The following is a 56,738-nucleotide window of genomic DNA, read 5'->3' as shown; positions in this document are numbered from 1 at the left end:
AGGAAGGAAGGAAGGAAGGAAGGAAGGAAGGAAGGAAGGAAGGAAAGGAAGGAAAGGAAAGGAAAGAAAGAAAGAGAAAGAAAGAAAGAGGAAAGAAAGGAAGAGAAGGAAGGAAGGAAGGAAGAAAGTGAAGGAAAGGAAGGAAGGGCAATTGAAGGAAGGAGGAAGGAAGGAGTGATGAGTGAAGGCATTTACGTTAAAGTAAAGTAACTGACCGCCCTCCCCTCACTCCCTCCCTCCCCTCCCTCCAGCCCGCCCTCCCTCAAAGAAAAGAAAAAAGAAAATTTACTCCAACATGAATTTCACATTTGAGTGGACACCAGGGTAGAAATAAAGGGAGAGTCATTTTCTGAAGAACCAGAAGTGGGGCCAGGAATTCGAAATCCAAGTGTCTCAGAAATTTTCAGAAACCTTAAAGTCGGCTTTGACCTTTGGACAGAGTGTCATGACTTTGTTAACCAGAGACACACAAGACTGAAAGGGAAAGGGAAATTGAGAAATTTGCTGCTCACAGTTTCCTGGGGGGAATTTCACAGCATGCTTCTGGGGGCTACCTGGGGAGATGAAGGCGGGGTACAGGCAAAGAGTGACTTCCTGGCTGTTATTTTTTCTCCCCCATTTTCTATTTGTCATTCTGCTATACCTTCTGGGAGATTTTCTCAATTTTATCTTCACACTCATCTACTGAGTTTTTTTGTTTCTGATTTCTTGTTTTAATTTCCAAGAAATCTTTTTTTTTGTTATTTGAATATTCCTTTAAAAAAAATACAGCAACCTGTTTTATATTTTTGATTGCTCTATCTTCTCTTCATGAGAGCAAGTAAGGTGATTATGTTGAAGTTTTCTTGCCTCTGCATTATCTCTGTCTCTTTTAGGTTGTCCTTATTCCCACTTCTTTAGACAGGTCTCTATCTAACGTATTATAGGTTTTCTTCAGATATATGCATTGTCTATGCTTCGACTTAATGAGGTCATCAAGGGATGTGTGTTGTGATAACACCTACACACTAGGAGCCATCTACAGCATGATATTTCTCCATTTTCTATTTAGATGATTATATAACTTACATGATATATCCAGGTAACCATGCTACAGATTACAGGTTTGTTCATCATGAACAATCCTGGACAACAAGGTACATCCTTCTAAAAGCAGACTCTCTTGCTAGCAAATACCATTGGTTTGTTTGCTAGAAGGTCTGTCATTGACATATTTAAAAAGGGATTTGCCTGGGTCATCTTCTTTCTTTCTTGGTTGTGTCTCCTAAGTAATAAAGAGAATAAATATTGACCTATTGCTTAGCCCCTTCCTTCAGTGTGCTGGGATTCTCATTCAATCACAGCAAGAACTCTGTGGGGTTGGCATTATCATCCCCATTTAACAAACAAGGATATGAGGCTCTGCACTTAAATTGTTTCTCTAAGGTCATGGCATCTGGTAAAATCAGGCGTCAAATGGTTAAACTAACTTCAAGTTCTCCTTCCCATTGTACTCCCATGAGAAGGCCCCTTAGCCAAACAACCCTTCTTATCACTGGGACCAGGCACAGTTTCTGGGTTTTGTTTTATTTTTTTCTAAGTAGCAGGCTTTAGTTCTCCATCGGCCTGAGGAATTATTCAAACAAGACAATCACATCCTCTCATGGGAACCAGAGGTCACCTGACCTTCTCGTTACTACAAAGCCTGCATCCCATAGTCCCTAATTGTCCCCTCTTTTCCCAAGTACAACTCCTATATGGCCTTGAATGTCATGCAGTGTTCTCCTCCACCTAGGCTATACGTATATGTGATTATTAAACTGCTGTCAATCTCATCTGTCTAGTATTGGGTGTTATGTGTTCAGCCATCTTCATAACCTTAGGGTGAAAAAATAAGAAAATTATGGGATGATTCCGGCAGACCCAGCATATTAAAAGTAGAAGATCCAAATAAAGAGATGTGAGGCAAAGAGGGGACATCATCGAATAAATAATGCAAGTTGGGAGGTGGGGAGATAAGATCGATGTTATTTGAGGGTACAAATTTGCAACAAGTAGTAAATAAGCCATAGTGACTAATGCAATATAAAGAATATAGACAACAATATTATACTAAAATTATGTGATGTACTAAATATAGCTATGAAGGCAATCATATTATAAAACATAATGTATCAAAGTAATACATTGTACCTCTTAAATTTATACAGTGTTATATGTCAAATATGTTCAATTAAATATAAATTAAATAAATAATCCAAGAAAATTTCTCAGACCTACAGAATAAATACCACAGCTTGTTTGAAATTATGAATTGTATGAACATTGCAATTTATTCAAAAACTCAAGAAACATCCAGAGGTTAATTTAGTGTGAATATTATTTTAATCACCAAAATTCGTATTGTATAATCACCAGAAAAAGAAAAACAATTTATAATAGCCTTTAAAAAAATGTCGAATGTTTCTCCTTTGACAAAATATGCTTTCAAAGATTTGTTGATATCATGTATAGATGGAAAAATTAGATCCCGTTACAGATGTGGGTAAAGGTTGTTTATACGGGCTCCCTTTTTTTCACAGAGGTCACAGTTATTTGCCCTCATTGGAACAGACCCTTATTCTAGATATGATTTGGCCTTCCTTGCCTTCTTTGTTCCTATTAGCACGACTATGGTGAACTCAGAGAATGCCTCATCTGTTGCCATGGAATCATGCATTACATCATTTATAACCAAGAAATTGATTTGCAGCAAAAGCGATAGGGCAATGGACTCATGCGCATATGTTTTATGATATGTCGCATTACCCAGAAGCAGGTGACTTAATAGAAAAATGAGGTCACAGGGTACTAGCCAGTGACAACACCCTGAGAGGTTAAGACACTCGCCCATGATACAGTATGTGCCTTAAACCAGCAGCCAATATATGATATCATTTCTCTTATAGACAGAATACACTATCTAAGAACCAAAGAGTGGAAGTGAGAGTGACTTCCTGTTCCTTACATGTAATAACTCGCCTGCCAAAGTTTTGCGTGCCATCTCCACAAGCTTTGGATTGGTGAATTGGGAAGTTTGGTTGGGCAAGGGAGAGATACTTCCACCAGTAAACACACAGACATGTGCCAGTAAATTGGAAGCTAAGATTGCTCTCCAACAGAGAAGAAGGTCACTCTACTGGCCGTATTGATCCTAATAACCAAAGGGAGCATAAGTGATTATGTCTGGATCCCAAGAAACTCCCGTGCCCAATAATAATAATCAGTGAGAAATTGTGGCAAAGTAATAAAGACAGGTACTCAGTAGAGATGAATGTTTGGGTCCCTCCCACCAGTTAAAAAAAAAAGAATCATTCAGGCCAAGGGAACACTGCAATGATTATCACATAAGGCCTCATGACCAGTTACAGAGGTGGGGACTGTAGCGAAACTATAATTGTTTACTTCTCTTTTCTCTTTGTGTGAAACAGCACTCAGGTGAAAATAACCCCTGAGGTGGTTAATATTACAGTTTGGCTCCAAGTGAGAATTTGATTGCATTGGCATATTCCCGAGTCATATAGAAACTCATAGGACTTTGTGCTTCCCTTGTTTTGTTTTGAATTATTTTCATTCAAATGAAAGAAAAGAATAGATGGACCATGCTGGGTGTATTCCAATTGCCTCTCCAGTTCCACTCCACCCTTCTCGTCCCAGTTCTGTACCCTGGGTGGATGACCTCTAAGGTCTACGGCACCTGTGCTCCTTTGCCCTCCGGCTGTCAAATGGTTCAGTCAATGGGAGGCATCAGAAGGGATTTGCAGAGCAGAAGAGAGAGGTTCGGGTGGTTCTTCCCCACTCCCTCCCTGCCAGACCACTGGCAGTGATTTAGTCCCACTACCCATGGTTACAACTCCCTTCAGGTGGCCTCTGCTAGCCACAGTTCTTGCTGGGTTTGGGTAACACCTCAACCTCCCCTCACACATTCAGGCTTCAAGGTGGTAACTTCCTGCTGTTGATAATCCCAAGAGCTCTAGCATCCCTTATTGATTCTCTCAACCCTACCAACATCTCTAAATGTGGTCTTTTTTATTAAACTCTCTTCTATTAAACCTATTTCTTCTTTGGGCAAGGAATTTTTATTATTTTTGGAATATTTGCTATTAAGGTATAAATAACATTCAACAAAATGTACAGATTTAAGTGTACAGTTTAGTGAGGTTTGACAAATGTATAGACAGACTCATGTGACCACCACACTCATCAAGATACAGAACATTCCCATGAAGTCAGAAGTTCCTTCGTGTTCCTACTCCCTTCAAAAAGGCAACCGCCGTATGAATTGTTTTCGCCACAAATTACTTTCCCCACCTTCTTGAGCTTCATGTCAGTAAAATCATACAATGTGAACTCTTGCATGAAGCCCTTTCACTCAGCACGTTTTGAGCTTCATCCACATTATTCAGTGTTTCAGTTCATTCCTTTTATTATAGAATAGGATTCTATTGTTTTTTTATTCATCTGTTGATGACATTTGAGTTACTTCCAGTTTTTAATTATTGCAAATAAAGCTGCTATGAAATTTGTGTATAAATCTTTTAGTAGACATAAGGAGTAGAATTCTGTGTGATGGGGGAGTTTTATGTTTAACTTCATATGAGAGAGCCAAACAGTATTCTAAAGCAGTTGTACCAATTAAACCTTTAGATAATGCCGCCTCCCAGAATAAGGACAGGCCAAGACAGATCTGAATGAAGACACACTTTAAAATGTCATTAGGGTTAGGTAGTAAATCCAATTAACTTCTACAAACATCAGTAGGCACAGCTCTTGAGCGAGTCAGTTAGTAGTAGCTCCTGCAGCTGCCTTGTGGCCCCTCCCCTCCATTCGCAGCAATAATCAGGCTTTAAAAGGTCCCCTCCAATCCAGACATGTGAAATCTCACTCCTTATGTTACCAGCTAGCTGCTAGGAGAAAAGTACCTAAGTAAATTCATTTACATTTATGTGTGAATGATTGTCGGTCCTCATTGCATTTAACATCCTCAAGTATTTATATTTTAAAAGCAAAGTTTTATTTCACAAAGAATGAATCACTAATAATAGCTTTGTAGTTGACATTTGGAGAGAAATAAGGAGATAGCTTTTCAGCATACTTCAAAAATTATGTGAGCTGAAAAATCAGATATGGGTTGAAATCTCAGTTCTTATCTTAATAAGTAAGCAGATAATCTTTCAGTGTGTACTAGTTCATAGTCATGGGGGCAATCATCTGTTTCTTTTTGCACCAATCTCTTGTTCAGTCTTAATTAGGTATCTGTCTCATGTAAGTGTGAGCATTTTTAGGACAGACTGTAGCCTCATTCGGGATCTAGAACAGGCATGCTGTGGGCGCTCAATAGATACTTGCTGATGAATCAATACATGAAGAGGGAAGGGATTTGTAAACTGCAGAGTGTCACCCGCGTCCGTTATAACAGCGCCGATCTTTATTACACTGCCGATGAAGAATACCAGTCTTCCTTCACTAAACGGTGCTGATGCTGGGAGAGAGGACGTGGATGAGTAGAAGAAGGAATCAATCCATGGCAGGGACCCCTGCAGCAGAATTCAGTGAGACACTTATTTAGAATGTAGATTCCCACCCCAGACGGAAAGAATCCTAATCTCAGGCCCTCTCCAAGTCGAGCAGCCCTTATTTGGGAGGAGTGATAAAGGTGACAAGCCCGCCAGCGCTCCTAGCGTTTTTTAAGAGCTGTTACCGCATACCTGGAAAAGTCGTGAAGGAAGCGTCCGGAAGATGATCCTATCTAAGTGACTTTTGAACTACGACTTTAGGGAAGAGGAGTCGCTATTTGTGCGTTTCACTCCTCGGAGCGAGGCTGGCAAGTTCTATTCTTCTTTTTCTATGGGAAGACGCCAGTTGGACAGTCGAGAGGCAGAGACCAGGGTTAGGCATCCGAATTTTAATGGTCCTCGCGAAGGGGCTCGGCCTCTGAGACCGCGTCACCCTTCCGTCGAGGGTCCCCTAGGCCGGCGGGGTTTCTCTGCAGCAGACTCTCGGCTCTCCTTGCCTCGCGGCGCCCTCACCCTCGGTCCCAGCCGAGCCCTGGGAGCTCGCTGTCCGGCTCAGCCTCTTTTGGCACCGAGGCCTCCAGGTGCCCAGCACGAAGGCGGAGCCGGGTTACAGCCGCCTCCCCGGCGCCTCGGACAAGACCCCCGGGAGTTCGGGCCCCCAGCGCTGCGGCTCCGGCGTCCCCAGCCTCCGGGGCTGTCCGCGCTCCTCCCTCTCGGCGCGCCGGGCGCGAAGCCTGCAACCCGCGAGCAGAGCGCAGCGCGCACAGTCGAGCGGCGCACGCTGGGCAATGGCCCAAGCAACCCCGATCGCAGCCAGAGCCCTCGCTCGAGCCCGCCAGCCTGTCGACGCCCGGACCATGGCTGCCGAGGGACCCAGGCCCCGCGCCCGGCTCTGCGCGGCGGTGCTGCTCTTGCTGGGTCTGCCGCGCCTCTCCGTGCGGGCGGATGGTGAGTGTCCGCGGAGTGCCCGGGAGGCGGCGGGGCCCGGGGCGGCGCGTGGGGAAAGCGAAGCTGTCTGGGGGTACTGACTCATTCGGACGAGCCCAGAAAACCGCAAGCCTGGGAGGCAAAGAGGCGAGCGGCGGTCCTGCGACCCTGCATCCCTCTCCCGACACACCAAGCCTCAGCTGGCCCAAACGCCCCCACCCGCCCCCGGGCCCCTGAACCCTCCCTTCGCGCGCCGGAGAAAGCCTGAGCATGGGTCCTGCAGTCTTGTGGTTAGTTTTCCCAAGATCTCCAAGAAAGGTCTTCAAAATGAAATCACGTCTGGAGTGCTCTAGAACCTCCTCTGCAGAGAGATAATCTTCTATGTCTTTTAAATGTGCTCCTGGAAAGACAAGGCCAGTGTTTAGAAGACGCTGTCGATATTTTGGCTTGGTCCGGGAAAATCTGAAAGATGAGTGGGATTCAACTAGGCAAAGGGGAGAGGAGAGTGTCCTGGGTAGAGGGTGTAATGGCGAGTGCAAAGGCCCTGTGCTGTGAGTGGCAGGGAAGATGGGATAAACGATAGTGACTGGAGCTGAGAGTTTAAGGTGAGGATGTCGTTAGATATGAGGCTAGAGAAATAGGTCAGGACCAGATTATTGCAAGTTCCGAAATTTTACCCATCTTTTTTGTTTGGTCGTTTGTGTGAACCTGAGTTCAGCTTTAAGTACTTCCCTTAAATTAGCAGGATCACAACTTTATATCAGTTCAGTTTCAAAAAGCTAATTCAGCTGTATTTTGATTTTGGAACACAACCCTGTTGATTTGGTGCAGGAGGATCTGAAAGAAAAGAAGCCAGCAGTTCTCACATCCATGAGGGGTTTCTAGTAAATTCAAGCTTGAGACGGATTAGGTTAATGAAGAAGAAAAACCCTTGGCTGATTTAGGATGCTTTTATATTTTAAAACGTCATTGTTATTTAGCAAACAATGTTTGGATGAAACTAGAAAACTCGACAGAAAGAAGCATGGTGGTTAAGGAAAGGGGAAAACAAAGAAAACCTCCAGATATTATCTTAGAATTTTTGGTGTTCTTTGTTCTAAGTGCTGGCTTGAAGAATTCTTTGCTCCTAATTAAGAATGAATGTCTTATTTCTCCATATCCTCAGAGAGAGAGAGTTAGAAAACATTTGTTCAAAGGCTCCTAGTGATCACTGTCAATTTATAAAATGAGATATAATTCATGTAAAACCTACCATGTTAACTGGTACAATTCAGTGTTTTTTAGTATATTTATTCTTTTCTGCAACCATCACCTCTATCTAATTTCTAAAAATTACTGTCCCCCAAAAAGAAATCTCATACCTATTAGCAGTCAATCAACTGTTAATTCTTGTAGTATTTTTTTTTTTTGCCTGATGTTTAGTCATGAAAATTTAGTCGATTTTAAAGAATGCAAGTAGAATAAATTGGAGCCAGTATTAACTTTTGAACAATATATACTATTGTACCAATCTTAATTCTTTTTAAAGAAATATCTCTACAATGCATGAGGCTTTAGAGTTTCACCCCATTATAACGGCTTAAGTGCAATGCCAGATGCATATGGATCAATGTCTCGTGTCTATCGGGTTGGATGTGGGTCGTAGGAAATTGAAGGCAGAAATATCATTGGACAAGGAGAAAGTAATGACAGCACCAAAAGATGTTTTCTTGTTACCGCCTGCCGGAAATGCCTCCGTTTGTCGCTTCTTTCTTTCCTTCTCCCCTCTTCCCCAAAGGGGAATTATAGGTACATTTGCTTTCGAGAAACTCCATTTGCTGAGCTCCAACTTTTATAATAGAGCCATTGAAGAATTATAACCTATATTATGAAAGGATTCTTTTCTTTACTAAATATATGCTTAACTACCAGCACTTTCCACATTTAGTTACATTCTACAGTGATGGAAGGAAGAATAAATGTTCAGCTAAACTGATGCATTACAGACATTTGAAAAGAGAGAATTTGAGTTATTAAAAACTCCATGGATTTATTAAAGCATGGACTTATTGAAGATAAATCCATGAGATAGATTCAAATGAAAAACATTTAGTTTACATTTGACTAATTCGAAATGCATCTCTTACATAAAAGAGACCTGCTCCTGTACTTCTAAAATACTTTTGAAACTGAAAAATCCTCACATTAACTAAATTTGAATGAACCGTGTTTGGGTTATGATTACAGGAAAAGATTCATTAATACAATGGGTAATTTATTGAATATCTACTATATGCTATATACTGTCTTGCTATTGAGGATAGAATGGTGAGGACAAACAGGTCCTTGCTATCAGGGAGCTTAAAATCCATGGGGAGAGGGAAGCATTAAGCAATTAATTATATGAATGAAATGCGAAATTGTGATTTTGATATTTGATACAATTAAAGGATAGAGGTACTATGAGAGCCTATACTAGGAGAGTTTGACTTGGTATAGGAGAATCTGAAAGCTGAATAAAGATTAACTATGCAAAGAGGAGGAAGAAAAAGTGTCTGAGTAGAGACAGCGTGTGCAAAGAAACTGTGAGTGGCAGAGAAAATGGGACATGTGATAAACAGGGTGGCTGGAGCAAAGGGTCCAAGGTAGAAGTGGTTCAAGATGATACTAGGAAAATTGGTATGAGTGCGATGATCTGGGGCCTCATAGGCCCAGTTTTGTTTTAATCCCAAAAAGGAAAGGAACCTTTGAATGGTTTCCAGAAATAAAGTGAGTGATCAGATTTGCATTTTGAAAAGATCCCCTGATTGTGATGTAGGGAGAATGGACAGGACCAGAGCAAGGTTGGATATTGAAAGACCATATAGGATGCTATTTTAGTTGTCCAAGTGAGAGAGGATGGGATTGGAAAGGTGGACGGGTGAATGGAAAGGACTGAAGAGAAAAGTGTGAGTCATTTGTGTAAGGATGCTCTTTGAAGCCGTGCAAGTGGACGGAATCCTACGGAAGAGTTTTACAGTGAGAAGAGATCATTTAGAGCTGAGCCTGGAGCGAGAGAAATAGATTTAGGATTATTGAGTCTATATTCGTGAAATACATTGGCCTGTAATTTTCATTTCTTATAATATTTTCGTCAGATCTTGGCATCAGGGTTATGATGGTTCCTAAAATAATTTTGAAAGTTGTTCCCTCTTTCATTCTCTCAAAAGGTGTTTGTAAGGTGAGATCTATTCAATCTCTCGCTCTCTGTTTTTTTTTTAGTATTTGGTAGTGAAGTCACATGTGTTTGGAGTTTTTCTTATAGGAAGATTTTAAATAATGAATTTAACTTATTTAGCAGATAAAAGAATATTCAGATTTTCTTATTCACTGTGTCAGTTTTACTAAATTTCATTTTATAAGCAACTTGTTCATTTCATCTAAATTATCAGATGTACTGGCATTAAATCACCTAATAATCTCTTACTTTTTTTTCAGTGTCCATAGAATCTGTAGTGATGTCCCTGTTCATTCTTGATATTGGTAATTTGTGTTTTCTCTCTTTTAGTCTTGGTCAGTCTTGCTAGGGGTTTATCAATTTTATCGTTTTTTAGAAAGAAGCAACTTTGGGCTTTATTTTCCCTATTGTACATCTACTTTCCTTTTTTTTTTTTTTTTGGTTTCTGCTCTGTATTTATTATTTCCTTCTTTCTACTTCTTTAGAAGCTTTAATTTTATGTTCTTTTTTCCCTATGTTTTTGAGATAGAAACTTAGATCATTGATTACAACCATTCTTCTTTTGTAATACGAGCATTTGAGACTATAACTTTCCCTTAATACTACTTTAGTTTCTCTACAAGCTTTTGTCACTAAAGTAAAAATGTTGTATTTCAAGTGTGGTTTCTTCTCTGAACCCATCATTCGTTTAGAAGTATATTTTGTAATTTCCACGCCCAAGGGAGAATTTCCTAATTATTATACTGCTATTAAAAGGCAATATAACACAGTCGTTAAATCACTGACCTGGAACCAAACTGCCTGGTTTTGTATACCAGCTGTGTGATCTTGGACAGCTCATTAATACTAAATTTTAACTATAAAATTGTGATAATAATGACAACTACATCATAGAATTGTTATGAAGAGTAATTTAATGAGTATAAAGCAATTTGAACAATACTCAGCCCATAGTAAATACTATCCAGGGTTTTGATAAATAAAACAAGTGATTTTAGGTTGTTTGTATTGTGGTTAAAAAACATGCTTTGTATGATTGGATCTTTTGAAGATTTTTTATATTTGTCATATAGCTCAGTATTTGATCAATTTTGCAAATATTCTGTGTGTGCCTAAAAAGGATGTGTATTCTATAGTTTGTAGTACTGTGCATTGGTCCTTACATCAAGAGTGTTAATTTTGTGGCTTAAAATCTTCTACATCCTTTCCATTTTTTTTCCTGTTTTATCAATTACTGAGAAGAGTAGTTAAAATTTTCACAAGCATTGCAGATTTTTCTATTTTTCCTAGTAGTTTTGTTAATATTGCCTTTTTATAGTCGAGTTATTTATTTAGTAGTGTTTAAAATTCTTTTGTATTACTCACGAAATAACTATCATCATACGAGAACCTGTTCTTCTCTAGCAATGCCTTTTTAAATAACAGCTTTATTGAAAAATAATTCATATACCACAATTCACTCATTTAAAGTGTGTGGTTCACTGGTTTTTAGTATATTCACAGAGTTATGAATCACCACACACAATTTTAGAACACTTTTATTACCCCAAAATAAATCTTGTATCCATTTACATTTACTCCCTGTTTCTCCTCAATTCCCCAGTCCCTAGACAACCACATACCTGTTTTCGGTCTCTACAGATTTGCCTGTTCTGGACATTTCATGTAAATGGAATCAGAGAGTGTGTGGGCTCTAGTGACTGGCTTCTTTCACTTAGCGTACTGTTTTCAAGGTTCATCCATTTGTAGCATATATCGATACTTCATTTTATTGTCCAAATAATATTCCATTGTATGGATATACCATACTTTATTGGTCCACGTATAAGTTGATGGTCCTTGGGTTGATTCTACGTTTTGGCTATTATAAATACAATTTTACAATTACAAATTTAATTTATTATTTATTACAAATAATGCAGCTATGAAAATTCATATAGGTTTTTTGGTTACACAGTTATCCAATAATGATTTATGAAGAAGTTCATTTTTACATTGTTAATTGAGCACCACCTTTGTCCTACACTATATGTTCATACATTTTTGTGCCTAATTTCAGACATTAAATTCTATTCCACTGGTTTATTTTTTTCTATTTGTGTGCCAACTCTATACTGTGTTTAATTACAGAGGCTGTAAAGAATGTTTTAATGACTGGTCAGGCGAGTTCTCTCTCATCGTTTTTCTTTTTCATATAGAAGTTTTTATATAAACATGTGTTTTCAGTTGTATGTTTTCAATATTCACCTAGGAGAGTGACCGCTGGTTCATGTGGTAACTGTGTTCGAGAAACTGTCAGATGGTTTTCTAAAGCGGCTTCACCGTTTCACATTTCCACCAGCAATGTTTGAGGGGTCCAGTTTCTTCACATCCTCACGATCACTTATTACCTGTCTGTTTGATAATAGCCATCCTGGTGGGTATGAGTATCTATCTCATTGTGGATTTGATTTGCATTTCTCTGATGGCTAGTGATGTCGAGCATCTGTTCATGTGCTTATTGGCCATTTGTATACTTTCTTGGAAGAAATGTCTATTCAGATCCTTTGCCCATATTTTATACCATTTTAACCATTTTTAAGTACACAATTCTGTGGCATTAAGTACATTCACATTGTTGTATTACCCTCACCGGCATTCATCTCTGGAACTTTTTCATCTCCAACTGAAACTCTGTCCCCTTTAAACAAACCTCTCTGTTTCCCCTTCCCCACTGTAACCACCATGCTCTTTCCTGTCTCCATAAATTTGACTACTCTAAGTACCTCCTATAAGTGGAATCGTACATTGATTACTGACCCGTTTCACTTTATATAACGTCTTCGAGGTTTATCCACGGTGTAGCATGGATCAAAATTTCCTTCCTTTTAGAGGCTAATTAATATTCCATTATATGCACATACCTCATTTTCTTAATCTATTCATCTGTCTGTGGGCACTTCGGTTGCTTTCCCCTACATCAATTGTGAATAATGTTTTATAAACAAGTACAACTATTATTCAAATCCCTGCTTTTACCTCTTTGGGCATCTACCTCGAAGTGGAATTGTTGGATTATATGGTAACTCTATGTTTGATTTTTTGCACTACACTGCTTTCCACAGCAGCTGTACCATTTGCATTCCCACCAGCGATGCGTAAGGATTTTAATTTCTCTACATCTTTGCTAACATTGGTTATTTTCTAGTTTTTTTTTACATATATATAATTGCCATCTTAATGGTCTCAAAGTACCATTTCATTGTGGTTTTGATTTGCATTTTTGTAATGATTAGTGATGTTGAGCATCTTTTCATGTTCTATTGGCCATTTGTATATCTTCTTTGGAGAAATATCTTTTCAAGTTGTCTATTTTTTAATCAGATTGCTTGTTTGTTTTTTCTTTTGGTTTTGTTGAGCTGTTGAAGTTTTTACCTATTCTATATAGAAGTTTCATATATATATATGTATATGTATTTGCAAAATATTTTTCCATTTTGTGGGTTGTTTTTTTTACTTTCTTGATTTAGTCCTTCGAAGCAAAAAGTTTTTAATTTTGATGACGTCCAGTTATTTCTTTGATTGCTTGTGCTTTTGGTGTTATATCTAAGAAACCATTGTATAATCCAAGATCACAAAGATTTTCTCCTATGTTTTCTTCTAAGAGTTATAGTTTTTGCTCTTATATTTAGGTCTTTCATTCACTTTCAGTTAATTTTTATGGATAGTGTGAGGCAGGAGTTCAACTTCATTTTTTTTTGCATGCAGCTATCCAGTTGTCCCAGTACCATTTCTTGAAGACTCTTCTTTCTCCCATTGAATGGTCTTGACCTCCTTGTTGAAAATCAATTGACTGTAAATGTGAAGATTTGTTTCTGGAATCTCAATTCTCTGTGTGTGTGTGTGTGTGTGTGTGTGTTAATGCCAGTTTCACATTGTCTTGATTACTATAACTTCGTAGTAAGTTTTGAAATCAAGAAGTGTGAGACCTGCAACTTATTTTGGCTATTCTGGGACCCTCGAATTTCCATATGACATTTGAGAACAACAAAAACAGCTGGGATTCTGATGGAAATTGTGCTGAATCTGTAGATGTATTTGGGGAGCATTACCATCTTAATATTGTTTCCTTGATATTCTTCAACATGAAGCGTTTTTCTATTTTTTAGGTCTTTAATTTCCTTTGATTATGTTTTGTAGCGTTCAAAGTATACCTTTTATACTTGTTAAATTTTCTTTAAGTATTTTATTCTTTTTGGTGCTATTATAATGGAATCGTACTTTCATTGTTGGATTATTCATTGCTAGTGTAGAGAAATACAATTGATTTTTGTATACTGATCTTATATTACTATAACCCGTCTTAACTAGTTATAGTAGTTTTTTAGTGGATTCCTCAGGATGCAAGATCATGTCATTTACCAATGGAGATGGTTTTACGTCTTTCCAATCTGGGTGCCTTTTATTTCATTTTCTTGCCTAATTGCCTGGCTAAAATCACTCATAGAACGTTGAATAGAAGTGGCAAAGCAATCAACCTTGTTGACAAATATCGTAAGGGAAAGCACTCAGTCTTTCACCATAAAATATGACATTATGAGATTTTGTTGATGTTCTTTATCAGGGTTGAAGAAATTCCTCTTTGTTCCTAGTTTGTTGATTTTTTTTTTTTTTTATCATGAAAGGATGTTGAATTTCATCAAGTACTTTTTTCTACATGTGTCAGGAGCCATTTTGAGGAAAACTAGACTGTTTGTTAAGCAGGATGTTTTTGTAGAGTTGGCCAGCTGTACAGTCTGCTGACTCAGGAGGAGGTGTACCTGGTGTAGGGGAGAGAAACTGAATGTTTTTTGAATAGCTACAGAGTTTCAGTGATTGTTTGTTACTTAGAGGTGTTTTGCTTCTTATGCACTCAGTAGGGTATAAATATGCTGTGCAAAATAAACTTGGGGCTGCTGCAGTGTTGACTGTGAGTCCTCCTGAATCTATCTCTTGTCTCTGTCTTTTTCTTAATCCTCACTCCCCCTCTCAAGTGCTTTTCGACCTAGGCCGGCTGGCTCCAGCATACATCTATTGAGATGATCATATAGTTTTTGTATTTTATTCTGTTGATACGGTGTATTACATTAATTGATTTGGGGATGCTAAACCAACCTTGTATTCCTGAGATAGATCCCACTTGGTCATGGTGTGTAATTCCTTTTTTATGCTGCTGGATTTGGTTTACTAGTATTTAATTGAGTGTTTTTGTGTCTATATTCCTAAGAGATGTTGGCTTGTGGTTTTCTTTTCTTGTAGTGCCTTTTATCTGGTTTTGGTTCAGGGCAATCAGGGCCTCATAGAATAAGTTGGGAGGTGTTGTTACCTTCCGTCCTATTTTTTAGATGAGTTTGTGGAGAATTAGTATTCATTCCTCTTTATATGTTTGGGAGAATTCAGCAAGAAACCATCTGAACCTGTATTTTTCTTTGTGGATAATTTTTAAATTATTAATTTAATCTCTTTACTTATTAAAAGTCTATTCAGGTTTTTCTATTCTTGAGTCAATTTAAATAGTTTGTCTTTCTAGGAATTTTTTTATTTAATCTGAGTTGTCTAAGTTGGCATACAGTTGTTTATAGTAGTGCTTTATAACACTATTTCTGTAATATCAGTAATGTCTCATTTCATTAATTTGACTAATTTATTTATTGACTTATTTATTTATGTCTTGGTCATTTTAGCTAACTGTCTGTCGATTTTGTTGCTCTTTCCAAAGGTCAACTTTTGGTTTTATTGGTTTTTTTCCTATTTCATTAATTTCTGCTCTAATCTGTATTATTTCTTCTTCATTTCTGCTTGATTTGGGTTTAGTTTGCTCTTCTTTTCCAATGTTTTAAAGTGGAAAGATGGAATTTTTATTTGAGATCCTTTTTTTATTTTAATGTAGGAATTTACAATTATAAATTTCCCTCTAAAGCAGTGCATTAGCTTCATCCCGCAAGATTTGATATGTTTTGTTTTCATTTATCTCAAAGTATTTTTTAATTTCACTTGTAATTGCCCCTTTGACTCATCAGTTATTTAGGAGTGCATTGATTTATTTAACCTATTTATGAATTGCCCAATTTATTTTTGTTATTAATTTCTAATTCCACTCCATTGTAATTAGAGAACATAATTTGTGCAAATTTAGTCCTTTGGAATTTATTGAGGCTTATTTTATGGCCTAGCATATGGTCTATCCTGAAGAGTGGCCATATGCACTTGAGAAGGATGTGTATTCTGCTGTTACCGGGTCCCATTTCATATAATACGTGTTCACTTATTTTTAACCATGTATTGATTTTCCCTTTACATTCCATCTTGCTGTTCAAATAATTTTCTTTGCCTGAAATACTACTTTTAGTACCTCGTAGGAAGAAACTCAATTGGTGACAAGCTCTAGAATTCTAAATTCGCAGCTGTTTTCTGATAATAATTGTATTCTTGCTTCCATTGCTACTGTTTTAAAAGTCAACTGTCAGGCTAACTTTTGCTACTTTGAAATTATTCCATCCCTTCTCTCTGTCTGCTTTGACATCATTCTCTGTCTCTGCTGTTCGGCAGCATCACTAGCATTTGTCTCCTTATAGATTTTTTTTTCTACCTTGGACTTTGTTATTGGACACATTCGAAATGGATTTGGAGTATTATTTATCAGCTATTTAAAAGTCTCAGGTATTTTGTCATCAGATGAGATCGCTTCTACCTCATTTTTTTCTCCTCCCTGAGGATTCTGATTAAATTACCCGTTAATCCTTACACTTTCTTTCATGTCTCTTTATTATTTTAATATTTTCCATCTTTTTTGTCTCTTTATTACATTTAGGATGATTTCTTTTTCAAGGATAATTTCTTTGTTCGATTGAGTTTGATATGCAGCCAAAAGCATTCTTTGCCTTTTTAATTGTTCACTGCATTTTTTTTTTTATTTCTAGAAGTCCTATTCGATTTTTTTTCAAATCAGCTAAGCTATTTTTTAGACTTTCCTATTCTCAAATATTTTCAAACTTGTCCTTTATTTCTTTAAATATAGTAATCATCATTGTTTTGTAACCTATGCCTGTTAATACCAGTAATCAGACTTATTTTTAGGTCACTTTCTGCCACATGTATCTGTCGCTTTCCAGTCATGATGCCTCGTTTCCTTATCCACTTAGCTGCATTATACAGTCTTTCACTGATTTCATTGACTTTGAAAAAGTATTTGTATGGGATTTTCCTGATACGCAGGAGAATTTTTTTTTTCTTTTCTCCAAAGAGGATTTGCATTTGTTCCTACCAGGTGTGTGGATATATGTTATTCTCAGTCCACGCTAAGATGCATCCATGGCTTGAGGTATCTGAGACATCCGTTTTTGTTAAGACTGCAGTTCCCAATGAGGATTAGCACTTGGGGTCCTAGTACCAAGGCAACTCTTCCAACAGTGTCTTGTGGATGAAGAAAAGGGGGTACTTATTCTTATTCATTCTTATCCCGAGAGGTTAACCCTTCAGAGTCCCAGCTTCATGTGTTCGTGTGTGTGTGTGTGTGTGTGATGGTGGTGGTGGAGTGAGAGGGGAGGTCTGTCAGATTCCCTACTTCGTGTGAGCCCCAGGCTTCACTTTGATCCCCCTTGCTCAGGGGCTTGGCCATCAAAACCTCAGTTTAATTTCATAACATTTTTTTCCCCCGGGTAGGTACATACCATTGATTTAAAAAGCCTCCTGAGTGCATGCTTGCTTCTCCAGGCAGGGCCAACCTAGTGTAGTGATTCAGGTTATATACTGTACATTTCTACCAAGGTTAAGGGAGCACAGATATATTTATTGTGAAAAAAATTGCATTTTTATTATAACTTTTGGTTTAAAGCTAGGGAGATTATTTATTATAGTGATTTTACAGTATATGACAGGTTAAGTGTCTTATTTTAATAAAATCAACATAGTATGATCATTGTGCTGACAGATGGAAATGAAATGTCTCATTCTAACAGGGTTTTTTTCTCCCCTGCCTTTACCTTGAACTCAACAGGGCCACCCAAGGCATCATTCCTCCAGTAGGCTCCTAGGGATCATAGTGACCCCTCCTGAGCTGTGGTTCTCTCCCCTAAAGCTCTCTTTTGCATTTGGCCTCAGCATCCACCTCTACCTGAACTCATGTTTTTACTCTACCCGCCTGTCAACCGTGTTCTGACTACTAAGTATTGATGTGCTGTAGGAAGCCAGGGTGCCGCAGACATGGCCACTGCTGTCTGCTCCAGTTGGAGAGAAACGAAGTGAACTCCTTGCAGGAAGGGCCTGATAATGTCTTGAAATAGTGGGACAGAGAAAAGAGAAGCCACCTGTTGTATATGTGATTACCCCAGCGCTAGGGCAGGTGAAGGAAGGTGGAGCTGGGGCCTGAATCAGTGACTTAGACACCAAGTGACCCAACTCAGGAGAACCTAGGACATTGAGCTTTTTTTGTACAACATTTTTTTGAAAAAGAATTTTTTTGGTGTTTTAATAAAACACTATTTACAAAATCAGGCAGCAAGCTGGATTTGGTCTTCAGGCTATAGTTTGCCAACCCCTAATTTATTTAGTTTATGATTTGACCATCAGCAACTTTTTTAATTTTTATTTTTCAATTAGAATTAACATTCCATATCATTTTATATTAGTTTCAGGTATACAGCAGAGTGGTTAGACATTTATATAATTTATGAAAGGATCCCCCCCAATTAGTCTAGCACCCGTCTGACATCATACGTAGTTATTACAACATTATTGACTGTATTCCTATACTGTACTTTACATCCCCATGACTATTTTGTAACTACCAATTCGTACTCCTTAATCCCTTCACTTTTTTCACACAGCCCCTTAACCATCCCCCATCTGGCAATCATGTTTGTTCTTTTTAATTATGAGTCTGTTTTCATTTTGTTTGTTCATTTATTTTGTTCCTTAGATTCCACATATAAGTGAAATCATATGGTATTTGTCTTTCTCTGTCTGACTTATTTCATTTAGCATAATACCCTCTAAGTCCATCCATGTTGTTGCAAATGGTAAGATTTCATTTAAAAAGAATTTTCGAAGGGCTTATCCAGATAAACATGCTAGAGCAGATGGTTAATTCTGTTTCATATTGTTGGTTTTTTTTTTTTTTAAGAAGACAAGAGCAAAAAAAAAAAAAAAAGGATTAAAATACCTGTGCGATTGTCATCACCTGGTCCCAGGGATGAGAGCCATAGGGTAGTTGCTGCACTTGGGTCTTCGGGGCAAGTTGGAAACTACAGTTCTGGCAGGTGTCTGCCAGCGAGTAAGTTTGCTGAGAGTAAATCCCCGTGGATCCTGGAGTCAGCCTGTGTTCATGCTTGTCCCCACACAGGGAAGCTCTTTGTGCTGGAGTCTCAGAATGGCTCTCAGGGCCTGGAACTGGAGGCAGCTCGGCTTTCCTGCAAGAGCAGGGGCGCTCACTTGGTGTCTGTGGAGGAGCTGCGGAGAGTGGTCCAGGATTGTGCCTTCGCTGTGTGTGCCACGGGCTGGCTGGCGGACGGCTCGCTGGGGTAAGTCTGGCGCGCTGGGGGAGGCTGTCCATCCAGCTGACCCGACTGCCCCACCAGGGCTTATATGGGGACTCCATAATTGTTTGATTGAGGTGCCAGGATAGGCAAGATGCACTGGGCAATGGCTTCCAGTGCATTCTTAGTTAGAGTTCTCATATAACAACATTTTTCTAGAGTTCTGTCATGGTTCCCCGCCCACCCCACCCCCCAACCCCCCGCACCTTACTTCGTTATTTTGAATTTCCTTTTTAAGTTACAAAACTAATACATGCTTGTTAAATTTTCAAACAATCCATATCTGTATAAAATACAAAGTGAGCTTCTCTCTTCTTCCTTACCTCAGATGTAATGACTTAACTGTTTGGTATATATTCTTTATATATATTCTGTTTTTCTCTGTTGATACACATCTGCGTACATATGAATAGGAACACGGTATTGAGGTTTTAAATATGGTCACAAATTTTTTCACATTGTTCCCATCAAATCAGGCACTTCGAATCAGGCACAGGATAGTATTGCCTCAACTGATAGAATGTAGCAGGAGTGACTTCTGTGTGACTTCTGAGGTTAGGTCAGAGGAATCCACGGCTGGATTTCTGGTGACACTCACGTTCGGGATGCCATGTAAGAAGTCTTGACTATCTTGAGATAGCCATGCTGTTAGGAAGCCCAGCCCACATGGAAATGACCCATGTCATTGCTCTCTCCAGTAGACCCAACCAATGTCCCAGTCAGTAGCCAGCATTACCTGCCAGAAATGTAAGGGAGGATGCCTCCAGGTGAGTCCGGCCCTCAGCTATTGAGTTGCAATAGCCTATGAGTCTCCTCAGCTCAGGCCTTACACTTTACAGAGCAGAGACAAGCCATTTCTCTTGTGCCCTGTCTGAGTTCCTGGCCCATGGAATCCTGTGGAGAAGAAAATCTTGTGGCCGGCTAGGAAAAAAAACTTTCCATTAGTGCTGCTAACTGCTTCTTTAGTCATACTCAGAGAAGGCAAGAGCCATTCCACTTTCTCCTTCATGCCACAGGAATGTGAAAGAGTAAAATGGGCTCCAAGAACACTTTGGTTGATAATAACCTTGAAGATGTCTGGCTGGCAGATGGCCATAGAAAACACACACAACCATGCTGACTCATGTCTCCACATGTGCCACATGTGAAGCAGCAATTGAATAAAGAGGACAACTGAGGCTACATCCAAATCTTTTCAGCGCATCTGGAACTGTGACCTTCTCTGCCTTATATTTTTATATCCAGGTCCCTCAATAGACAAAATATGTCCTGCGCACGCATGTTTCCATAATGTAGTCAAGTATAAATATTTTTTATAACTCTGTTACCATCGTTGCATCAGATAACCAGGGTATTCAGAGATTCTGAAGAGCCAGCTTAGAGCCAGGCTTCGGTCTCCCAGGCATTACAAATCAAGACTGAGTCACTGGAAAGGCCATTCTGTCTGGGTTTGCTGTAAAGTGTTAAGACATCTTAGTGGATCTGCATTGCTAAGATGGTGTTTCTATACAAAGATAACATACTTACTTGATATGTTTACTACACGACACATTAAAAACAGGTTTTCCTTTTCAATGTTACCGGAACCAAGCATCTGACCATTATTATGTGCACTTCACTATGAGTCTTTCCATCTCACTCCTCCCCTCACGAAACAAGTTATTAAATGCGTAGTGCATTCTGGGATTGATGGCATAGTAGATTTTAGTAGATATGCTCTATAGCTCTATGAATTTATTTTGAGTATATACATAAATCTGCAGGAAGACGGAGGTCTAGAGCAGTGAATACAGACTTTGGGGCCACTTGTTTCCTGGGAGCTTTTTCACATTCCATAAAGGGTGGCAGAAAAGCCGATTGGCAATTTAGATAGCCTTGTAGGACTAGGAAGACAGATTGGAATTCAGGTTTTGTATAGGCAGGCATCCGGGAGTCCTTTTGCTTTGGGTTAGGATGTTGCAGGGATGTATCCCAGGATTAAAAGTAAGTGGCAGGCTCTCAGGAAAGCTGAAGAATCACTTCCGAAGAACTGAAGAATTGCTTCAGATCCTCCAAAGCCATGAATTTGGATTGAGATTATACTGGAGTTTAGTGCTCTGCATAGCTAGCAGAACTGATTTTAAAAATCATCTCTAGAAGAAAACAACATTATCTGAGGCAATTGGTTTTCACAATTAATTTTAGCAAATACAGAATTTGTCACACAATATAAAATAACCAGTGAAGAGTCAAGGCAACAAGAATAAAAATAGCCAATAGAGACTCTAGGTATTAGCATCGATAAATGCAGACTTTAACTCTTTTGAACTGTTCGAAGATGCAAGAGGCAAGGTGGATTTTGGCAGAAGATGGAAAACTATAAAAATAACAGAATGGAAACCCTAGAAATGTAAAATACAATAACTGAAATTAAGAACTTAATGGGTAGATCTAACAGCTGATTAAAAAGAGCCAAAGAGAATATTTGCCAACTGGAAGATATTTTAGAGGAAGAAATTCGGGATAAAGAACAGAAGAAAAAAGGTGAAAAATGTAGAAGGGTAAAAGGTGAGGACGATACGTGCAATTGGAATTCTAAAAGGAGAGAAGGAAGATGGAGCAAAAGCAACATGAGACTTATCCACAACTTAAAAAAAAATATCCGGGCACAGACTCAAGAAGCCCTACGAAACCCAAGTAAAACAAATAAAAAGAAACTCACAATTTGGCGCATCATGGTAAAACTTATCAGAGTCTAACATGAAGAAAAAAAATATTTAAAGTAACAAGAGAAAGAAAGAGTAAAAATAAACTAACGAAGACCAGAGACAATTGAATGATACCTTTCAAGTGCTGAAAGAAAATTTCTGCCTAGAATCCTGTACTATACCCAGTGAAAATACCTCCCAAGGATAAAGGTAACATAAAGACATTTTCGGACAGACAAAGAGTGAGAAAATTCATTCTATCGGACCTGCACTAAAAGAAACACTAAAGGGCACTCTGCAGGCAGGAGGAAACTAATCGTAAGTGGAAGGCTGGAGTGTGAAAAAGGATGAAAGAGTAAATGGCCGGAGGTGGGGAGGAGTAAATTGAAATTATATAATTACATAAAGCAGCAAACACTAAACACTAAAAAGGTGGTATATAAGTCAGGAAGTATTTTAAATATGTTAATAGTATTTTAAGGATTTTAAGTTGTGTCATTGGGAGTAGGGTAAAAGTAGCATTAAATTTTAAGAAGTCTGGAAAGCATGTTATAACTTTTAGGGTAACTGCTAAAACAATAGTAAAAGTGAAGATAAAGCCCTGGGTTTCGGTTCTGCCTTTGTCAGCAGCCCTGGGATTTTGGTTAGTGATTTCATGTTCCTGTTCTCCATTTCTTTGCTTGATGAATGACCACATTAGTCTAGTGGGCTTCTTTCCATGTGATTATGAGTATGTGTGATTTTTATTCCACTGCTAAATAAAGATGATTTTTACATTTCAGAAAAAAAAAAAAAGATATATAACTTCCAAACCCATACAAAGGAAAAAGAGTCGTACCCGCCAAATTAAAACAATCAAAATTAGAGGAAAAAAGAGGAAGAACAAAGAATGTGCAGAACTAATAGAAAGATGGCAGTTGAAATTCAAAGAGATCGGTGATTAAATTAAGTGGATGAGATGCTCCAATTAGGAAAAAAAGATGGATTTTTAAAAATTCTACCACTTGCTATTTAGAAAAAATATTCCTAAAAAAGCATGGGACAAAAATAAATTATAATGGAAATTAGCATATAAGTAGAACTGAGTAATATTAAAAATATAACATGCTTAACCCATGGGATGCTTCTAAAGCTATACCTAGAGGGAAATGTTAAGCATTAAATGCTTGTGTTAGAAAAGGACAAAGGCCTAAGGTTAATGAGTTAATGATCTATATTAAGAAATATGAAAAAGAACAGCAAAACAAACCCCCTCATAAAGAAGAGAACCCATAAAGAGAAAAGAATAATAATAATAAACAACACATATACTAGAACAGCTCAACAATGTATTCCTCTGAAACTTGGATTGATACATACGACCTCAACTCCAGCATCCCTACCTGTTCCTGAATTTAGACTTCTGTTTGGGGAAAGTGTTCCCATACTGAGGCTTTCCACCAAAGCTTGTGAATCAGAAAAATCTCTGCTGATTCTAAACCGGCAAAAGAAAAGAATGTTCTTTTCCATGTTTAATCAGCTCTCCTAACCCAGTGTCTTCTTTATCTGTTTCAGGACAACCATATGTGGCAAGGGGAGTGGTGAGCAGCAGATCACGAGAGCTATTGACGTGAGAATTGAGAGCAGCCCAGCTCCTGGTGGCACGTACAATGCCCTTTGTATTAAGGATGAAGGTCAGTGACAGAGCCTTTGTAAAGTTTCCGGAGGGTCTGCTTGTGGGAGTTGCCATCTTAGGTTGCATTCTCTAGAAGCAGATTCACCGAAACATGGTATATCAGGAAATCCGTCCAAAGAAGAGCCAATAGGCAGTGGAGGAGTAGACAGGGAAAGGAAGTAGACTAAGCAATGGAAAAATACTAAGTAAAGGCCATGGTGGTGGTGGGGTGGGAGGTAACTTTGACTCCATCATGCAGGGGATCTCTGGAGACACTGAAGATCACCACAGTTTTCCAGATCAAGAGTGAGAGAATAGGCGTATTTATACCCCTACGCCTGTCAGTCATTGGTTAAGGGCTGCTTCAGGGAGGTGTAAATTCCCAGGCTCTTCCGGGTTTTGATGTGCACAGGCAAAGGCTTCCAGTGGCCTGAGTGCCACACTCCAGCCAAGAGGCACAGGTGCCTACAGTGGCAAAGGTATCTAGGCAATACGGGCATCCCCTGACAGCAGCTGCTGTGGTTGCTGACATGGCATGCCTTTCTGTCTCTCTTCATGGTGAAAGAAAAAAAAAATCCCTTTTCCCCAAAAGGAAACGTAAAGTATTAAAGAAACTGCTCCCGGGGTGAAGGAATTCAGCTTCCTCCTGGTAAATCGGCTGAGTGATGAGGACAAAACCATAGCAGAGACTCCAGGGCAGCATTTCACATACACCGAAATAAGCGCACCTTGGTTATCAGAAACACGAGCTTTTGAAAGGGAATGTTCATGTTGATGGAGAGAAAGCCAGCTGCTTACTCATCGGTCATAGACATCAGCACAGGTACCGCTGGGCTGTACACTGGTCTCATCTGGGAAGTTTTAAGAACTACTGATGCCTGGGTGCCAGCCCTAGATATTCTGATATAAATGGTCAGGACATCTCCAGCGGTTTTAACATGTAGCCTCGTTTAAGAGCCATATCTCTAATACAGGGTTTCCCAAATCTCTCTGATGATAAGAATTACCAGCTGAACTTGTTAGAAATATGAACCCTCAGCTGCATCCCAGAGGCACCAAATCCTTATCTCCAGAAAAGGGGTCAGAGGAGTTAATAAGTCAAAGAGCCATAGTGGACCCCAAGGCCTTGGCTGTTACTTGTTAGATGTTTGTTAGTGATAGGCCTCTCTGCCGCTATGGGGTCTCCCTCCAGGAAGAGTTCTTCATTTGCCTGGTCTATAGAAGAGTTTGTGAGAGCCTCCTGATACCATCTGTCCAATCAAGTGAATGAAGGATGTGGCCCTGCTCTGCAAAGTCCTAGGGAGAACAATATCCATGTTTTAAAAACAAACAAACAAACAAATATACAATTTAAATAATCCTTTGAGTCCCAAACAATAGGCAAAGGTTCAGATCCCTGCAGGAGAAAAACAACATCACCTTTTCTCTTCAGTGATCTCAAATGAATATACAGGGCTTCTGAGTCTTAGCTCTTTTCCTTGATAAATAAGAGGTATCGATTAGCTTTTGTTATTTAACATATTACTCCAAAAGGTAGTGGCTTTAAACAACCATTTATTTAGTTCGCTGTTTTTTTGGACCAGCAATTTATTCCTCTGTTGGCCTCGGTTGGGCTCGTTGGTGAGTCCACAGTCAGTAGCTAGTTTAGGCCTTGCTTCTAGGAGTTGGCTGGCTGTTGGCTAGGATGATGGGGGTGACTGAGCCACCTGTGTCTCATCATCCAACAGGATAGCCTGGGCTTCCCACCTCCCTGGCTTTCAAACAGGTTGTGTGCATGCAGGTGTGTGCCCCTTTCGCTTGCAATTGTGCTGCACGAAGCCAGAGGTTGGAAACATCCTTTCATATCCTATAGGGCACCAGAGTCAAAGCCGTGATAGTGGCTCCAAAATTGACTTAGTGCCAAACCAATGTAATGTGCCTCCTGATGTTTTGCGCTCAGAGGAACACAACTTTAGTTCAGTCGTAGTCCTGCCAAAAAGGCATAACTTGAATCCGATCATGAGAAAATATTAGCCAAACTCAAATTGAAAAACATCCTGCAAAATGACTGGCCTACACGCTTTAAAAAATGGCAAGGATAAGACACATAAAGAAAGGCTAAGCAACTGTTCTAGATTAAAGTAGACTTAAAAGATTAAAAGACTTGGCAATGAAATGAATTTGTGGTCCTGGAATATATCCTGGACCAGGAGAAAATAGTTATAATTGATGAAATCCGAGTATAGATTATGAATTTTTTTTTGTGATTTTGGTAACCGTCCTGCAGTTCTGTAAGAGAGTATCCTTGTTCTTGGAAATACATATCAAGATTTTTAGGGACAAACAGACATCATATCTACAACTTACTCTCATATGGTTAAGAAAAGAATGACAGTGTAGATATACATAAATAGGCATTTATATATGTACACATATGTATGTATGTATATGATGTATATTTGGCTTTATATCTATCTATCTAGAAGAATGATAAAACAAATGGGGCAAAATGAAAACACATTGGTAAATCTGGATAAAGAGATTTATGAGAGTTCCTTATTCTTACAATATTTCTGTAACTTTGAAATGATATAAAAATAAAAATTTCTAAAAAGGTCTACATATTCCTCCAAAAACAACAGCAGGAAAAAAAAAACCCACCCCACACCCTCCAAAAAATCCTTGCGTCATGGGGAGCCAACATGCGAAGCAGATTCATGATGCCTGTCAACATATGTGAAAATCGATGCCATTTTAGTAGAGCAAGCTCTGTGTGTGGTTCATTAGAGTGAAAGTGCTCGAAAGCCCTGATCCCAGAGCAGTTTGTCTGAGCCTGGCCTCCCGGCACCTCCAACTCAGTGGAAGGGGCTATGTGGAGGAGACTAGAACCTTGGTCCTACAGGGCCTGAATGGTGAGGAAGCCTCAGGTGGGCATGCAGGGGACTCAGGAGTGCATGCTGAGCGCTGCTCTCTCTTGGGCTTTCTAGAAAAGCAGGGTGGATTCCCAAGGCTGTTCAGAGGGAGCTCAGTCTCTGTTCCTCTGCCGTCCATCCTTTAGAAAGAGCATTTGAACTGCTCTCACACAGTCCTCACCCCGCTCAGGGGAGCCGCTGCTTCTCCTCAGTGGAGCCCCTGTTGACGGCACAGTCAACAGGGAGATCTGTGTGCTGAAGGAAGGTGCAGTGCCTTCGCGGGAGATGAGAACAGGCAGTTCCTGGGGGCTCCTGCCGGAGTGTAGATGAGGTCTGGTTCGTCACACATCCCGGTGCAGTTTCATCTCCAAAGGTTGCCATATGCTTCACATTAGCTCTCTGCTGCTGCTTTTCTTTGGCAAGACAGGAACAATGAAATGTGCTAACTCCCCCAACGGCAGACAAGTGCCTTATAAAGAGCCCAGAAGGAAAACGGAGCCTGTGGGACGTTCAGACAGCTTCCTCCTGTGTTTTCTTTTTCTGAAATAAAGTGCATCATGAATGTAGACTTTTCTCATTTTCCTTCCAGTATTTTTGTTTCACGAAGAGTGAATTTCCAGTCCTGTGGTGATCTCACTTAAACTAATAAGTGAAGTTATTTTTAACCAACTGGATGCTGATGAAATAAGCTGCCTCCATTTGGATTTTCTGCCTTTGCTTCTCTTGGCAGCTTGTCTAGGGTCGACGGCGTGGGGTCTGGAGTGTACCCACAAGGCTCCACTCCGGGCACGCTTCTGTTTCTCCCCTGCTAAGCTAAGGCTGGCCGGGCTGCTCTTCCCCACCAGCCCACCTCACCTTCTTAGCACTGAATTCCATTTCCCCTGCATACTTTATAATTGCCTATACTTTCCTTGAAAACAGAAATGGAATCATTTCCATCCTTTATGTCATCGAAAGGAGAGCTGGATGCTCCTTTTAAGAGCCATCAGGAATTTTGGAGAGTAGCCAATTCCCAGATTTTCCTGGAGGAAGCCCCATTCCTCAGGTTGGCTTTGGGGAAATTCTCCAGCAGCCATTAGGAGACTGGAACCAATTGCAATGCTTCGAACACCTGATAGGGCTTATTTAGTTCAGGATCTCCCAAGGGAATGTGGAAAATTCTGAGCTCAATGCCATTAACCAGGCATTGACCGTTTATTTACTTGTCCGGGGTAATGCAGAGTTCAGAGCTCAGACTTGTGGGTGCTTCATATGGGTGGGTGGATGGATGGATGGATGGATGGATGGACGGACGGACAGACAGATGGACGGACAGATGGATGGACAGACGGACAGGCGGACAGAGATATCACTCCCATTGTCAGGGAGTCGATAGCATATAAGGATAAGGAAGGGATGAATGCATTTCCACGACACAAAGGAGGAAAGTAATTAGCAAGACTTCTTGCAGCAGTGGCAGTTGAGGCAGAGTTTGAGGGTTTTGTTCCTGGAAATAATGGTTAGGGAAGGGCGGAGAGGACACTGCAGACAGAGGGAACAGGTGGAGCAAGGGCGAGAAATCGAAGACCGCAGTGGTTCGGGAAGACTAGCCGTGGGCAAGCCGCAGTGCCAGTCCTTCAGGAGAGCAGGGTGGCTCTAGAACATCGCTGCGGGCTTGAGTAGACCTGCTGGGCAGGTCTGCAGTGGCTGCAGACAATTTCCACCGCAATAAGCAGTGATGCCCCCTCCCCTGCTACCCGCACACCCAGGACTGCATAGCACCAGGTCTCGCTTTCCCAGGACTGGGGTCTTCCGTTCTAAAATCCCATGCTAGATCAGTCTTAATGCACAGTCAGTTCTGAGAGCACCAAATGTCGGAGCAACCAAAGAAATGGTGCCAGTGGGTCCATGTTCTGATGGTTCTGTGAACCATTTTTGTTTTGCCCTTGTTCCCTCCCAATGCCTGTTCAGCCATCGTGCGCTTGGCTACATTTGGGTTGAGAGAACTGGACCTTCAGTTACCATCATCACCTGAAGAATGATTGAAAAGACCATCAGTCTCCAACTAACTTGGGAAATGGAACTCACATTCATTTACATCCCTAATTAAGGTCCAGGCATGTAGCGGGCAGTGGGCAAGGCGTCACATTTAATTCTGGTAACAGCCGTATGAGATAGGCATCCTTAGCTTCAGTTTACATTTTTAATATATTTTCTAATTATAAACATGAACATGTGGTCATTGTAGTAGAAACTATAAAGAAAATTAAAATCACTCATAATCAGTCAAGATATAGAACATTTCCTTCACCCCAGAAAGTTCCCTGGAGCCATTAGTTTGAGAACTAATGACAAAATTGGGTAGAATGGGGGAGAACAAGGCTGGTTCAGTCCTAGGTAGAGTAGGGTGTAGGGGGAGTTGGGCAAGTGGGCACAAGAGACAACTTCTTAACACAGTTTAAGTAAACTGAAAAGGAGAAAAGATGTAGCATTTGTGTCAATGTCTATCTATATCCTTGGTTTGTGTAATAATAATGAGGGTTTGCAGGCTCTTCTTTAGAATTTCAAAAGTCATGGTAGAAGTCTTAAAATTTCTTCTCATCATAAAAGCATTAACTTTCACATGCATTCTAAACTGTGGAAGCTGGTTATCAGAAGCTCTGATTGGCAAGCAAATGCATCCTTCGAATTTGAAAATATGAGTCGTTGGTTTGTTAGCACTATTTGTTTGATAGGCAAGATCTCTTATAAAATCTCTTTCCTTAGAAAGGAAAATAATAGAAATTGCTTTTTATGTTGAAATTGTTGAAACCCAGCTCTAAAGTCTAAGAACTCCACAAACTATAATCCCTACCTGTGGGAAAACAGAAGTAGCCGTAAAGACTGCCCAAATGTAAGTTTCCTTAAGGAAGAGAATAGAGTCCAGGTATATAGCCAGCTGTTTTCCATAGCTCCCTCTTGAGGTTCAGGATGGGAAGGTTAGTAAAAGGAACTAATTCAAGTTGCATCTGGATATGGGTGGTGTTTTTGGCAAACACTTGTGTTAATGCATGGATTGTTAATGCATGGATTGTAGCTTCTGAAATCACACCATCTAAGAAGCAGTATGTTTCCTGTCTTGTGCATTTGTGGGAAATCTAGAAACACATGATGTGTGGGCCTAGACTTTTAGGAGCGTTATTGTGGTTTTCCTGAGCCAGAATCTAGCCCATGCCATTCTGGAAGTTACATCCAAGGAAGAAGATCCCATGAGTCTGGTAGGATGTGAATTTGGCCTGAAGTTCCTCTTTACTCTCAAAACAGTTATCCTTGCTCCTAGATTTCCCTTCCAAAGAGTTGGTGTTAAATCTCACAGATAGAGCTGTGTGAGACGGAAAGTATTTACCAGTTTTTTAAGAGTGAGTGTTTGGTGAAGAGCCTCCAGTTTCCCAAAACTAGAAACCAATAAGAGGAGAAAAGACTGGGCCATCCAGCGTGAGTCATAGGCAGCCGAGGGTGGTGGAGAGAGAGACAGAGCCCTTTGCCCCTGAGATACCAGCTGGAATTCGGCCCAGCCTTACTTGATTGAGGCTGACAATGACTTTGCTCCATTCTTCTCAGGATGCCCTGCTCAGACCAAGTGAACCCAAGGGTGACGCCTCTCGCTCAGTGGGGTGCCCCTGGATTTGTGGCAACTTTCAGATGGCCTCCTGTCCCTACTTGCCACATAAGTGAAATTAACAGCTGATCTCCTGGGCTTACAGTCAAGGCAGTTTTGGTTAAAATGCAACATTCTGTGCTGACTTCCTAAAGTACAGCCACACCCTTTTTCATTCAAAAATCTCTCCTGTGGAAGAACATGCACAGCATTGACTTTCTTTGAGAAAGTGCTACCAAAAACTACAAGCTATAAAGCCAATCGAAGTGGCATAAAACGCAAACCATATTTTCTATTTTCATCTTTTCTTACCATACCTTCTTTAAAGCAATATGCATCTTAGATCATTTGACTGCAGGAGGACTAAAGGCTTTCTTTTCTAATGTAAAAAATTAGGAGAGGAAATTTGAATTTAAAATTATTTCCTTAGTTTGAAAAAAAAAGTCTCACTCTATCACTTTGACACAGCAATTCCATTTCTAGTTTATCCTAACAACATATGTACAAAAATGTACACACGAGCTGTTCATTGTAGCACTATTTATAATAGTAAAAACTTGGAACCAACATAAATGTCAGTGTAATGATTAAATAATGTGTGCTATAATGTAGCCTTTCAAGAGACTGAGGTACTTTATAGCACTAATGTGGAAAGAGCTATAAAACATGAGAGAAAAGAAAGACTTCTAGTTTCTGTTCCAACATATAAGGAAGGAAATTAAATCAGTAATTAATAACCTTTCAAAACAGAAATCACCAGGCCCAGATGAGTGCACTGGTAAATTCTATCAAATATTTAAGAAAGAAATTATACCAATTTTCTGCAATCTTTTCCAGAATTTAGAAGCAAAGGGAATACTCCCTAACTCGTTCTTTGAGGCCAGCATTACTTTGACACCAAAATGAGAGAAAAACATTACAAGAAAACTACAGACCAATATCTAATGAACATAGGTGCCTAAAGCCTCAACAAAAAATTAGCAGTTTGACTGTAACCAAGCGGGATGTAAGGCTGGTTCAACATTCGAAAATCAATTAATGTAACCCATCACATCAACAGGTTAAAGAAAAAAACACATTACCTTATCAATAGATGCAGGAAAAGCATTCGACAAAACCAACACTCATTTATATAAAAACTCTCAGCCAACCAGGAGTAGAATTGAACTTCTTCAGCTTGATAAAGAACATCTACAAAAACCTTCATCTTGCATCATACTTAATAGTGGGGAATTTGAGGCGTATCCACTGTTTTTTATATTTTAAATGGGCTTGTTTCTATCTGTGACTACCTGAGAGGGCACAGTGATGGGAGTGGAGGAGCAGGGGGAGGAGGGGGCTTCAGACCACAGCAAGAATGCCCGCTGCTCACCCTGCGGCTGGAAGTGCGACCTGGTTGGCCCAGGTCCAGTAACTGTTAACTTCTTCCCTCAACTAACATCGATGAAAGTGTCATTCCACATGAATCTGTCCCATGGACCGCTGAGCCCAAAGGTCTCGCCTGAGCTGAACCCAGGAAGCTTTCGCCAGTGTGAAAAAAAGAAGGCTTGGGACAGAAACCCTCACCTGGGTTTCCTCACTGGCCGAAGCCTTCAGTGGGCCCATTAGTGGCTGCCTCAGGGACCAGCCGCAGATTCTTCATAAATAATTTTCAAGGTTTAATACAAACCAGTCTCATTTCTGACCTCTGCTAAGGAAGCTACAGGCCTGGGACGCGACTACCTGCCAAGACCTGCCCAGTTAGGAATTTATGATCAGATTATCCTATATCTGTGACTGTATTCGTATATACCAGACTGGTCACATGTCACCATCAGGGTTGAGGTTGGAGGAGGGGAGAGGCACCTCCAATCGACTCCACAGTCTGTAACATTTTAGCTTTTGACAAGTACCTGTTCATTTACGTAAATAAGGCAGAAAAGGGCCTTTGCTGCTGGGTAAATGTCTCTGGGTCCTCCTTTCAAGGAGACATTAAAGGGTAACGTTGCCTGGCAATGTTTAAACACAACATTCTACTGTAACATCACATTTATTCATTCAACAAATAGTTCTCGAGTGCTTCCTTTCTGCCAGGCCCTCTGCCAGGCCCTGGGGAAGCCAAGGTGAAGGAGAAACAGCCCCCGTGATCCCAGTTCAGGTTGCAGGTGGCACCAGCCGCTGGGGAGAGTTGTTTTTTAAGTTCGTTTTCTCCCAGGCTGCGAAAGTTCTGCACGGTTCGGGAAAGCTGATTGTGCTTCCTTGTCCTCAGAGAAGCCGTGCGGAGACCCGCCTTCGTTCCCGCACACCATCCTGCAGGGACGCACCGGCTTGGAGATGGGGGACGAGCTGCTGTACGTGTGTGCCCCGGGCCACGTCACGGGCCACCGCGAAAGCGCCTTCACCTTGCTGTGCAACAGCTGCGGGGAGTGGTACGGCCTGGTGCAGGCCTGCGGGAAAGGTACGCCACCCCCCCACCTCCCCCCACCCCCCCCCCACCTCATCCCTGCGAGCTAGGCCACCTGCACCTGCCCTCACGCTGTGAGCAGAGCGGCTCCATGTGGGCTGGTGACAGACACACATAATGGGCTCGTCTCCACCAAGGTCCCTTTGCAAAGAGGCTTTTAGGCCTTTCCCCCGAGTTCTAGACCTGGGTGTTCCTGCAGCTCTTCAGATGCAGTGTATCCCCACTGAGCTCATCTCCTGAGACTGGGGGGCGGATGGTGAAGGGTGAACAAAGCCCTTTCCTCTCCCAGAAGGAAAGAGTTGACCTTGGGTTGTTTCCCTGGAAACCAGATTGGTGTGGGCTGCCAGCTGTGATATCAAACAACAGTGCTTCTGGTACACTGGGCCGGGAGGACTGTCGTGAACACCTATGACATAAGGGGGCATCCCAGCTTTGGGCTTCCCTGATCGTGGTGACTCTTCTGACCAGGCATGACCCTGTGGCAACCCTGAGTACTATGCTATGGGCTGTGACAGGAGCTACTGGCTCCTGTGGGGCTTGGGGCTTGTAAACTAAGGTGGGTCCAGCCATGCATGCAAGTCCTGTGCCCTTGCACCTGAACAATCGCAGGGGTGTCGGGTGGACAGTGAGGCAGAGAGAATAACCCCAGGACAGCTGTGTGGACAGCTGTGTGGACCACCCCCACTGACAGGGACTGCCTGCCGCTGCCCGGCTGCCTTGCTCTGCTCCCTGGCCTGTAGCCCGTGGCGGTCATGTGAGCCTGAATATTTAGTTGAGACTAAAAGGACTCCTGGGGGACACTGGGCCGGTAGGAATCCAGGGATGTTCCCACTCCCCATCATCGTGTGCCTGGGGGTCCCAGGCTGCTGCGGCCGCACATTTACACACCCCACCCAGCCCCTTGGGAATTTTCCCAGTGGTGGAAGTCACCACCTCCAGCCACAGCCAGGCCTGGCCCGCACATTCCCGACCCCTACACCACGGACCTCGCGCCAGACCCAGAATTGTTCCCTGGGCTCACAGGGCTTCTCTCACCCCAAGACTCCTTCAGGGACCCCCTTCCTGACCCCCACCCCTAAGATGTCTAGGTACCAAGGAAAGGCCGGCTTTATAGAGGAGAAAGACTCCAGCACCATAGCCATACTGAATTTGTAAGTTTGTCCCTAAAATGTCCTGCACATCCCATGGGGGAACCGTACGAGACTCGCACACTGTCCTGTCTGCGAGATTCACGCACGTTGCCGCCTGAGCGGAGATTTGTTGTCTGCACTGCTATCTACAATCCACAGTGTGAATACGCCACCATTTCTCCCATCTGCTGGTAGACAGTTGGCTTGTTTTCACGTTGCGGCTGTCACAAACGGCACTGCCACGATTTCTCGTCCACATCATTTGGTTCTTCACATGTGAACACATTTCTGCTGGCTCCTGGAGTGGAATCGCTGCCCACAGAGTAGGTGTGTCTTCAGCTTCAGTAGAAGCTGCCCGACAGTTTCCTGAAGTATTTTAACCAGTTTCCTCTCCCACCAGCTGTGTATGGGAGTTTTGGTTGTCCAATATCCTCACCAACCTTCAGCATCGTGAGATTTTACCTGCGTGCCAATCTGGTGACTCATCTCTGGTGACTCATTATAATGTTCATTTCTCTGGTTGAGCATTTACCACGTGTTAATCATGCATTAGCATTTCCTCACTATAGTATCTGTCCAAGGTTTTCACCCATTTTTCTAATTGATTTGAATTGATTATTTATATAATGTAGAATTTCTTTTTCACATAAAACTTCCTTGACTAATATGTTGCAGATCTTCTCTCCCATTCTATTGCTTGTCCTCTTGGAGTATCTTTTAATGAATACTTTTTAAAATTATTGTCTATTTTACTACCTCTCAAATTTTCTGTGGACCATTAAAAATTTTTTAGTAGTCATCGGCCAACTGATATATTAGTAAAACGCAATAAAAATATAAGACTAAAGATACTCCGAATACAGTAACACATTTTTTTTTTCGTTAAACAGACATAAAGCTTGCGGATCAGATTGTTACAGAAGCTTCTTACAAACTTCTTCTTTATGTATCTATTTGCCTTGTTGCACAGTAATGAAAAAAGGTTACAGACTGGGGACAGGTTCTAAAAGCACAATTCGAGCAGTCCGTTGGCTGCCGCTTTCCTCATCTTTCCTCTGTTGCTGCTGCTCTGTGGCAGGCAGGAGCTCGTGCCAGGTCTGGGGAAATCAAGCATCAGGTTTGAGCTTCCTGTTTGTCGAAGGTGTCACCTTGAAGCAGACCCACACTCACCCCGAGATTGTTAATGAGCTGGCTTTATTTCCGCGAGGCACTGAAGCCGCACCATCGCTCGAGCCACACCCACCAGCCAGATGGGTTGTTTACTGGCCCCAGTAGACTGAGAACTAAATGCAGGTTTTGTGTGTCTGAAATGGTGTTTATTTTCTCACTGCAAAGCAGGGTCGTTAGAGCTTTAGGCTGCTGGGCAGGAATTTTGGTTTCTACATTTGGCTGAGCGTACTGACTGTTGCAGTTTTCATTACTCTGTAGATTTAACAATTAAAGTCACTGTTATTAAAAGAAGTTTTGTGTGTGTGTGTGTGTGTGTGTGTGTGTGTGTGTGTTAAAAAGAATATCATGACCAGGTATTTCACTCCATTTTTGCATTAATTTTCTAATGAACATCAACTGTTTTGATTAGAGAACTGTTTCAAATTGGATAACAGTCATCTCGGGAGAGTGGGTCAAACGTGGGTTTTGGAGTTGGATCCACCTGGGTTTGGATAATGACGTTCCTTGTGCTGGCAGATTGGTGATTCATTCGTTCATTCATTCATTCATTCACTCACTCACTCACTCGCTCCACGTTCCGTCGTTTGGCAGCACCCTAAGGTGCTATGTATACAAAGCTGAGCAAAACTGCCCCGGCCCTAAGTGGAACTCTAGTAAACTGGCTGCCTCAAAGAAGACAGGAAAGCAGGACCTGATGAGGTAGAAGGAAAAGCTGGGAGACGAGGTGTCGCAGAAGGTGAAATTTTAAAGGAAGTTTATGTTTCTAGATGGAAGAAGTGTTCAATGAGCTCAAAGGCTGCAGAGATAAGTAAAAGAAAGCTAAAAATTGTGCTTTGGCTTCACGGTATAAGAAGGTTCCGGTAGCCTTGCATTTTCAGTGTGTGTGTTGGGAGTGGGATGCACCTGGACCACACTGCAATGAGTACAGGAACAAGTTAGAGCAGGGGTCCCCAACTCCCGGTAACGGTCGTGGCCTGTTATGAACCGGGCTGCACAGCAGGAGGTGAGCAGCGGCAAACGAGCAGCGAAGCTTCATCTGTGTTTGCGGCCGCTCCCCAGCGTCAGCATCACCGCCTCAGCTCCGCCTCAGGTCATCAGGCATTAGAGTCTCCTAGGAGCACCGGTCCCTGGCGCCAAAAAGGTTGGGGGCCGCTGAGTTGGAGTGAGGAAGAGGGCCAGGCGCAGACAGTTCATCCTCGAATTTCTGCTGTTTATGAAGAGAACTAGAATAGAACTGGGAGAGGATCAAGGGGCCAAGGCGGTGGTGGGGGTTCTTTTGCTTCGTTTGCTTGCTTGCTTGCTTTTTAAGATGGGAGAGAGAAGCTTATTTAAATGACACAGGAAAGACTTAGAAGAGAAGGGAAAACAACACAATTTTCTTGACCTTCCTTAGCCTTAATTTGCTTACATAAAAATTGGAAACTATTTATCACATAGAGTTACCTGCGAGTGCATCACTTAGAACAGAACCTGTGGTATGGTCTGGGCTCAGTGAGTGTCCGTCCTCTACCTTTCACTCTCATGACGATCAAGGAAAGTATTTAGGCCTCTCACTTAAGAGATCTAAAGGGATTTGTGCAGGGCACTGGCTTCCTTGTGTGCTGTTGACTCCAGCTCCTAATACAACAAATGATTAAAGGCAGTCCGTGACTTCAACGGTCAACGTGAGTGAGAAGTTAGTCTTTGCTGGCAGGTGTCTCAGATTCTGGAGACCAGCTGCTTGCTGGTCCTTCCAGAAAGGCAGGGCCCACATGGCTTTAGGACTTGATATGACCCCCATGGGCAAGCAGCTGGTAAATTTCTAATGCGTGCCTCCCAGGCATTCTAGAAGAGTCTCCCCAGCTGCCTCACTTCTTCAGGGAGCACTTGTCCCCTCCATGCTGGGCCTGGCCACTGATGCTCCCTGCACAGTGTGTGGCTCCCAGCCCACCCAGAACATTTCCTTACATTTCCTTGTGAGCTGCTGGAGCCCACCACAAGAACCTGCCCATACATGATGCCCCGGGAGCTCCTCCGCTGAGGTGACAGTAGGTCCTTGGCCCTGTTCCCTTCACAACCTCTTCAGGCAGAGAGCCTCAAGCCTCAAGCCTCAAGCCTCAAGCCTCAGGCACCTTGAAGGTCAAGACTTAAAATAACTTGGTGCTCAGATGAGTTTGGTCTCAGAGATCCTAGGGCCTCGGGGGCTCAGGGCTACCATGCAAACTGTTTCATTCAAATTTGTCATTGTTGGGGCATTTGCATACTGGCTGGATAACTTGGGTCAGATTCCCTAAAAGCAGAGCCTGTTCTGATGTACAGAGTTTGTTGAGGGAGAAAGAGGTTAGGGAAGCAGGATAGATGAGGGGAAAGAGTTTAGGGAGTGGCCCCAGCTGGATTCACATGGGGAGCTGTGGACCATGAGTTGTGCCTCAGGGCTGGTCCTACTTGGAAGCCAGGGGACCAGTCTTGGTTCCTCCATATCAGCCTATCACTGGCTGCAGGATGCTGGGCACGGAGGGCATGTGGCATGGACCCTCCCAGGTGAGGCTCCTATTCTGCCAAGGGCAATTCTCTAGAGAAGGGAGTCGCTGTGAACCTTCAGCTGCCAACGCTCCCAGGAGCCAGGGGCTGGGCGCACCGGCCTGGGAAAGGCGACCTGGGCGGGGCACCAGCAGCAGGCACTGCAGCCGAGAACTGAGCCGCTCCCTCAATTCAGTGGTGCCTTTAAACAACGACAACAGAAAATCCACTGGTGAGGTGGGGACTGCCTGAATGAACTTGCCGAGGCTTAAAATCTGTACCGATGAGCAGGAACGGACCCCCGGGGCACGCGTGCCCAGGGGGGTTTTGCAAGTGGGTGGTGCAGGAGGACTCCGCGCCCACACAGCCCGGAGGTATGTTCACCTCAGCGCTGAGGCCGGGCCTCACGTGGTGGCGGTGGCGAGGTCCCTCGCTTAAGCACAGGGACTTTATTTAGCTTTGACCGTTAACCTAAGTGGGCGAGGACTTATTTAACTGACGTTTTCTCCCTTCCGCGTGTTGATTTTTCTCGTTTCAGTTGTTGAGAGTCTGAATCTGATTTCTGGCCCCTTCGTTTTCCATCCTGTCCAAATCCACACATCTTCTCGGTTTGCATTCCCAGGCGGACAGCACAAAACGTCTGTCCTCCCTCCCTAACGTTCCCAATATCTAACTATAATTAGTCGCTTCCCAAATTACAGGAAAATCCTGACGCTTTGCTCCTTAAGCATGCATGCGGCAGACTTCCAAGCTGTCTACGTTTGGTTTTCTTTGGGCTTCTTAGTATGTGCCAAGTCTCACATCCATCTCCAAGGCCATGGTTTCCCTGTGGCCACTTATACCCCAAGAACAGTCTCTGACCTCCCAGCACTCCGAGGGGCCACCCATGGCCACATAACCCCAGTGTCGCTGCCCACACGAGTCCCACTTGTCACCCTCATAAGGAGCCCTCACGGTTCCCTGGCATCCTGACTACTCCCCTGCCCACTGTTCTGGCCTCGCGCTGCCTGCAGCACCACCGGTCTCCCCTGACTTCAGCACTCCGTGGTCCCCTGACCTCTGCCCCAGGTTGCCAGCGAGGCTCTTTATCCTGTCTTTGTGGTTGGGATGGGGACACAGCTGCTGGCACCAGCGGCGTTAGAGAGACAGTCCGGGACGCGAGAGACTCACGGACTCCTCCTCTGCGATTTGCCCCTGTTCCTCCTTTAAAACTTGCCCTGACCAGGGGTATTTGCCACGTATTAAGACAGGTTCCGAAAGGCCTTTAAGATTTTCCATCCCGAGCCCCATGTGTTCTGTTTGTACTTTGTGGTCTGTAGTATCAAAATAGTGAGTGACACCAAGCTTGACCTCACTCTACCCCACCACCTCTGAGTCCAACAGCAAAGTGACAGCCTTTTTTTTTTCCTTTCCCTGGTCTGTCCTAACCGTGGAAACAAGACACGTTCCCAGTTAGGCGCTGAGAAAAGAGCTGTCGTGAACCACACCCAGCTTGGTCCACGCCATCTCTATCCTGGGGACTTTTTCGTTGCCGTTATTCTGTTTTTTTTGTTTTGTTTTGTTTTGTTTTGTTTTTAACAACTGTAGTGAGGTTAAATTTGCATACAATAAACGGTACCCACTTAGAATATAAAAGTCCCTGATCTGTCACAGGTATATACAGCCATGAAACCACATCCACAGCCAAAACGTAGAACATTTCCACCCTCCTCGAGTCTCCTCACGCCCCTTTCCACGGAAGAGTTTCACACGCTTCGTCTCCTTTAATCTTCACAAGTCTGGGAGCAGGAATGCCTCGTTCCAGCTGACAGATGGGAAAACTGAGATACAGAAAGGTGCGGCGACTCGCCGGCATCACATGGCCAGCAAGAAGCAGAGCCAGGGTGTAAGACCAGGCGTGTCTCATTCCGGCGTCTGTATCGTGTCTCCGGGCTCCGTCCGGGGGCCTCGAAACCTCACGGAGAGCGAAGCATCAGGGCAGCGCCAGGCTCGCTCCGCAAGCTGGCCGTGTCCTCAGCGAGTTTCTTTGCTCTTTTCTCTCGTCGCCGAAGCCTTGTTTTCTTAAATTAACTTCAGTTTCTGTTTTTCTTCATCTTTGGACTTAGCTCTATTCGTAGAATAAAACACGAGACTGAAACCGAATTTAGATTTCCCTTGTCGATATTGCCATATTTGTTCAGAGGTTCATTGAACCGGTGGTTATTTCTGGCTTGTCTGGTTGTCTTTTTCAAAATTGCTATTTTTAAAGGCTGTGTAGCCAAGACCAGAGAAAAAAAAAAAGAGGGCGTGTGTGGGCTTCCAGAAGTGCAACAACAAGGAAAAAAGGTGGACAGAGGCAGCACTAGGAGAGTCCAGGACTCTGGGCCCCAGCCGGTGGCCTCCAGCCCTGACCTGTCACACCCTGATCAACGCGGGAGTACGCAAGCAAGCCTTCTCCTTTAACTCCTGGGGCCTGTTTACCCGTGGGCTTCTGCTTTCCTAAAGTAACAGTTAAATATAAACACAGAGGGAATGACCTGATTTTTGCCAAGAGAACCCATGAAGTTTATACTTCCTGGACTTGTTGGTCTAAATGAGAAGGCCCTGTGTTATGTGAGCACAGGTTTCTGGGAGGGCGTGGGGGAGGGGAGAGGGCTGGGAGGATGGCTGGATGATTAGGGAAAGTGGGGACCCAAGAAGGCAGAGGGGAAGTGAGAGAAATAGCACCTCAGCAGGCAAAGAGCTGGGCTTCTCGATCCGGTGGGCAGAACTTTATTTTTGGTTGAAATTCAGTGAATAACAAACTAACATGGTCACTCACGAGGAGGAAAACAGGCTTGGGACACTTTCATGACTAGACTGTTTGCAAGCTGTTGATGTCCTTGTCTTCATCTGAGGTTTTGGGAGAACTGTGACATAGTGAGAACCTGTTTCTGAGCCAGAACCTTGACCTGCGAACCTGGGGAGACAGGAAGAGCTTGGCTTGAGGCCCTGGACTGCTGTCCAGAGATGCTCTAAGTCAGGGAGTTCTGCAGGCAGAACTCGAGACGACACACACACACGCACAGCTCAGACCGACCATAAGAGGCCAGGTCAAGGCAGGCCTGCCCATAGCCAGTGGGCTGAACTTTCTCAAAACCTCATCTCCAAATTTATACATTAGGTCAACGTTTCCTACATGAGAAGGGCGGGGAGCGGAGATCTTGGCTCATTCCTTGCCCATAGTCCAGGAACCTTTTCTTTTTTCTTTTTTTTCCATTTTTATTTTATTATTATTATTTTTAAATTTTAATAAGTATCCAGTGTATAGTCCATTGGTTTGGCATCTATACAGTTCATAAAACAATCCCCAAGGTATTAATGCTAACTGCATTCCCTATGCCATGCTCCACATCCCCGTGACCATCCATCTAATTCCAGTAACCTTTTGGCTCCGTGACATATTTAAGTTCATGGGGTGGGTTACATGGGAGAAGGAATTACTATTCCTTATTGCTTTACTATTCTTCGTCATGAAGCAAACGATGCCCTGACTGGTGGACTACCACACTGAGTCAAGCATTATCGCATCGGGCCTCCACCACGCACAGATTCACCTCTTCACTCACTCATTTATTCATTCGACGCACATTTACGGGGTGTCGTCTACGTGCCAAGCACCATGCTGTCCGCGGGGAATGCAATGACAGAGGGGACTTGTCCTTGTTCTCAGAGTTTCCGGCCTGGGAAGAGCTGGGCAGGTTGTCTATGAGTGTGTATAAAATGTTCTATTTTTTCTTGTGGCACTTTTGGCCGATTATATTTTTCTAGGGATTTGTTTATTTCACCAGAATTTTTAATTTTGGGAAACAGACTTATCACAGAGTCCTATTACCATCTTTTCTACTATCTGAAAGCTCTGTAGTGATGTCTGTTTTTGTTCCTGATGTTTTCATTTGTGTTTTCTCTAAATGTTTCTTAATTAGTCTTTCTAGGAACTCACCGGTGTTTTTTCGAAGAATCAACTTTTGGCTGTGTCGATCCTCTCTGTCCTATGTTTTTTTTTGTTTGTTTGTTAATTTCTACTTTGAAAAAAAATCCGCTTCCTATACTTTCTTTTGTGTTTATCTTACTCTTCCTCTCCCAGCTTCCTGAGATCGATGTGATTTTCAGCCTTTCTTCTTTTCTAACCTGGGTTTGTAAAGCTATAACTTCCCACGAGCACAGCATTTGCTGCTTCCGACAAGTTTTCATACGTCATATTTTCGTTATCATTCAGTTAGAATGTTTTTTAATTTCCACTGTAATTTCTCCTTTGACCTGTGAGTTATTTAGAAATGTTTTGTGTAATTATATATGTGGGAATTTCCTAGTAATTTTTTGTCTAAGTTACTTTTACTATGGCTAGAGAACATATGTGTGATTCAGTTCTTTAAAGTTTATTGACATTTCTTTTATGGTCAGTCTTTGTAAAAGTATTCTATGTGCATTTGAAAAAGAATGTTTATTCTACAGTTGTTGGATGTGGTCCATATATGTCAAGTAGGTCAAATTTATTAATTAAGCATATTTTTCAGATATACATTCTTACCTTTTGTCTACTTATTCTAATTGTTAATAGTGGAGAGGTATAAAACATTTCTTTATGATTATGGATATATCTATTTCTCCTTTTAGTTCATATATTTTAGATTTGTATATTTTGAAATTATGTCAAGTACATACAGATTTAGAATTTAACATCTTCCTGATAAATTACAATACTTACCTTTATGAAATACCCCTCTTTATTTCTAATAATATTTTTTGCCCTAAAGTCTTCTTTGCTAGTTAGTTTTTCCATGACATATATATTTTTTTCATTCTTTTACTTTCAACTTCTCAATGGACATATGTTTAAAGTATATCTCTTATAAGCATCGTATAACTAATTAGAGCATTAATCTATTTTACATTTAATCATCAATAGATTTGGGTTTAAAATTACCATCATTTTACCTGTTTTCTCTCTGTCCCACATGTTCTTTGTTCTTTATTCTATGCTTTCCTGTGTCCCTTTGGAGTGATTAAGCATTTTCAAAATTATTACATTTACCTCCTCTATTACATTCTAATACATTCTTTTACCCTCAGTCGTTACTCTAGAAGTCATAACAGGTACCCTTGACTTACCAAAGTCTAATATAAATTAATGCTTTTTACCATTTCCTGGACAATTTAAATACCTTCAAACATTTTGACTCCATTTACCTCCTCCCAGATTTCTCCGTTGTTCTCAAGTGTTTTGAATAATAGTGTGTGTGTGTGTGCGCGCGCGCGCACGCGCGTCTGTATACTGGTCGTATGTAGTCAATACTCACTTACACTTGCCCTTCCCTCATTTACTTACCTGTTTCATTGTTCTTTCCTCCCTGCATCTCTGAGGTTTCATTGAAGAAATTTTCACAGAGTAAGAATTCTAGGTTCGCAATTCTTTTCTAATGCTTTGGAGGTACCACATTGTCTTCTGGCTTTCATTGTTCCTTTTGTCAGCTCTCAGTTTTATTCTTGCTCTTTTGAAAGTTATATGTCTGCTTTGCCTATTGCTTTAAAATTTTTCTGCCTTTGCGTTTTAGCAGTTTTAATTTGATACACCTATGTGTAATTTTCTATGAATTTATTCTGCTTGAGGTCTATTTTGTTCTTTGCAGTTTCTAATTTATTTTTTTAGTTCTGTCATGATGTTACATTGGTTATCAGTTTGATTTACCCTTTTCATAACATTCCGTTATTTTACCACTTTGCCTTTGAGTTTTTCTTTTATTGCATTCACTTCCTTATTAAGTTCTGTAGTGTGAAGCAATTGTAAGGAATTCATCCTGTTTCGTGAATTGTTATTTCTTCTAAGTTAGATTCTTTGCCTTTTACATGCATCTGCCTTTCATCCAGAAGAATCAGCCCTACTGACTACTGGGCTGTCTCTCTCCACCCACTTTGCTTCTCTCAGGATTTATCGACTCCCCGGTACAGTTTTTGAAGGGTTAGGAGCTGAACCATACTGCCTTTCTTCTCTCTGCTCCAGAATGTTCTGTTTTCCCTCTTGTTAACTAGTTTTTGAAATTTGTTGCAGTGTATTGTGCCCTTCTCCATGCATGATTGTTGTTGGTAATTTTTTTCCTCTAATTTTTAGTATAGTTTTCTCATTTTAAAAAAATATTTGACAACCCTCGTTATATGTGTATGTGTGTGTGAGAGAGCATTTTTTAAAAAAAATTTGTTGTGAGGTTGTCTCATTTTGGTAGGTATTAGGGAAAGAAAATACGTGATACAGTGTCAACTGGAACACTTAGATATTTTCAAGTGTGGTCTGTAAGCTGCCTTGACGATAAGGAGATTTTTGCTTTTGCCTTCAATAACCCACTCAAGTGGTGTAGATTGGAAGTGGCAGCTAGAAGAAAGAGAGTGAGGAGCAAAGGGATGGGCAGACAGAGGGGCAAGAACAAAGAAACGGGCAGCATTGGAGCTAACAGAAGAAGAAATGGGATGTGGGGAGAGGAGACAGGGAAGAAGCCGGAGCAGAGGTTATAAGGACACATCAAGGCGCCAAATACTCTGAAGCACTGGAAGACTTTCATCACCCCCCACTTACACTTCTTTTTTTGCTACAGGTTATTTGGGTAGAAACCCATTAACCCATGGGCTCCATCAGACTTGGCATGGGCTTGCAGTTATAACACGGTGGTCTGTGAGAAGAGGTGAAGGAGCTCTCCTACTCCCCTGCTCACCTTGACACGGGCTCCCCGCCAGCTTTCCCTTTGGCTAAACTCTGCAAATGTTCGTTCTTTTAGCATATTTACACCCAACGGTCAATGAATGTAGTGTCAGGCTTTACCCAGAAATGACAACAGTTCCATGGAATCAAACAGAACCATTGGTGGGCTCTTGACGGTTTGCTGCCGTGAGGCAACAAATACTCCCTAGGGAAATAACGGGTCGTGAGAGCTTCCATCGCGGGTCACGCGTGAGGTAATAGCCTGTGATTTCGAGCGGGTAAACGCTTCTTAAGGAAAAATGGTCTTGGAGAGACCTGCTTCCTGTGTTTCTGCATCATGAAAGGGGGACTGTGTTCTAGCTGGGAACACAGGCATATTCATCCTCAAGAGCAGAACCTCTGGGAGACAACCGGCAAATGTATATTGTTTTGCAAAAATAATTTCTTCTGCAACGCCATAGAATACTATGTTTTTGTTTTTTTGTTAAAAAAGAATGAATAAGACGGACTTGAGACACAAGTGACCTGTCGGATGTGTGGAATGCCAAGTTCCTTTGAACTAGGACTAAATTTTGATGGAGAAGAATCACTTGCCTGCTTCATTACGATGAATCTACTAGCAGTGGCAGGGGTCGGGGGCTTCTACTAAGGTACCCTTTTAAACTGATTGGAGTGGAGGCACCAAGGAGAGGCTGGGTAGAGAATAGATGCTCTCATGGGCCAGACTGTGGACTAATTTGCTCACCAGTGTGTCCTTCAACGATGGCATCTTTTTCAGAGGGTCTTCGGGGTGTCAAAAGAGATTATGATGATAAGGACTCATTCTTCATAATTTGGAAACAAGCCTGTAGTCCTGTTGTGTGTTGGGATGCTGTGCTCCTGGAAATAGATCTTAGCTTTGAGCGATCATGAGGCAAGGCTGAGGAGAACCTTGGGGTCTGAGCTATTGCAGATTTCCTTTTCCCTCCATTTATTCCTTCCTTCCTTCAAGATTACCTACAATCAAGATTACCTACAGTGAGTGGGCTGGGCGCTGTTTCACTCTAGGGATAATGTGCCTTGGTCCCTGCAGCTCATTGCTGGTGTATCAGTTAGCTCTCCCCCAGAAAATCTTAATGCTGTAAAACAACAGGCATTCATTTGCTCCAATTCTTCGTGCTAGCAGTTTGGGCTGGGCTCAGCTGGATCCATTCTTCTGGTCTTGACGGGGCTTACGCGGGTGAATGCCGTCAGCTCCCACGTTGACTGGAGCTGGCTAGTTTAGGATGACCTCAGTTGGGACAGTTTGCTTCTTTTCTATATGGTCTGTCATCCTTCAGCAGGCTGTCTTGGGCTTGTTCACATGGTAGCTGGTGACGTTCTGGGGGCGGAGGGCAGGGAGCAGAGGGAGAGGGAAGCATGCAAGGCTTTCACTATATTCTGTAGGTCAAAGCCAGAGACAAGGCCAGTCTAGATTTGAGAGATAAAAAAATAGGCGCCACTTCTTGAAGGGAAGAGGTACACAATTCGTTACAAAAGGATTTAACTCACCTGAATATAAGAGCTGAAACAATAAAATGCATAGAAGAAAACATAGGAACGAAACTCAGGGACCTTGGACTTAAAGAGGATTTTATGAATTTGACCTCAAAGGCAAGGGAAGTAAAAGCTAAAATAAATGAATGAGACTACATCAAACTAAAAAGCTTCTGCACAGTGAAAGAAGCTGTCAACAAGGTAAAGAGACAACCATCCAAATGGGAAAATATATTTGTAAGCAATGCCTCTGATAAGGGCCTAATATCCCAAATATACAAAGAATTCATATGACTCAATAACAACAAAAAAACAAATCGAAAAGTGGGCAGAGGACCTGAACGGACACTTCTCCCTAGAGGACATACAAATGGCCAACAAAAATATGAAAAGATGCTCAACATCACTAGCTATTAGGGAAATGCAAATCAAAACCACAATGAGATACCATCTCACATCTGTTAGAATAGCTATAATTAACAGGACGAGTAATAACAAATGTTGGAGATGATGTGGAGAAAAATGAACCCTCATACACTGCTGGTGGGACTGCAGAGTGGTACAGCCACTATGGAAAACAGTATGGAGGGTCCTCAAAAAACTAAGAATATGATCCATCAACCCCTTTACTGGGTATTTACCCCAAAGACTTGAAAACTCATATCCGTAAAGATATTTGCACACCGATGTTCATAGCAGCATTATTCACGGTGGCTAGGACATAGAAGCAACCATAGTGTCCTATGATAGATGATTGGCTAAAGAAGCTGTGGTACATATATATAATGGAGTATTACTCAGCCATCAGAAGAGATGAAATACTGCTATTTGAGACAACAGGGATGGACCCTGAAATAATCATACTAAACAAAATAAGCCAGACAGAGAAAGTTTAAAATCACATGATATCACTTATATGTGGAATATAAACCTGAAAGTACCAAAGGAACAGGACAAACAGAGACTCATGGACATGGACTATAAAATAGTGTTTACCGAAGGGTCAGGGATGGAGGAGGAGGTGGGAGGCAGACTGGGTAAAAGAGTCAAATATATGGTAGCTGAAGGAAACTGGACTTTGGGTGGTAAACACATTATAGAATATACAGATGTGAAATTATAATGTGCACCTTAAAATTACATAATTGTATTAACAAATGTTATCACAATAAACTTAAATAATAATAATAATAAAAAGGACTTGACTCAGAGGAGAGTGGAGAATTGTGGCCATTGTTGTGATCAATCTACCATAATTCGTCAATACATACACGTGCAAGCAAACAATCTAACCACATTTTTTTTTTAATTTTGTTTTTTGTTTTTGGCTTTGTTTTCAATTATGGTCGACATTCAGTATTACATTAGATTCAGATGCACAGTATGGTGAGTAGACATGTATATAGTTTATGAAGTGATTCCTCGATAAGTCTATACCCTCCTGGCATCATACATAGCCGTTATGATATTATATTCCCTATGCTGTGTTTAAATACCCAAATCTATTTTGTAACTACCAATTTGTACTTCTTAATCCCTTCCCCTTTTTCTCTAGCCCCCCCCAACTCTCCTCCTATTGGGCAACCATCTGTATCTATGAGTGCATTTCTGTTTTGTTTGTTCGTTTATTTTGTTCTTTAGATTTTAAATATAAGTGAGATCATATGGTATTTGTCTTTCTCTGCCTGACTTATTTCATGTAGCATAATACCCTCTTGGTCCATCCATGTTGTCATAAGTGGTAAGATTTCATTCATTTTTATGGCCGAATAATATTCCTTTGTATACAGGAATTGCCTCTTCTTTATCCATCATCTGTTGATACTAACTACATTATCTTAAAGTCAAAGACTTAAGTCATAGCCTTAAATCTCCAGCTGGATTCAGTATGACTTGTCTATGTATTCTAGGTAAATTTTTAAAAAAAGCTTTTGTCATAGTGGCTTTTGTTTCATTTTTGTTGTGTTTTCAGGAAAAGATGGCACTTAAATGTAAAACCTAATGTTTATGCAGTATGACAAATGGGAATTCGTGCACACAAAAGCTTTGCGATTCAACTCGATAGTGTCAAGACCGTGGGATTGTGTCCCATATGCTCCATGAGGACAGGGACTGTTTGTTTGTCCTGTTCACCAGTGATTCCAAGCCCTAGCAGTGCCAGACAAACAGTCGGCACTCAGCGAAGTTTGTTGGATGAAGGAGTGGATGAATGCAGTGCTTGGAGAGATGGTGAAACAGAGAAGAGGCAGTGTTACTTAACACTGAGAGCCTGACCGAGCCCTGGGAGACTGCGTTTGAATTCTGTGAGACTCGTATGAACGGCCCAGCCATCTGATACGGTTTTTGTTTTGGGATTGTGAACGTGATTTCATGGGGTGGAAAGGTTTCCTAAAATAATTGCTGGGCTGCTTCTGAGCATAAAACATACTTGCATTTTACATTTATCAGAGGTGTTTGCTGTTTATCCGCCGTTTTCCATTGTTGACTGAGGATGCAAGTAAAGCGAATGGGCTTAAATTTTAGAAGCATATCAGAAAGGATTTTTAAATTTATAACTCTGCAAGTCATTAAATAAGCAAGATACGGAGTTGTCTTATAAGCATGAGCAAAACAATAGCTAAGGAATAAACCTGACAAGCTCGGTGAGGGGGCGGGGGGCACAAGTAGGCCAGACAAACTCGGCAATCAAAATACCCATCAGGATAGTCTGGTCATAAGTTCCTAACTGGGCAGGTCATCGCGGGTAGTCACATCCCACCCAGGCCTGTAGCTTCCTTAACAGAGGTCAGCCTGTACCTTAGGGGCGCTCTGTCCATGGTTTTTATGCATCTAGGATAACGCCCCTTGGGGATGGCAGAGGAGTTTTCTTTTCTAGGCCCCTCGAAGGCACAAACACAGGAACCAGAGCACGAGACCACGGAACCCTTCGTTGTCATCTCGTTCCCCACGTGCCATGTCGATGCGCCGTGAATGTTAATTAACTAACCTGTACCCACCGCTGTAAAAGGAGTACGTGTTTCTCCATTTTGCGTTTTATCCAGTCCTAGACACGTCCCCACTTTGCTCTCTCCTGCCCCCTTACTCTACCACCAGTGGATCTCATGTAACCCTCCCTATGTCTCCTCCTTGAGTCTAACGTATCAAACAAACTGCAAAACTGCCATTCTTCAGAACAGCTCCTCAATCGGTTGAGATCTTGCTTCTGGGCACGGTCTCAAAAATTGGGCTCAGATCCACTCTTGTAAAAGTTTTCTATAGGTTTGGACAGACGTTTGTCGATATTTGAAAGATGCTAAAGGCCCACTGATTCATGCTTGGTGCCCAGGAGTGTGCCACACGACACTTCACCGTTTCCTTCAGACCTTGGCTCTGGAGATTGACTTTGCATGCTTTCCAAGGTGCACATAAACTCAGATATGGTCAAAGAAGCTTGTTACGAATAACAGAAGATGTTCCTATCACCCTTGTCACTCAGGAAATTCTAAGAGTTTTAGAAGCTCTATGCCAGGAACCAGGGGCAAAGACTAAATATATACTTCTTATTATATCACAATATCATAGGGAGTCTTTCTGTTGTAAAAGATAAGTATGTCTCCCAGTAGGACTCGACTTTTACAGACCACTGAGAATGGGGAAAGCCCAGCCGGCTGCTCTCTTTTGAGGACACAGCTTCTTGAGCCTTCTTGGCCTGCTGTCCTGAGACTCTGGCCTCCTAACCATGGGGCCTGTGTTCATCCTGCTGAGCTGAATTCAGAAACTGCACAGCATAACCTCACGATTCAGACATCTTACAAAGAGCAAATCAGTGTTCTAAAAGATACATTTTTACTTAATTATAACATACATACAAATCGTAAGAGAATGACCAATAAATTATCAGAGAATAAATGAAGAATTTTAGCCACCACGAAGATCAAGAAGTAGAACGTTGCCAGTAACCCCGGAGCCTCGGGCTTATGCCCAGACTGTCCACAAAGAACCACCATCCTGACTTTCAACATCGTAGGTTAGTTTTGCCTGTTTTTGAACTTTATGTAAATAGAATCACACAGAATGCGCTCTTTGCTGCCTGGCTTCTTTCGTTCAACACTATGGCTGCGAGATTCCTCCACGTCCTGGTGGGAAGCAGCTGTTGGTTCATTTTCGCTGATGTGCAGATTGTCACTGTATGAATGTACTGCAGTGTGTGTGTGAGTCCGGCAGCTAGTGGACGTTTGGATCGATTCCACATTTGGGTTATTGCGAACATTCTTGTGCTTGTCTTTCGGTACCTATGTGTACACAGTACTGTCAAGTATGGATTTAGTCGCGGAATTGCTGTGCCTCGGAGCATGTGTATGAGCACTTTTAGCAGCGATGCCCAGACAGCCCAGAAGCACCGTGATGGTCCTTTTGGTCCCCGTTCCCACCAGCAGTGCTGCCCATCCTTGTTAATCAGTGAATATTGTCAGTCCTTGTAACTTTAGCCGTTCCGGTACTATGTAATGATATCTCATTGTGGCTGTAATCAGCATTTCTCTATTACTAGTGAGGCTGGACATTTTTACACATTTAGTGACTAGATATCTTTTATGTGATGTGCCAATTCAAGTATCTCGCTAAATTTGCTATGGTTTGTAAGAGTTTGTTTGATTTGTGAGAGTTCTTTAAATTCTGGATACAAACCCTTTGGAGGTTATATGTGTTGCAGATCTCTTCAACTCTGAAGTTCATAATGTTAATATAATCCTATTACCAATTCTTGTGCCAATACCACAATCTTAAAAAAGTACTCCAGTTTTATAGTAAATCTTGAAATCTTGTAGTATACATCCTCCAGCTTTTTTCTTCTTTGCCAAGATTCTCTTGTCTATTCTAAGCCCTTTGCATTTCCATAAATTCTAGCATTAGCTTCTCAATGACTCAGATTTTTATTAGGACTATATTAAATCTAGATAGATCAATTTGAACAGAATTGACAACTTAACAGTTTTGAGCCTTCCATTACAAGAACATGGTATATCCCTTCATTTATTTAGGTCTTCTTTAATTTTTCTCAAATATTTTGTACCGTTCCATGTAGAAATCTTGCATATCATTTATTCGATTTATTCCTAGGTGTTTGATTTTTTTTTTAATGCTATGACGAATGGCATCTCTCTAAATTTTTATTTTGTTTGTTGCTTGTGTATTGAAATACAATTGATATTTTATGCCGACTGTTGACCTAGCATCCTTGATAGACTCCCATGTTAATTATAAATTTTTATATGTAAATGCTTTGGGTTTATCTGTGATACGTAATCATAGCACCTGTGAATGACAGTTTTATTTCCGTTTTATTTCATCTGTTCCAATCCTTCTGCTTTTGTTTCCCTTTCTTGTGTTCTACACGCTGGCTCTGAGACCTTGGACCTAATGAGGTTTTCCCCCATTTCCTTTCAGATGAGGCTGAGGCACATATTGACTATGAAGATAATTTCCCTGATGACAGATCCGTGTCCTTCAGAGAGCTCGTGGAGGATTCCCGAACAGAGGCAGAGGAGGACAGGGCTCAGGGAGAGGTGTCCGAGGAAACTCCGAAACGGGACCATCTGGTCTCCGTTTCTGCGGGAAGAGAAGACGTAGCCCAGGACACCGCCTTCGTGCCCACCACAGGCTCGCCCCACGCTGGGAGCAGCGTCCCCACAGACCTACCAGGATGGATACTAAACCAGAAGTACCTGTTCTGGCTTCCCGCTGCGACCTTCCACAAGCTCGAGCTGGAAAAGGAGACGGATGACGACACCAGAAAGCACCTTCCTGCTGGAGACAACCACAGCGGCGTAACGTCGGCCCCGGGTGAACCTGAAACCAGGGGCATCTATAGCAGCACCGATGGGCCCTCGGCGCCACGTACGGGCAGGAATGACAGCAAGGCGGGGGACCCAATGGTGAGCAGCAGCGACGGGTCCTGGCTAGACGGCTACCCTGTGACCGATGGAGCTTGGAAGAAGATAGAGACAGAAGAGGCAGAAGAGGAGGAAGATGGGGACAAGGGAGATGGGTCAGTAGGGCTGGAGGAATGCGTTCTGTTTACCCCTCACCAGCCCGTTCTCGTGGAAGTTAAGAAGCCCAGGAGCTCCACCCTCACGCCAAGTGAGGACACGGCCCATACTTCAGTCCTTCCGTCTCAAACACTCGATGTAGAAGCTTTGGCTTTCAGACCCGAGAGTGTGTCTGAAACCGAGGGTCCCAGCGTGACGGATGGTGACTTGACCAGGTACCAGTCAACCGTTCCTTGGAGATTTGCCCCCGAGAAGTCTCCCGTGGCCACCCTACCCGATGAACCCGCAAGCTCTCCCATAGCGACAGTAACAACTGCTGTCCCGAAGATGCCTAATCACAGTCCCTCAACTCTCGTGGCGGCCACCCAGACTCCAGTGGAAGCCACTGCCCCCGACATCCAGGATAACTTCCCGTACCTGCTGTCCGATGACTTCTTGGGACAGGAAGGCCCCGGCCCAGGTGCCAGTGAGGAGCTTCTCCCAACCTTGGAGCCCTGTGTAGGGAATGAGTGTCCTAGTCTCAGCAGAGGCCCCATCATTGCCACCGTCGTCACCGTCCTGTGCCTGCTGCTGCTCCTGGCAGGGGTCGGGGCAGTGTGGGGCTGTCGCAAGTGCCAGCACAAGAGCTCCGTGTACAAGCTGAACGTCGGCCAGCGCCAGGCTCGGCACTACCACCAGCAGATTGAGATGGAGAAGGTCTAGTCATCTTCAGAGTGGGCTCTCCCAAAGCCACTCGGGAGGAAAATAAACAGTGACACAACCCATTGATAAATACTGACAATCCACTAGAGCATGAAACGGGTGGAATAGGGCTCATGTTTTTCCTCAGGTCTTTGTTGTCTAGGCCAAGAAGTATCTCCGAAGGCACCTGGCAGGAAGGCTTCGGCGGCATCATCACACATGGCAGCATCTCCTCAGCCATCTGCTCTGGAATGAATGGCACTAATCCCAGACCTGTGCTTGGGCCCTAATTCCACCGTGAGGTCAAAACTCACCTCTTGCTTCATCATACTATGACTTTCTTTTCCTTTTTTAAGAAATAAAATGACTGATTTCGTGACCTGAAATTTTTGAAACAGGCATGATCAACGGAGCATTTGAGAGCAGTGCTATTTAGGATATCGATATTTAATTGTTGGGAGTGGGATACAGAAGAATAATGGGTTATTTCCTTTTAACGTTGTGATGTTACTGGGGGCAAGTGAACTAAGAACCAGGACACAGTCTAGAAGCTTTGAGATTCCTTTTTAATTGTTCATAGATATTGGGGAGAATGTAAGACCGACACTTGTTAGGAGTGGGGAGGGAGGAATGACCGGCCACATCCACTTCTGTTCCGTCCATTCTGTGGGACTGCCCATTGTATTTTTAAAAACCAAGTTATCTTTGTACCGCCGTCTCCTCTCAGAAGCAGTGGCCTCATTGCCCTTGACTAGCCTATGCCCACGAACATCTTAGAACTTCTGCCAAAACTAACAGAACTCAGTCCTTGGTTTCCTTTCTCAGGAGTAACCATTTCTCTGAACTCCAGTAAGAGGGAATGACATGGAAGGAAAAAGGTATTTTAAGAGGATCAAGGACTAAGATATCAGGTAAGGGTGCTTATTTGATGGAGACGCACAGGAACTGAAAAGGAATGTGAAATGATGTGTGCCCATCGATTCTTTGTGGCAATTCTGAGTTCTGTGGAAATAGCATGAGTCCAGGATGAATTCATCTGGTCGTTGAGCCACCCATTTCATAGTATCTAGGTCATCTTACGGTGGCTCAGCAAGTCCTGTTTATGACAGTGATTCTCAAAGTATGGTCCTCAGACCGGAGGCATCAACAGCACCTGGGAGCTTGCTGGAGCTGCCTGCTCTCTGGTGCCACCCCAGAGTCACAAAGCAGAAACTCCGGGGTTGGGGCCCAGCTCTCTGTGTTGTGACTAGCCTTCCAGGTGATTCTAACGCACACTCGAGTTTATGATAACATGAGTCGTTCTTTTTTAGAGTTTTATTTTCGTGTGCACCCTTGTTTAACAATCACTGAATTTCTAGGGCAGACAACTGAAGAGCCTTTATTAGTAGTTTCTATTGTCTAAACCAAGGTATGCGGTAAACCCAGTCTGGAACAAAATGGGAAATAACGGCTTTCTAAAGACAGGCTTAGAAATTCTGATCCAGTACCCTACAATATTTTCTTTCTCTGGTAGCAGAGCTGAGGAATACCTGTATTCAGTGGTAAACTTTAAAAAAAAAAAAATAGCTTTGTAAGATACGTTCACTGTCAAAAATGGGATCACTGCCATTGGTAAGCCTGCAGCTGCAAGAGCACATGTATCATTTAAAATGAGCTGAAAAAGACTGCTCTTAGCCCACAGAGAGCAGCATTAAGTACAACGTATGTTGATCCATGTTCAAGTAGATCCCTTTCCGCGTCTGGAAGTTGGTTAATTTTTCTGATTATGTTATATAAAAGTTGGTTTTCCTCAACAGTATCATCTGGGTCACGATTTTTCATCTTGAGCCTTATGCTCTCCTCCCAGCAGTCGACGCTCTCTCCCGTCTTCCTCAGCCGCTCTGTGATGTCTGAGCTTTGAGTCCTGCTGGAGCTTTAGAGGCCCAGAGATGAGTAACACCTGTGGTTGGTCGTGCATAGAAGTCAGTGTGCAACCGAGACAGCATTGGAAGCTGCTGAAATACTATCTCTAACAGTCTCCTCTGTATTGGCGCAGACACAAAACATATTTTTCTAATGTGAATCACCTTCTTAGAAATCATTTTCAGGGGCAAAAAAGTGATTGAAGGCCATATGTTTATTTTGAAACTGTAAGAGTCTGAGTGTTTTGCTGTGTCATGAGAGAGATCTTGATCTTTATAAACGAAAAACTGTTGGTGGTGTTTTTACCTGGGCGGGGGGGAGAATTCTTGCAACATATTTCCCACCCTGCCACCTCTTTTCGGTTTCAGCTTTGGAAAAATAATAGTCTAAGTAACTATAAAGACAGTGTAGCAAAATCGAAGTCCCCATTCTTGAGTAGAATGAAGGCCTGAATGCACCAAATGGGACGCCTATGCGTAAGATGAAATCCAGAACGACAGAAACAAAGTGCTTTCTGCGTGGAGCCAAAGCAAAACAGGAGAATAAAAGCCAGAGACCGTACATATTTATAAATTAGATTCTTTTCTAATCTATCACGAGATAACTTTTCTATTTTTAACTACATAAAATAACCTCTGTCTCAACATTGAGATCGCGTTGTCCAGCTTTTATGTAATAACCCAAGAACCCTGACTTAATACCAACCTCCAAACAGGTGATATTAATACAAATATATTAATAAATTTATGACAGGTATATCAATACATGTAAATGTATTATTTTGTAGACATGAACTGAAAAACCCAACACATAAGTTTTTTTTTTAAGTTTTCATTGATTTGGTGTCATCTAAATTAATGTTATAGGATCTAAAAATGTATGTAGAAAGGGAATGATTAAAACACTGTAAACTTAAATCGTATGTAATTACGTGTCTTTTGAGACTAGCAAATGTTTAGGGCTCATGAAAATTGGGGGAGGGGTCTGTTAACACAAAGCTTCTGAGATATTTTAAATAAATAATTATTTCCCCTAAACGGTCGCTTAATGTATTTTATATCTAGGTTACCTCACAATGGCTTTCTAAAAAAGGATTGTCTAGTAATCTTGAAGACGATGTCTTAATACTTGCGGTGTCTGAGACTGCCCCCTCTAAGCCTGACTCTCAGCCATGTTATGCCCTGCAGCAGGATTCCAGGGAAGTCTATGAAGCTTCTACCCGCTCCACCCTGCCCCCCTCCCTCACAGAACCAGAGATCACTCAGCACATGCACAAGGCTTTGCCTCAGGGGGTCCAGACCCAAGACACCTGTCAACGCACACACTCTTCCTCTCGATATCGCCAGTCCTCCTCAGTCCAGACTTTTCCACTGTATCCTCGACAATTCCTGGGCTTAACAAAATCTGTGTCCTCCACCTTTCCTTCAAGTAGCCACTGTTTGAACTCTCCCTGCCATCAGTCTCTGGTTTTGCACTGGCTAGTTCCTCACTCTGTCTACCTGCCTCCTGCTGCTCTTTCCCCTTCCTCCTCACTTGCCTTTTAGTGACACACACGGAGCATGGTGGCTGTGGGCAGTCAGGCCTGACGATGTTTTTGGCCCTCGTTTGAAACAGTAAATTATCCGTCACTTCTCAGACGTTGGCAGCGAGGGACCAACTCATCAGCTCTAAAGCCAGCTCTGGGTTCCAAATGTGTTCCCTAATGGGATCCCAGATCTCTGAGAAAACCTTCCTCGGGAGAGGAAAGAGCTGTCTGTGTCCTGAAAGGCCCTCCATCTGCTCACGACCAGCAAGAACCACCCCTCCCTGCTGTGTGAGATCTGAGAGTCTTTGGGGTAAGGATTCTGCTTTGCCAGGTGAATGGCAGAAATCGCAGGGACCTGAGAAAACAAGAGCTAATTATAACATCTGTCCTAGAGCGACTGGGTGTGGTTAAGACAGCCTCATCCAGTGGATAGAGCAAGAAAACAGTAAAGAATAAGCAAAATAAAACATTTCATGTTTTTTTTTTTTAATGTTTGTTGTCAATGATTTTCCAAGTTCTAATTTCCCACTAGAGTGGGATCGTACACACTGCCCCAAGTCAAGGAGGGAAGGTATAGAAAAGACACCAGCAATGTTTATAGTTTGACCTACCTTAAATGGGCAGTGAGACGCCGAGACTGCCCTTGTATCTGCTGGCCAAATAGTTTAATTCCTTCCTACTGTTTTCTTGTAAAACGAGGCACCAGTATCTTACCCTATCAGCAGCAATTTACTCATTCATTCAACAACCCACCCAAGCCAGTTAGGTGGTGAGGGACAGCGCTGGGTGTTAGGAGATGGCCCCTCAGTGCCTGCCCCAGAGAAAGGAGCATCCTCCTATGGCACAAACCACAGCCGCTCTGACTCTTATTTCTGGGGTAGCAGAGGGTAAGTCAAGGTGAAGCGGGGCCGTCACGGTGTCTTCCATCTTGGGGAGATGCTGCAGGGACAGGGTGCGGAACGGCCTTACCCCGGCTGCGGGCACAGGAAGTCCAACGCACAAAACGTTGGCTGAAGCTTACTTAAGGCTCCCTTCCCTTTTTTGCTCCCCCTCACCCCTTGTATATAGTTTAAACTCTCCAC

At 42.3% G+C, this 56,738-nt stretch overlaps 1 protein-coding gene and 1 pseudogene across 1 annotated transcript; one reads left to right on the top strand and one right to left on the bottom strand.

Annotated features, from left to right (window-relative positions):
* Positions 1-6,261: 6,261 nt before the first annotated feature.
* Positions 6,262-53,724, top strand: SUSD5 (sushi domain containing 5). The gene is made up of 5 exons (XM_036219797.1): positions 6,262-6,482; positions 19,016-19,193; positions 23,450-23,568; positions 32,305-32,493; positions 50,947-53,724. Exons 1-5 carry the CDS (start codon positions 6,323-6,325, stop codon positions 52,248-52,250), a joined length of 1,950 nt encoding a protein of 649 aa, XP_036075690.1. The 5' UTR covers positions 6,262-6,322; the 3' UTR covers positions 52,251-53,724.
* Positions 53,573-54,056, bottom strand: LOC118601769 (annotated as a pseudogene).
* Positions 54,057-56,738: the final 2,682 nt, after the last annotated feature.

This window comes from Rousettus aegyptiacus, unplaced genomic scaffold (assembly GCF_014176215.1).
Source record: "Rousettus aegyptiacus isolate mRouAeg1 unplaced genomic scaffold, mRouAeg1.p scaffold_m13_p_4, whole genome shotgun sequence".
NCBI lineage: Eukaryota > Metazoa > Chordata > Mammalia > Chiroptera > Pteropodidae > Rousettus > Rousettus aegyptiacus.
This window is presented reverse-complemented; position numbering and strand designations above follow the sequence as displayed.

Excerpts from the sequence above, each read along its gene's own strand:
- SUSD5 (XM_036219797.1), top strand. The coding sequence starts at position 6,323 with ATGGCCCAAGCAACCCCGATCGCAGCCAGAGCCCTCGCTCGAGCCCGC. Across the intron at positions 19,194-23,449 it reads CTGGCGGACGGCTCGCTGGG|GACAACCATATGTGGCAAGG; the intron begins GTAAGTCTGGCG and ends TATCTGTTTCAG. Across the intron at positions 32,494-50,946 it reads GGTGCAGGCCTGCGGGAAAG|ATGAGGCTGAGGCACATATT; the intron begins GTACGCCACCCC and ends ATTTCCTTTCAG.